This window comes from Pteropus medius, unplaced genomic scaffold, assembly GCF_902729225.1.
Source record: "Pteropus medius unplaced genomic scaffold, Ma_sr-lr_union100, whole genome shotgun sequence".
Taxonomy (NCBI): Eukaryota; Metazoa; Chordata; class Mammalia; order Chiroptera; family Pteropodidae; genus Pteropus; species Pteropus medius.
In genome coordinates this window covers 7,020,030-7,092,118 of record NW_024350926.1, presented here as the reverse complement: position 1 = coordinate 7,092,118, position 72,089 = coordinate 7,020,030, and the positions used below count along the sequence as shown (strand labels likewise).

The window sequence follows — 72,089 nt, the reverse complement described above, 5'->3', positions numbered from 1 at the left end:
CAACACGGAGAATGGAACGGTCTGCAGATGCAGTGCCAGCCGCTCTTTTGAAGAAGCACCCCCTCCCCGAGGCATACCAGAAACACCTCTCAACACCAGCGTCCGAAACTCCCAGCAGTCTGTAAACCATTTGATCTTCATGCACCCACTAAAAGAGAAACTGTTGGCAGACAATGAAGCAGATGAAGAAAATTTAAAAGAAACACATTGGCCTTATCTCCAAGGCACAAGTCACCGGTAAGATGTCGAGTGTGAAGCCCATGCCTTGCAACTGCATCCCTCCAGGGGCCACAGAACGTTCCTGAGGAACAGAATGAGCCACAGGGAGATCCTTCAAGAAGAAAAATGATATGTGCAGCTATAAAATTCAACTCAAAGCACGTGACGGGGTTTGCAGCCAGAAAACATCAATAATAATTTAAATCGTAAAGTATAATTAGAAACTGAAGACCTGAACTTACACTTGGATGTTCCATGACTTCTTATACTGTCACTTGTTGAATTGTTCACCTTATGTTCGTGGCCATTACTGTGTCAAGTGACCAATTATTCCTTCTTCCCAACCATAGTCACCTCGTATTCTGACCTGATTGCAACAGTTATTCCCAGCCAGGGCAGACTCATCTTCTGCTATGTTGTAAGGGATATTTAGATAACCTCTTCCTTAAAAAAAAAAAAAAAAAAAAAATGAGTTTTAATTTAATCATAGTTTAAATTTTAGTTCTTTTTAGTTCAAGAGACTGATTCTAGATAGATTTTGAGGAGTGGGAGCCGGCCGAAAGACGATTATTGGAAAGACTCTGAATACTTCCTGGAATCAAAAGAAGTGATCATTTAGGAAGAGACAGTTTCAAGGATTTCTGCATCCAATTTACTGTTCTTCTCCCGAGAGCTCTACCATTTATAGAACTCAGCCCCAAACACCCTCCAATCTCCTGGTCACTCTTATCCAATTCTTTATTTCCTGGGATACAGATTCTAATTGGTCCAGCTTGGGTCAGATATACTTTTAGTTCAACTGGCTGCTGGACAGAGCCATGTGTTACCGACAAGGTCCTACCCCCTGAGTAGTAATGCCGATTTCCAGAAACCAATCATGGGGGGTGGTAAGAAGGCAACCCCAAAAGCAGTCTCCTACGCGCAGTCTGTGCCATGACGTGGGTCACATGAGGAGAGCATGTCAGCCGGCTTTTCATTAACAGCTTAAAGAGTTTCACCCTGGAACCACCACAGTGGGATGCGTTTTGAAAATTTTTCCAAATATTTCTCGTATTCTCGACATCCTGGGGATGATTAGGACTCATTAATATTTATGCGCTAACGTTGAGCTACAAGTCGGAGCTTTTTCTCCCATTGGTCTCATAACACTTTTGGTCCTTTTAAGGTCCAGAGACATTTGTCGATTATTTTAAAAGATTAAAACAGACGTTTTCACATTCGAGCCTAAAAACTGAAGAAAATATACAGAGAAAACAAAGAGTCAATTTATGATATTTGGGATAACAAAGTAGATATGTTTCTAAACGCCTCTTTTGGACATGCAACATGGAAACCATAACAACCAGATTTGATGCTTACACGCCACCGAAGAGTTTTACCCTTCGTTTTGAAAGCTAATGAATTTGCTTATTTTTTAGAGACCCAGAATCCTTCTGCTTTGCTAAAATCTACTCATATGATTTAAAATTCAAATGTCTTCCAGGAATTTTTACAGCCGTGCAATTTTTACTTTTTATAATTCAAGCTTCTCATTGGAACTGGATGGAGTAAGAAGCAAAGGGAGGCTCAGACTCAGTCGAAATTTCAACTCTTTCATTCCTCTGAATATCGACTCTGAATTGCCACTGCAGATACGCTCCCGTGTTTTCTAATAGGCTGCTTCTCTCACTTTCTTTGAAGATGGCCGAGTCAGCTTTGAGTGTGAATCTACCTTTATCGGGATTCGTTTCGATAACATTTTATATCACTCCTCTTTTGCTTTAAATAATTAGCTTCATAGGCTTACAGCCCGTCTCTTCACTACTTAACATCTGTCCGTCTCGGGCTCCATCATATCATAGTGATAGCAGAAGGGAGACATTTATAAGAACTAATTTCCAGTACGTGGGCTGCCTACTTGCTTTTTGTATAGGTAATATTGACTCACATTACTTTCATGTAAGTAGAAAAGAAATCGTACCATGCCAAAAAAAAAAAAAAAAATTGACACTTAAGATGTTTTAACAACATCTGATTTTAGGAGAGGTTACTAATGGTTGAGCTAAAATATAAAAATATACGGAAAATACCTTCATTTTCTGCAAAGAACAGAACGGAAGTTTAGATGCATTATTAAAAAGCTAAGAACTTGGAATATCTATGTTTAAGCTCAAAACTGTTGAAAGATGGACACTTCACTTTTGTGTGACGTCACCTTATGGTCTCTGTTTGAAGTCACCTACACAACGTCACTTCCTAAGTCAGCTGTCACCTTGAAGAAATAGGATGAGATGACCGTAATGTCTCCTGGAACTGGGATAACAAGAGCCATCTGTGAAGTGTGGTCGTTACTGGGAAGGTCGTTACTGAGGCCTCTGGGATCACACTTCCTGTAAACACGGACATCCTTTCACTGATGGGCATGGGGTGCTCCGGTTCTCCTGGTCTTGGAATCAGTCAAGCTGCACTTCAGCTCCTTTGTATTCACCACTCTTTAGAGGAGCATCTCTTCAAAGACGGTGACGATCTTTTCATTCTTCTCCCTACATGACCGTTCTTTGGGGAGAATTGGAAGACATGCGAGCGAAGCAGTGGCAAATACTGAACAGATCCTAGGCTTGCCTCTGGGGGTTTAGGTGGCAGCTAGAATTTCAGTAACCACAAGATTTCTTAAAAACAGTCTTGCCTTTAGATATTGTCAAGGACAGGGTTTTATTTTCAGCTTTTAATGTGAATTAGTTTTTAATTACTTCGAAAAAAATTTTTTAATATAAAAGGTAATATGTTCCCATGTTCCACCCAATTTCCAACAATTTTCTTCTAAATGAGCACTAAACAGGAAATGCAAGCCGCCTAGAATAGTGGTTTAGAGCTGGTTACAGAGTTTATAATTACCATCATGAAGAGCGTAAATGCTATAGATATCGGCAGCTACTTGTCAGGAAGTGAACGTTTTCGGGTTGCTGCATGCTGAGGGCTTTCTGAGCAAATTTACTGGAACTTAGATTAAAGGACAAACCTTGGAAGTGAAATGATGGCTGAATAGATAGTGGATAAACTCAGAAAAGCGATTTGCCTCCCCAGAGGTATGTGTTCACCTTTCAGAGAGAGGCGAAACCTGGGACCGTGATAGCATTCCAGAGATCGTAACCCAGAGAGGTTTATTTTATCTCCTCCGTGGAGATGCAGATTAGTATTCCAGTAAACTCCCAGGGCCGTCACCTTCTCTTCCCATGGGGACTTTGTCTACATTAGAAAAGTTAGGTTTCTCTTCCTTTCCTAGAAAAGGAGGGGGCAGCGTGGACATATGCTCCAGACTCATAACCTGGGGCCTCCTCTCCTGTGGTGCTCTTCATCCCGGAATCAGAGCACAGGGAACCAATGGGATTATTGCCGTAAGTAATAATGGCAAGTCTGTCCTGAGGCAGAAACCTAAGGTTTGCATCTAGGATAATACAATTAAATATAGATGATCAAAACTTATCAAGTTTGTATTGGGTTTATAAAAACCAGACAGATTAGAAAAATACTATTAGATCTGAGTCACCACCGATGATAACATCATCAGTTCATTGATCAAACCTTTATTGAACATCTAACATGTGTAAAACACCATATTGGGCCCTAAGTATATATTTCTGAATAAAGGAAACCTCTTTCCTGTCTTTTGTGACTTTTAGAAGTTGAGTGAGCCCAGGAAGTGAGAAATGAGAAGGAAAAGAATGAACTGTTTTTAAAACATAGTACATAACTAAAAGAAATGGCGCCAGTTTTTTTAATGACATAAATAGAGAATAACGGAGTCAGAGCAAGAGGCTACCCAGATCTGTGGTCGGGGAGGACCCCTTTTCCTTGAAGGAGTAGTCACGCAAAGGCCAGGGAGAAGGCCCTTCAGCAGAGCGGACAGAACGTGCAATGACCTTAACACAGAAGAGATTTTGCACAGATTTGAGTGAAGAAATTCTAGTGTGTTGGTTCCAAAACAAAGAAGAAGAAAAGGCTAATTACTTCATGGTCATCGCATGCTACCATTGCATTTATGCTTAAATGTGTCCATTTGGTCTGCCTCCCTAATAGCATTCTAAGTTTTTCAACATGGCTCCTTTTTCTCTGTCAAAGCGCATATACTAAGCTGTGGGAAAATGTTGGGGTTTAACAAATAAATGTGTGATAGGGACAACACTTAACAATAGTAGTTTCAAAGCAATATAGTAATAACAAAAATGAAAAATTCCGTGGTAAATATCACATAAGTCATTTGGTATCCCATGATTAACAAAAATAATATAGCAGGGCCTGGTCTGATAAAAAGCAGAGTTTGCCCATTGCCCAGCAGCATTTCAGTTGCTATACCGCTCGCCTGTCTCACAGCCCGGCCGGCTGGCCGGGGTAGACCCATGGTCCTAGCAGAGAGCTGAGAAGACGTCATTTCCCCTCCAGGGATTCAAGTGACGTTTGTCCAGTGTGGTTACCAGCTCACCTAGTTACTCCTGAATCAGCCCTTCGGCTTTTGTTTTTTGAAACGAGGGGAAACGTGGCATTCCAGATGTGTAAGACAGCAGGGACAAGTGTTCACTTTGTCACAAACGCTTCTGTATAAATCAGAAGCTTGATCAGAGTGTATGTGTTCCCATGAGCAAAAATGATCAGAGTTGCTTCTGCCAGTAGAGGAGACATTTCAGTGCATGCTACCGAAGCCATTAAAAATATACATATAGCTCCCCTGATTATCCCAGAGATTTGACAAAAGGGAAGGCAACGAAGATGATGAGAGGGAAGAGTTTTAGGATCGTGAAGAAAAATAGGTAATCACAATCATCATTAAAAGGACCCAGGAATCAGTCTTTTACAGTATAAAGTGAACAGACCTTGGTCCCCTCTCTGCTATCTGCCATCTCCACAGCCGAGATCACATTACCCACCCTGAGATTCAGCTCCATGGGTAACATGGGGAAAAAACACCTACCTCTGAGAGCCACATGTAGGATGAAATGAGTTGTGTAGCACTTAGCACAGCACGGACACATGAACACGGGGCACTGCGGATGCTGTTGGTGATGCTATTCCTGTTGTTATGGGACACCGAGCAGTTCGAAGGCTTTATTATCTGCAACTTCCCACCAACATTTTGCTTGGCTCTATTCTCTGCTAACCTACAATCATAGTCTATCAGAGTTAAAAGGAAGCTTAGAGTTTTTCTTTGACACTTTTATAAATAGAGAACGTAAGGCCCTGAAAATCAAGCAGTTGATCCAGAAACAAGAATCTGGGTCTACGAATTACAAATGCTAAACTTTCCCTACTATGTTATGTTGCCACGGCCAGAACCTGAGCATAGAAGGCCTGGCCACTTCTATTTTGATGACATTTCCACTATATTAAAAAAAAATCAAGTCCTTATCAAAATCTCACTGGCCTTTTTTGCAGAAATGGAAGAGCCAACCCTAATATTCCTATGGAATTGCAGGAGATCCCAAACAGCCAAAGCAATCTTGAAAAAGGAAAACGAAGTTCCCAATTTCAAACCTTACTACACAATTATGGTAATCAAAAGAGTGTGGTGCTGGCGTCAGGATAAACATATAGAACAATGGAATAGAATCGAGAGTCCAGCAATAAATCCATACGTCAACGACCAACTGATTTACATCAAGGGTGTCAGAAACATTCAGTAGAGAAAAAATATTCTCTTCAGCAAATGGTGCTGGAATAATTGGGTATCCACACACAAAAGAATGAAGTTGGACTCCCTACTTTACACCATAAATAAAAATTAATTTAATGAATCGATGACCTAAATATAAGCACTAAAACCAAAACACCCTTACAAGAAAATATTGGGATAAGTTTGCATAACCTCGGATCTGGCAGTGGATTCCTAGATAAGACACCAAGAGCACCAAGCTACAAAAGAAAAAATAAACTGGAGGTCATCAAATTAAAAAACTTTCATGTATCAAAGAACATTATCAAGAAAGTAAAAAGACAACCTACAGAATGAGAGAATATTTACAAATCATATATCTTTTAAGAGTCCAGTATCCAGAATATATATGAAACTCATATAACTCAACAACAAAAAGGCAAATTCAACTTAAAATGAGCAAACCTCTCACTCCTGATCCATTTTCCACGTCTGTCATTTTGTCTTTACAAGAATGTTATACAAATGGAATGTAATCTTTCGAGACTGGCCCTTCTCCTTCTGAATGCCTTTGCGATCCATCACAGTTGTTGCATGTTTCAATTGTTCATTCCTTTTTATTGCTGAGAACTATTCCGTCATATGAATATACCATAATTAATCATTTACTTGTTGCAGGAAACTTGGGCGATTTCTTTTTGGGAGCAATAACTGAGAAAGCTGCTATGTTGTTTTTCGTGTGAACACAAGTTTTTATTTCTCTCAAGTAAATACGTAGCAGTGGGATTTTTTGAGCTGGATGGAAAGTATATGTTTAAGTTTATAAGAAACTGCTCCAGAATTCTTCAGAGTGGCTGTACCGGTTTTTCATTCCCACGGGCAAAGTCTGAGACTTCCAGTTGTTCTGAATTCTCCACACTTGGTACTGCCACATTTGGTATGTTTCATTTGAGCCATTACAATAAGTGTACGGTAACATTTCACATGGTCTTCTTTTCATTTCTCTAATGGTTAATGATGTGAAACAACTGTGACGTGGTCATTTACCAGCTGTATGTTCTCTTGGATGAAGTGTCTGTTCAAGTCTTTCCCCCCATTTTTAATTGAATGATTTGTCTTCTTACTGTTGAGCTTTGTGAGTTCTTTATATGGTCTCGATTCAAGTCCTCCATTGGATATGCGCTTGCAAATATTGTCTACCAATCTGTAGCTTGTCTTTTTCTCCTCTTAACAGTGTTACCCATGGAGTGAAAGCTTTTTACTTTCAATGAAATCCGATTTGTCTTTAAAGTCCAAGTTTTTCTTTTATGCATCATGTTTTTGGTGTTGTGTGTAAGATTTTTTTTTACCTACTCTCAGCACATAAAGTTTTTTTTCCAGTTTTTTTTCAAAAATTCTTATCATTTTTTTCATTTACATATGTAAACTATTTTGAGTTAGTTTTTCAAAGGGCATGAGATTTAGTTTGAGGTTTTATTTAATATTGGTTTCTAATTGTTCTGCACTATTTGTTGAAGACATTATCATGTCTCTACTAACTTGCCTTTGCAACTTTGTCAAAAATTAATTGGCCATATTTGGGGAGTTCTGTTTCTAGACTGTTCTGTTCTGTTGAGCCTCGTACTCATCTCTTTGCCAATGCCACTCTCTCCTGAATACTTTAGCTTTGTAGTAAATCTTAAAATTGGGTGATATGACCTCCCCAACTTTGTTCTTTTTCAAAATTGTTTTGGCTATTCTAGTTCTTTTGCTTTGCCATATAAATTTTAGAACAAGCTTATGTATATCTATGAAAACTCCTACCTGGGTTTTAATTAGAATTGCTTTAAACCTATAAATCAATTTGGGAGAATTGACATTTTTACAATGCGGAGATTTTCAACTCATGAAAACAGTTTATCTCTCATTTATTAATATCTTCTTAGAGTTCTTCATCTGCAATTCATCATTTTCAGTATACAGATCTAGTACTTGTTTTGGTACATTTATTCCTAAGTCTTTCAAGGCTATATGTATAGTGGTAGTTTCAATATTTTTGGTTTGCAGTTGTTTATTGCTAGTAGATAAAAATAGGTTTAATATTTGTGTGTATATCTTATAGTCTGTGACCTAGATAAACTCACTTGTTAGTTTTAGAAGATTTTTTTTTTTTACTCCTTTTGAGATTTTCTACATAGATAATCATGTCATCCCTGACATTGTTTTTTCCTGTCTAAACTGTATGCCATTTAGTTTTTGTTTGTTTTTTTTCCTTTCCTTTTTAAACTAGTTTGGACTCATAGTACGATGTTCAGTAGGCGTCATTGCCTTACCGCTAACCTCTGGGATCAAGCATTCAGTCCCTCACCACTGAGTGTGACGTTAGCGCTAGGTTTTTTAGGAGATGTCTTTCATAAGGTCATAGAAGTTCCCTCTAAGTGTACTGAGAGTTTTCATTAGAAACGGATGTTTAATTTTATTGAATGTTTTTCTTTTTCACTTTATCTGATTATGTGGATTTTCTTTTTAATACTGTTAGTATATTGGTTTACATTGATGAATTTTCAAATATTGACTAAGGCTTGTATTCACAAAATAAACCCCACTTCGTCAAAGTGTATGATTCTTTTGATACATTGCTAGGTTCGATCTGCTGATATTTCATTGAGGATTTTTGTATCTATATTAATGAGAGATGTTGGTCTTTGGTTTTGTTGGCGTTCTTGTTCGTTTCTACTGCCTTTATCTGGTTTTGGTATCAGGGTTATGCTGGCCTCATAAAACAAATTAGGAATTGTTCTCTGTTCTCTTGCTTTCCTGGAAGAAATTGTTTTAAAACGATGTTAAATTCTTTGCTTTCGTTGGTCAAACATAGTCTAAAGAACTCAGTAGGTGAAGAATGGTCTTACTGTATTTACTCGGATGGGTATGTTACTGCTGCCTTCCCGTCACTGCTGTCGTCTCAAGTTGCCTTCTGGAATCATTTCCCTTCCATCCGATCCACACTCTTCCAGCATTTCTTTTAGAGCTGGACTGCTGGCAAGAAATTCTCTTACCTTTCCTTCATCTAAGACTGGTATATTCTAGTCCTGAAGAATATTTTTGCCATAGAATATTGGACATAGGAGCCGAGACTATACAATAGTCTCTTCAATAAAGGATGCTGGGAACACTGGACACAAACAAAAGAATGAAACTGGACCTCTGTATTGTACCATATACAATTAGCAATGTATTGAAGGCTCGAACATAAGACCTAAAACCGTAGAAATCCTAGGAGAAAATATAGGTGGTAAGTTCATTGACATCAGTCTTGGTGATGATTTTTTGGATTTGACACCAAAAGCAAAGATAACAAAAGCAAAAAAGATAACAAAAGATAACAAGTGGGACTACCTCAAACTAAAAAGCCTCTTCATAGCAGAGGAAACCATCAGCAACAACAACAACAAGGCAATTTATGAGATAGGATAAATATTTGGAGATCAAATCAAAAAGCAAAAACAACAACAACAAAATCCAGTTCAGAAATGGGGAGAGAACCCGAATAGAGGTTATGCTGAAGAAGACATTCAAGTGGCCAATAGGTACGTGCAGAGATGCTCAGCATCACTGATCATCAGGGAAATGCAAATCAAAACCACAAGAGGAGATACCCTCTCACACTCGTTAGAAAGGCTGTTATCAAAAACAGATAACAAGTGTTGGCAAGGAGGTGGAGAAAAGGGGACCCCTGTGTGCTGTTGGTGGGAATGTCAATCTGTGCAGCCACTGTGGAAAACAGTATGGAGGGTCCTGCTATGAGATGAATGAAGTCTGAGGATCTCATGTAAAACATGGTGACTGTTGTTGATTATACTGTACTGTGTAATTGAAATTTGCTAAAAAGGTAGAAGTTAAATGTTCTCGCCACCCCCCAAAAAAGATAAATATATGTAAGTTTATCGTTGCTTTTTGTTTGTTTTGTTCTTTAGTTTTTTAGATAAAATTAGTTCTAAAATTTACATCTTGTATTACTTTGCTGTGACTTTCTAGCTTTCCATTTCTTTCAAGGATGTTTGTCCTTACTCATTTGAGCGTTTTTACAAGATCTGCTTTAACGTAACATCTTTGTCAGATCATTCCAACATGTCTGTTATCTCAACATATAAATGTCAGTTGTATTTTCTCAGATGAATTAAGATTTTCCTGGGTCTTCAACTGCCAGTTAATTTGAATTGTATCCTAGACCTTTTGAGTATTATGTTAGGAGACTCAGGGCCGTGTTTCTATCGTATGGATGACATTGATGCTTTTGTCCTGGCAGGCAGATGGCCATTTGGATCCAGTCCACCTTCTGGGGGCTGTGGCTCTAACGTCAGTCCAGCGGCCACAGCAGAGTCCCTGTGGTCTCTCCTGCGTGTGTGCTTGCCTGGGCCGGCATTTGGGTAGTGACCCGTGCGGTGGCACTGCAGTCCCTCCCAAAGCTTCGTGTTCCTCTGAAGTCACACGTGTTGGTACTGTCAGCTGATCTCTAGGGAGAATATTTTTTCTCCAATGACTGTTGAATCTGTATAGTTATCTCTCCTCCCCATCCTCCTCCTTCACCGTTTGAGGATATTCTTGGGACACTGAGGTGCAGAGTCCTTGTTGAATAGAACCAAATGGGAGTTTCCTGCGCCCACGCTGGTGACCTGGAAGTGCCCAGGAGCCCGCTGCTATGCTTTGCTAGTGTCCTCTCCATGTCTTTAAACTTGCACTTACCAAAAGTTTCTAGTTGTGGTATCTGGACATAATTAATTTTCTTCTTGGATTTACAAATACTCTTCCTTTTAAGTAAATAGACAGTTGTACGTGATTTTCAAAATTGCTAAACCAGTCTTGACAGAGGTTTAGCAGAGGTGAAGCATTTTCGTAAATCCTGACATTGAACGAGGAGTGAGGCCGAGTGAGCTTCTTGAGGGTGAAATCCATCCAAAGGAGTAGGATTTCAGTCCCTCAGCGCTGGAGGCCGGTCATGGACATGACATTGAGAACATTCAAGGGAGCCGTTGGGGAACGAAGCCTTGTGCTCTGGCAGAGAACACATGTTTGAGGAGACATTTTGAACTGTGAAATTTCTACATGGGACATTTTCCAAAGAGCCAAAAATATATTGGACTTGATAAGTGGCAATGGCCTGCACAGGCTTTTAAACGCGTTTGGTGCAGGCACTGCAAGCCCTTGGCATAAACAAAAGCTCAGAAAGGCCCACACATACCTGGATCGTCCAAGACGCTCACCTGACCTCGTCTTATTTTGAATCCTATTTTTAATCACTGCTCTGTTGGAATTCTTAGACCCCAAAAGGCAGTAAAAATGCGTGGCGTACATGTCTTCTTGGCAACATGGCGATACATTGAGAATATTTGTGGCTCAAATTCAAGTTTAGGACAGTCAGTGCCGTTTAATGAATTCTGGGTTAGCAATGATAAATAAACAGTGACTCAACAACACTGTTTATTTTCTGTGCTCAAGACTTTACTTTGGAGCGGGCCCTGTAAACACATATGTACTCCTCACAGGCCTGGCATTGACATAATACTCTGAGATACCAAGAAAATCTGGTCTGAAACATCAGCTCCGTCTTAAATGAACAGTTCCCTTCGCTTCTTATTACACAAAACCATGGAAAGTTATAGCGACAGCAGCAGCCTTGTTTAAAGAGTTTCTATGCTGAGTACACCTTCCAGGTCACATAATAAATTCTGCAGCTATTATTCTTGCTTTGAAACCAACAGACGAGAGACTGTGTTATCTGTCTCCTAATTGTTTTTCTACTTTGTGAAACTTATAAATGGTGGGAAATTTTACATAAAGATTCAACCCCACTTCGTCCTGTGCTTCTACCATGGGTTCCTGTAGTGGACGATGGCTTCTGACTGTTCATTGCTCAAATTGGTACGAGCAAGGTCCCAGAATTTCTCACCAAGAGATAATTCATGTTTTACAGCTAGAGTATGGCTTCCATAAAATACTGTGAGCAGCCACGTGCAATTACTTCCCAAGGGAAGGTTTGCTTAGAACCAAGGCTGGTAAGCTGGCCTGCCGCCTGTCCTTAGCATCATCATAGTGTAAATTTCTCTGTCGATGTTATGCTTAATTGCAGTCGACATAATTGAAAAAAAAAAATCCGTATCAGTTGCTCTTCAGTCGTGAAATGTTTAGGCTTTGCTTAATAGAAAGTACCAAAGAAAATTGTATATATCCCATTAATCAGAGTGAAATTGTGGCTCTTAGCAATATCTTTCTAGAGAAAGTACCTGGTGACAGACACCTCGACAAATGCCAGCTTTATTCCTGGGGAACACGTCTGTCCTCGTTCCGTGCTCCTGTATCCTGCTAGCGAACTGGCCAAGACACCCAGAAGAGTGCTTTATCTCTCTTCCTCCTTAAAAATCAGACCCGAATGCAAGCCTAAAATTCTCTCTTCTGCCCTGGAGTTGAGCCTTATCCCCTCCTCAACATTCCAGAATCAAATAGAATTCCCCAAACTAACATACCCAGAGACCACATTACACCCCCACGCTTGCACAGCTGCTTAAGTAGCCTCAAATTTTACAACCCTATAGACTTCTAAGCAGCCAAACTCACACTCGAGGCCCGTAACGCTTCAGAGTAAGAGAGGATGGGGGAAAGGGGAAGGAATACACCTGCTTTTTTCACTTCTTAGAATATAGACCTAAAAAATTGCTCCCGATATCTGGACAGTGCTGTTTGGCATTTTATATAAAAGGTGATTTGTAATGCACTCTCTGCCTCGACTGTTGAATTCTCTCCTCTGTTGAATTCTCTCCAGGTGTCCGCCAGCAGAGGTGGGTGGAAGGTCACTAATCCCTCCTTGATCCCCTTCCCGGGTGAATTGAGATGGATCCCTGTAGGGTTTCACAGACGGTGTTTGGTCCAGACCACCTGCATCGCAGTCATTCGGGGTGCCTGTAAATATAGTCACACACGATTTAATGACGGGGACATGTTCTGAGAAATATGCCCTTAGGCAGTTTGGTCATGATGTGAACATCACAGAGCACATGTACATAAACCTGGATTGTCTGGCCCGTGGCACGCCCAGGCCCTGCGGACAGCCCCTTGCTACTGGGCCACAAGCCCGGATGGCACGGCACTACACAAAAGCACACGAGGGTAAATCAAGCACAAAAGAAAATGATGCAGTCAGGAGATGTAGAGAACACGAGACGTGGGAGGGCGCTGTTATACAGCAAACTTCTTTCATAAGTAGGAAGAGTCCACTCATATAACGATAAAGAGTGTAGTATAGTCTAGGAAATGCATAACCAGGAACAGTCATTTATCATTGTCAAGTAGTATAGGCCACACATAATTGTATGCGCTACGGTATTATCATAGAGATTCATAACACGCTGAGTTCTTTGTACCGTATAAACTCAAAACACTCACTATCCTGTTCTTCCTTTTAAAAATGATTCCTATTTTAGAGATCGCTCAGTGTACATTTTTAATAGAGACTAAAAACAAAGCCGTCCGGATATCATAGGCCTCAGGAGAGTGTTGCATTTTTTTTAAATCTCAGCTGAATCTGAACAAAAAGGCAGCTGCCTCAGGTTTCACGTTTAAACAGCAGCAGCACCTTACAGACGATTGCGGTTCATCCTTGCTGTTCGGTCCGGTGGTCTCTGGAGTTAGTGGAGCATGCACAACAGAGACCTTGCACCTGGAGAATTCTGCTCAGATGTCTTACCCAAATGCTACTGACCGTAATCCAGATGCTTTTCCTGGAGCTTCTGGTGAAATTCAGTGGCTGTGCTTCTTCAGCAAAAGCTAAAGCATAAATATGTCAAACTTACAAATTGGCGGCCTTGTTGAGAAGGAAAATTCCACTCTCTGGGTCGATTTGCAGTCCTCACCCCGTCCCATGGAGAATGAGGAGGCTAAGGTAGTCACCCAAATAATACAGGTAAACATGCCTGTCTTTTCTCTGACCAGGTGGGGAAAAATTAAGACTCAAACTTTTAAATGTTTATAATCCCCTCTTCTTGTATTTTTTCCTTTTAAATTTTATTCAAATGAAACAGTACAATGCAGGCAATACTATAACAAAACTGGTAAAATGGAGAATCCAGTACTAATAAAATTTAAACAATTAAGCAGAAGCATCTATCTCATAAAAAAAAAAACCTGAATATAATTAAACTTAATAGATTCAAATGTTTTTAATAAAGCAAACATACCCAGTGAAGGACTCTCCCATGATTTCAAGGTATAAAAGTATCTTATATTTTATTACACTCTGGCTATTATGGTCATATATGTATTGTAATGAAAATGTTAATTACTATATTATAGAGATTTTTCTACTCCTGTAAACATCTATATATCTGTTAACTTTTTTCCTTAATTTTTAAAGAATATTATACATTGAGACCAAATTTTTTTTTTTACTTAAACCATCCACAGAAACAAAAACGAATGTGGAATATCAATAGTATATCTATTCTAGTATATTTTGATAATTTTATGGACAATTAACTTCTATTAAATTGGAAGTTTTAATGATTAGCTTCAAGAATTTTCACATACCCAAAAGGTAATTTCTTTACATTAGAGTAAAAATTATTTTTGCTTTTAGTGCAAAAACAAAGTTTTATTTTTATAAGATAATATTACATTGGAATTGTGAAAAATGATAACTGCATAGGCTTTTGTTTCTATTTTTCTGAGATTTAAAAATATCTCTTAGAAAATATGAAAAAGTAAAAGCTACATGGGAAGAGGGTCTCTAGTTCCCAGAAGATTGTCATATAAATTCCAGTGTTTATGTAGCAGAACTCCTTAAGGCAGTGGCTCTGAATCTCTTTTGATGATGACACACAGTAAAGAATATCTTTTACATTATAACCCAGTGCACACACGTGCACATATAGAAAAAAAAGTTCCAAAACCAGTATCCTTACTACATGTGAGGCGTTCTATTTACTTTTCTCTTTTACTTTATACTTCTCCTTTCTTTCCTTTTTAATGCCAGCCGGGGTCTACTGAATGGATTTCGCCATCCATTAAGTGGATTGTCACCACGACCTTGAAAATGTCGCCTTAGACCTAAACTGTGACTTTCAGTTCTTTTAACCTGTTTCTCTATCACTGTAGGATCTAAAACAATGTGATACCTATACTAGATGCTAAACAAATTGTGTGTGTGTGTGTGTGTGTGTGTGTAAACTTTCATTAAGCCTAAAATCAAATGAGTAGCTCTGCAAGCACAGGCATGGTAAAAATGTGCTTCATTTAGGTTTGACCGAAGGTGAAGTTAAACTCGCTGCCAGCGTTAGCGCTGCAGTCTCACACCCACGGGCAGCAGGGCATCCGGAAATTACCGAAGGGCAATGACTCAGTGTCATTCATTTGAAAGAAGGGTTCTGTGATCCTAAGTTTCACTTCCAGGTATTCCATCCATACCCTCAACACCGTGACCCTGGAACCGCTATGTGATAAAACCAGATACAGTACTTATAAAGCATGACTGGGTCCTTGGACTTAAAAGATTGGTAGATTTGGAGTTTATAGACATTCTAACCGAAGTATTAGTGAAACTTTGTCTGTACTCACTAACATGTTTAAAAGCTTCGATGGACCCCTAGGTTTATCATCTGTGAAATAAGGTGAATGATATCCTCTCGAATTTGTCCATCTCATTTAACACTCACTCATAGTTTGGGCACCAGAAACTGTGAATTCAGATTTATAAAATGCAGAAAAAGCCCCTGAAGTCACAGGCTCACAAAGACGACAGATATGGTCCAAGGACACCCCACCAGGGGGAAGCAAATTCAAAATGCCACCTGAAGCAACATCTGGGCCCCATACACGTGCTTTCTTTGCAGCTGATGCAACTTCAGGTGTACCCTCGACTTTAGGGTTCATGATTTCACTTCCTGGCCTGACCCTGTCACCATGGTAACTCCCTCTCGCCTTGAGCCTTCTTTAGCATCCCGTTTCCAGCTCCTCTTCCTTCGGCTCTTCACTAGCAGTGCCGCTTCTAGTCCCCAGCTCAGCTGAGCTCCACCGACCTCTGAGTCATCACCTCGTCATACTTTTGCACTCAACCCTCTGGTCAACATCCAAGGACACACGTGAGTGTATGGATGACGGAGCAATGAATCAAATGCTCTAGAAACACAGGAGGGAGTGACTAACTGCCTGGGAAAGTCAAAGAGTGCCTTTAACCTGACCGTTGAAGCTGAAAAGGGATCCTAGAAGGTTCTATTCCAAGTAGTTGGTTACCTCTCCTCACTCAAGGCGGACATGTACAGATGTCACCAACGCTGCTCTGGGACGAGCAGCGTTAGAGCAGAATGGGGGAAGAGGGAGTGTATGACGAGGAGAGGAGCAGTTTTCATAAAATGGCCAGTGTCGCTGCCACCTCGACTGCTCTGTTTTCTTCAGGTTTATCTGTCAGAAGCTGAAGAGTTATTTAGCGCTTAAAAGTAGTCACATAAACATGGGTCTCATTGAAAGACATTTGTCCTCATTTAATTGAACTCGTGTTAACTGACAGGTTTATAATAATTTTTTGACTATTAGTTATGGTAATATTTAATAATCTGCTTTCGGTTGGCAGGAGTTTTGTTTTTTAATCAAACATACAAATTTTTTTTTTGCTTCCCAGATCAACATGAGACACTTGGATAGTCGAAATCCATGGAATTTTTTTGTTTTTAAGTTTCTGCCCCACATTTTTCTTTCCTTGGTACTAATAAAAAGACATAAAACAGTCATTATCATCTTTCTAGGCTGTTCAGCACATTGTGATCCTGGATACTCTACACAGTTTATGCACATTAAACAAAAATCAGGGGCCAAGTTTTTCCAACTAAAATTCCCGGAGGCCTTTTATTCATACTTTATGCCCATCATTCCTTATCCAGTACTCACTCAGCTCACTCAGCAAAAAAGAAAAAAACACAATGTGCCAAGATTTCAAAGCCAGTGATTGAGGAAGTGGAGATAGGGGATTGAAAACTAGTTTTTCCTCATTTTTCGTCCAAGCCAGAAACTTTCAGGTTCTCTTTTGTGTTTTTGCCAATCTCTGTACTAGAAAGGAACAGTTATTTAAATCATTTAAATTATATAGCCTCAGTGAGAAAATCTAAAGATGATTTATGTGCTACGATATAATTCTCCAGGTTGTTAAGAATACTGCCACATATGATGCAACGCAAAGACGCTGTTGACTGTATTAAACTTTCTCCTTATAAATCTAAAGTTCTCTTTAATACCTCAGTATTTTTGGTCTTGCTAAAAATAACATACATAGAAGATGAGTGTAAAATACATTTTGTCTTAGTAAGAATAACGCTAGTATCTGTAACAAATAAAATCCCTGATTTCCGTATCTTAACCATATAGATTTTTCTCAATGGTAGAAATTAAATTTGGGTGTTCCTGATCAGCAGCAAATTTCCTCCAGGCTCTGTGAGAAGGTCGGGGGCGTCTGTGTGGGCCAGGTCTCCGTATGGCATAAATCACCTGGATCTGGAAATATCTAATTCCTACCTGCAGAAGAGATTAAACAGCAACAACAACAACAAACCCTAGAGTCCCTTTCACCTCTGTGATTCTAGGTCTTTTAGCAGTTACTGGATTGATATTTAATTAGTATCCATATAATTTGTTTCACAAGCTTTAACATCATTTAACTATGGTTTAAAATAGATCCACATCCCTAATAATGTTGTTCTCCAGCACACTCTTTTGTGTAATTTCAAGAGGTAAAGTCTTCAAGAGGTAAAGGAACTTCAGCTACAAATCAAATGTGCATAGCTGTACTGACTGTAAAACATAGAGTGGACTTCATTCAAGACTTAATGACAAATTAGTGCTGGTATGCAGTGATACATAAGCATGACATTTCACTGGCAACGAAGACCATCTCCAACCAGGGTTGCTTTGTGCTTTCTTTTATAAAGTTATATTGAATTTTTATATTGAAACCTGAAACCAAATGAAACTTTCTTGATGCGGGGTTTATTTCTGGAGGTTTGGGGTTTGTCTATAAACTCCAAATCCATGTGTGGTTCATAGAAAATGTTGGTGAGGCTCAATCAACTTTTAGAAAACCTGGATAGAATTTCAGGCAATTAGGAACAGGAGAATGAATGTGTTTTGTTTACTTTAGACCAAATTCTGTGGGTTTTGAATTGAGACTTGAACAATTGGGGTTTAAGTTCCATTCACGGGGAAAACATGACTTCCTAGTGGAAAAAAAAAAAGACCTGAAGAAAACAACTTTTACTTTGGAAAAATATAAAAATTGTGCATGCGTGGGCTCTGGAACAAAACGTAGTGGTTGAAACGAGGTTGCCTGAGAGGAATTTAAAGAAATTGTGTAATACAGTTTGTTACTGCTGGTTGTTATTCTCCCTATTAAAGTGAATTCCCAGAAACTGTGAGAGGTGTCGCCACACACAATCTTCTTGGGCAAGAAAATGTTGCTATAAGTCATATATTAATGGACAAAATTCAACAGATGTTCAAAATAAACAGAACGTTTTAAAAAGCCAAACAATTAGTACAGTGTTGTAATTCAGCTGATTGTATTCCAAATAAGAAGTTCCTGGGAGATAAATGAATGAAATAATTATTCTCATCATTTCAGAGGCAGGAAGTCTGCAACTTGGTGTTGCGTTAAACTCATGTGGCCGTGTGATAACGCAAGTCTTAGACCTTACTGCTTGGACACCAGCGGCAAACAAGACCTGGGCTGATTCACCAGATGAGGAGAACTCTGTTATATATTTGCGAGCTTATGCTTTTCCTTTTTGGCGTTTCATAGATTTTGATTGGAAGGCTTCATGGAAGGAGTGAATCTGCAAGAGGTACAGCTAACAGACTGATACATTGGCATACTAAGAAAAAAAAAATCTTCTTCCAATTATATGAAGAGAGGGTGAATAGGTACAGATCACAAATGTCAGAGGATATAATTAAGAGGGTGATTAGGCCCCAGACCGGGGAAGATGAAGAGAGAGTTTTGGAAATGAGAAGATTTCTGCCATGGCTTATGTAGAGTGTTGGATTCTCTTTTGCTAGAAAATCACATTTTTAAATTAAGGATGGAAATATTTGTAAAAATTCAAACAGACTATTAAATCTAAAACTTTTGAAATCAGTTCTACTCCTGAAAATACAGCCAGATTCTTCTCTCCCAGGAGAAAAACAGGAGATTTCGAGAGATGAGTTTTGGACTAACCTGGGCTGCAATTTGAGTGGGATACATTTGTTACAAGCCCAGGTCAGTTCTGGAGCCAGTGCAGTCTGCTTTTCAAATAAACCTGGACTGGGTTAAAGCTTGGGATAAAAGCCATCGGAAACCTGCAAACAGGTGAAATGTAACAAAGCAAGCTAATTTGAATTAATTTTTAAGATTTCCCCCAACCCAGCTTTGGAGGGGCCAACAAATTAATGCTGAGTGGTCATTCCAGATTTGGATTTGTTTAAATAAGTTTGTAAGCAAACACCCGGGGAAACAAAATGTCATGCTTTGTGAAACATCGCTTAAACTGAAAGCTACATCCTGAAAAGACCCAGACTTAACCCAGGTTTATAAAAAGCACTGGAAAGTTTTATGTTTTGTAAGCTGATTGACTTGTAAGCAAATCGAGGAAGAAATTTGCTTTTTGTTTGTCGATGGTTTGTTTGTTTGTTTACTTATTTATTTTTTAGTTGAATGTAATTCAGATTTCATGAATTCTAAGTTTCCAATTCAACAACTAGGGGGTGAAACCCTTAGAAATGCTAGAAAGAAGAGTATCTAAATAGAGAGTAATTGAAATAAAAGGTAGAATTGTTAATCCAAAAAGTCTTCACTTGAATAATTCAAACTCCCAAGCAAATATGTACTCGGGGCAGGAACTCTAAACAGAAAACCTTTGTTACAATTTTATCTAGAAGATACATGACAACTAAAAGTTCAGCCTACTATTCACTCCTCGTTAATTATCTTTCTAAACAGATTATTCTAAGGCCCCAATCATTTACTTAGTATAATCATCTGGCTCCAGCATTAATAAAGAGAACTCAGAAGCAGCATTCACCTATGGGGGGGAAATTTAAAAAGGATGATAAACTCAGGGAATAATTCAAAACAGGTTACTCAACATTTTTTTATTCTTAGGCAAAACCAGGAAACTCCAATTAAACTCTAAATTTACTGAAGAACATTGACAGTATATTTGCTATCCTTTTTTAAATACTCAAGGTATCTAACAATGTGTTAGCTAGAAAGTAGGTCCTTTTGCAAGTTCATGCTTTTAAAGGTGCTTTTAGAGCATACCAGGCTCTATCCACTGAAGACATCTGGAAAAAGAATTATCAACTCAATAGCAATGACCAACCCTCACATCAGTGTCCCATAAACAGGAACCGGAGCTCTTTGGGAAAATAGCTGAGTCCAAGTCTGGAGCACGAAATGTAAAATATGAACTTGAAGCACTTTCTCATCCCAGAAATCAGTGAAGCTATCGAATTATATTATGAGCCTAAGAACTCAGGAGCCAACTTGAATGGGCTTACAGTGGCCAAAGACAAGACAATGTGAGCATCAGTAAGATAATAAAGACAGTGGATTGAAACACATGAAATGTATTTAAATCCTTGAATTCATAACATTGCCCTCTCCCCACCCCAAAAAAACCAACTCTCATTGGTCATTTTCGGAGGATGCTAGGAAACCAATCAGCTATTTTGAAAACTGGAAAATGACAGAAAAGGACCAAGCGCTTAGTCATTTACGTACACCCCAACATAGTGGCCAGTAGCACAGGACGTGAAGGAGAAAGCAGGATCGAGCGCTCAGAGATGAGCAAGCTGTTGACACAGAACATGGACGATGCAGTAAAAAGTTCAGGTGCCTGCCTGTCCTTCACTGTTCTAATCGCCTCTCCAGAGTTAACCACTATTAAGAGTTTTCATGTTAATTTTTTGTGTGTGTTTACATATGTCTTTACAGAAACAAAATCACACATAAAAATATATTAATCTTCAGTCTGCTCTTAATAATCTTTCCACCTGTTCTTTTAATAGCTTCATAGTATTGTAGATGTGCCATAATTTATTTATTCTCTATTGTTAAACAAGATCGTTTCCAGTTTTTGTTACAAACTCTGTTACCTGCACACCCTTATTCTTGTGTCTCTGTCTACCTATGCAATCATATTAATAAAACAGTCTTAAAAGTCAAATAATTGGGTCAGATATATGCAATTTTAGCAGCTTTATTGAGGTAATAGAAAGTTTAGTCAAGATGAGGAGAACAGTTAGGCCATCTTGGGCACACTCTAGATTAGTTTGCATTTTCTAGGAGTGGAATCGTAAAGGAAGTAAACTTTTCATCAGGATTTTTTTGCTCAGTATAAATATTTTTATCGTTATCAATGCCGCTACATATATCAATTGCTTCTTTTTATTGCAGAGTAGTATTGTATCATATTCACACAAAATTTGTTCATCTGTTTACCTATTGATGAACACCTGGGTCCTTTCCAGTGTGCAGCTGTGAACGTTCACACGCACATCTTCACATGGAATATACTTGTCATTTATCCTGGTCACTTACCTGGGAATTGAATAGTTGGTTTATTCCTACCGTTAGTTTTCAGAAACTGCCAACCGGTTTTATTTTGCGTTCCCACCAGCAGTATATGAGATTTCCGGTTGCTCCGCATCCTCACTGCAACTTGCAAAGATCTAGGTGTCTTTCCAATTGTGGACATTCCAGTAGGTGTGTAGTAGGTAGTCCCTCTGTGGTTTGAATTTACATTTCCCTAAACACCAATGACGAGCATCTTCTCATGAGCTTGTTGGTCATCCATACATTTTCTCTGATAAAATGTCAGTTCAAATCTTTTGCCTATAGTTTTGGTGGGTTATTTGTTTTTTTTTCATTTAAAGTTTTGATGTATCTAGAATAGAAATCCTTTATCCAATACGAGAATTGCAAATATTTCCTCAATCATGGCTCCACTTTTCATTCTGATAACAATTATTTAAAAAGCAGAAGTTTCTTAATTTCAATGAGTCCAACTTAATCAATTTTTTTCTTTCATGGATTGTGCTTTTGGTATTGCTACTGAGAAGTCTTTGTCATTATAGTGTCACGAAGATTTTCTCCTATGTTTCCTTCTAGAAGTTTTCTCTAAGAAAATGAAGGCTTTATCTATAACCTTCCTTTCTTCCTGAACCTTCATCAGAAATGACCTTGATAACTTAATATTCCTAAGTGGTTTTTTAGAAGAGGCCTTAGGAGTTCTATGTAGATAATCATATCAGTCACAGATAGAGACAGGTTTTCTTTGGCCTTTTTAGTTCTCTGCTTCATTCTTTTAGTTGCTGTATTGCATCATCTGTTCATTATCTTCCAGGATAATGAACAGAAGCGATGGCGATGGCCATCTTTACCTTATTCCTGATCTAAGAGGGAAAACATCCTTTCACCATTAAATAATATTATCTCAGGATTTTTCTTGGATGCCTTTATCAGGTTAAAGAACTTGCTTTCTATTCCTACCATGCTCATATTTCTTTGTCTTGAATGTGTATGGGATTTGACCAAAAATTTTTTTCTGAAATTTTGCTGAAATGATCATATAATGTTTCATCTTTATTCAGTTAATGCGGTTAATTATATTGTATAATTTTCAAACATTAAAACAAGCTTGCATTCCTTCGAAAAACTCTACTTGGCCATAATGTAGGATGCACCCTTTTGTATATATGAATGGATTCGGTTTGTCAGTACTTTGTTGAGGATTTTTGAATCTATGTTTATGAGAGATACTGGCCTCTGTGTTAGTCACTTCAGGCTGCTGTAACAGAATATCGTAGATATAAATAGAAATTTATTTTTCACAGTTCTGGAAGATGCAAGTCCAAGGTCAAGCAAGGTACCAGGCAGTCAAGTTCTAATGAGAGCCCTCTTCCAGGAGGCAGGCTGCCAACTTCTCATTGAATCTCATGTAGCAGAGAGCAGAGATTAAGCAAACTCTAATCTCCTTCATGTGGGCACCACCCCTGTGACCTCATCTAATGCTGATCACCTCCCAAAGGCCCCACCTCCTAACGCACCTCACGTCAGGGGATAGCGTTTCAACACAGAATTTTGGAGGAACACAAGCATTTAGTCCTTAACAGTCTCTGGTCGCTTATCGACCTTTGTCAGATTTGGTCACCAGTGTTACACTGGCCACATAAAATAAATTGACAAGCATTCCCTTCTCCATTTTCTGAAAACCAGCTTATGCATGGTTGTGTATTATTTCTTGATTTGCGTATTATTTAATCTGTGTAATATGTATTATTTCTTAATTTGTGCTCAATAGAATTTACCAATGAAAACATCTGGCCTTGAGTCTCCTTTGTGGAAAGGTTTTTTTAATTATTATTATTACAGATTCACGTTCCTTAATAGTTACATGGCTATTCCAATCTTCTTGAGTCACTTTTGCAAGATGTATTTTTCAAGAAATCTGTCCATTTCATGTAGTTGTCAAATTTATTGGTACAATTTGTTTCAAATATTCTTTTCTTTTCCTATTAAAATTGGTAAGATATGGAATAGTATTCCTTCCTTTATTCGTAATATCAGTAATTTATATTTATCTCTCTATTTCTTGAGTGGTTCTGTTGGGCTTATCAATTTTATTAATCTTCCGAAGAATAAATTTTGAGCTTTGTTTTTTATTTCTAAATCATGACCTTCTGCACTGACTCTGTTTTTTCCTTCTACTTATTTTGGGTTTAATTTACTCTCTTTCTGTAGCTCTAAAAGTGAAAGCTTATATCAAAATCTTAAACCTTCTCCTCTATTGCAGGCATTAAAGCTATAAATTTCCCTCTAAGTACTGCCTTCGCTGCATGTCACAAATTTTGATATGTTGTATTTTTATTATCATTCAATTCAAAATATTGTCTTATTCGCTTATGGTTTCATCTTTAAGCCATGGGTTACTTAGGTTAGTGTTATTTAATTTCCAAATATTTAGAAAATCTCTAAATTTTTAGTTACTGGTTTCTGATTTAACTCTATGGTCATAGAATACATTCTGTAAAACACAAATCTTTGGAAATTTATCTCAATAAATTTCTTTTATGACCTAGTATATGCATATTTTGATAAACAATGTCTTATAAATGTCAATTAGCTCAAGTTGGCTTGATAGCGTGCTCAGATCTTCTATATCCAAACTAATTTTCGTGTACTTGTTCTATTACTAGATGAGTCATTATTTTTCCAACTATTTTTCCCATTTGTTCTGTCAGTTTTTGCTTCATGAATTTTGAAACTTTGCTATCAGATGTGTGTATATTTATGATTATGTCTTCCCAACGAATTGGTTCTTTTGTGGTTTATAAATGTCCCCCTTTATCTCTTATAAAATGCTTTGTCTTAAAGACTACTTTTTCTGAAATTAATATAGCCACTCTAACTTTCTTATGCCAGTTGCCTGGTTTATCATTTTCCATTCTTTTATGTCCAATTTATGCATATCTTTACATTTAAAGTGCATCTCTAATAGATGCATATACTTGTACCTTGCATTTTTATCTAATCTGACAAGCCCCGACCTTCAATTGAGTCATTTTACATTTAATGTCATTTACATTACATCTACATTTCATATAATAATTGCTATGGTGTGTTTAAGTCTGTCACCTTGTTAATTTTTTTTTTCATTCTGTTGTTTCTACCCCTCCTATTGATTTCTTAGCTCTTTTTAAAAATTAATTTTCAGTGTTCTTCCAGGGCTAACGATGCATTATTACGTTATCAGTCTATTCAGAATCAAACTGTACTACTTCACACTTTCTGCTTGTTACTTTCCGCTCATCACGTTTCTCTTCACACGTCACATTTTGCAGTCCACGAACCTCATAACCTTACAGTAGTATGTAATTCCATTTATCCATCACCCCCAACTTGTGTACTTTCTTGGTCATATATTTACTTCTACATATATAATAAAGTCCATCTCACAATGCTATTATTTTTGTTGTAAACAGTCAGTTGCCTTTTTAAGAGAATTACGAAGTGATAAAAAATAACCTCTTATACCACCCAGTTATTTGCCATTCCTGGCACCGTGGTTTTTTTTTTTTTTTCCTTTCTGTAGATTTATGATACTATCTGTTACCACGCCTACGTCAGTCTGAAGAATGCCTGTAGCATTTCTGTTTTGCAGGCCTGTGGATCCAATTCTCTCACCTTCCATTTATCTGAAAATGTTTTTATTTCACTCAATGTTTAGGGGGTATTTTCTCTGGATATAGAATTCTGAGAATTTTTTCCCCATCAGCACTGTAGAAGACACTTCTGTTGTCTTCTGACACCCACTCTACCTGATGAGAACTCAGCAAACACTCATCTTCATGTTCACTTACTTGTTGTGTGACTTTTATCCCCTCTGGCTGTTTTCAAGGTTATTTTTAGTTTTTGGCGGTCTGTGACGTGCCTCGGTGCGGCTTTCTTGGTATTTATCTGTTATTGAGTTCAATGATTTTCTTAGATTTGTAAGTTAACAATTTCCACCAGATTTAAGGAAATTTGGAATTATTTAATCATGTTCAATTTTCCTGCCCATTCTCACTCTCCTCTCTTTCCAGGGCTCCTGTCTCACATGTGTTAGAGGAGTCCATGGTACCCATCTGTGCCTGAGAGTCCGTTTCTCTCTCTCCTTTACCATCTCCCACCTGCCGTGAAGCCTCTCCGGTGAATGTTTCACTTCCATTACAGTATTTTTCTATTTTAGGCTTTCCATTTGTTTTTTAATGTTTTTTATTTCTCTGCTGAGATTCCTTATCTGTTGACTACATCAGACTACATTTTCCTAATTCTGCGAACGCATATTGTCCTTTAGTCGCTTAAAGTCTTTGCTAAATCCGACATCTGAGTCACATCACATTCTGTTTGTGTTGACTATTACTTTTTCGACTGACCGTGGATCCTATTTTCCCGTGTCTTCACACATCTGGTAACTTCTTTATTGTGCATTGAACATTGTAAGTGATACATTAGAGAGACTCTGGTTCCGTGACTTTCCCTCCGAAGGGTATTGATTCTTGTTCAACTGCTGGTTAATAGCCTTTAAATTCTGTAGGTTTGGTTTTGTGCTTTATTATGGGAATCTGTAGAAACCCAAGATGCTTCCCCAAGCACCCGTGATTGGCAGGACCCGACCTGCAAAGTCTGTCTGCCCGGCAGATCTTGTCAGGGCCTGGTTTTCGGCTTTGCTGGGGCGGCAATAGAGCAGTGGTCTTCAACTGGACGTAATTTTCTCCCCAGGTGACATCTGGCAATATCTGAAAGCAGTTTGGGTTCTCACGACAGGTTACGGAGGAGCAGTTAGTGATAGAGCACAAGGATGCTGCTAGATATCCTGCAACACACAGACCAGCTCTGCATAAGAATTATCTGGCCCAAAATATCGGTAGAGCCAAGGCTGGAAATCTCTGGCTAACTTAGGCCTCATTCTCAGTGTGGCTCTTACTTCTGCCTGGGGGTTAACAAGGTGTCAAGTCCCCCTGCCTGGACTGGAAGTCCCCTCCAGTCACCTTAGTCACCCCTGGAGTCTAACACTCTGCTGAGTTCCTCTCTGGTGAGCCTAAAGCCATCATGCTCTGGGGATGCTGTTTTTTGATGGGGGGATTTTTTTAGTTCATTTTTTAGAAATTTTCTCAACGTAAACCTTTACTTTCTTTTGAGCATTGAACTCAAATGTGGACTCTCTGCAAGTGTTATCATCATTATATTTTTATTACGATGTGTATTCGATGATGTTTATGTGTGATTTTGTCGGATAGCAGATTCTTAAATTGACAAGTTAGTTTAATCTGATGATACAGAAGTTATATATCCTGGCTCTATACCTGAAAAATTACCTGTTTGGTTAGGAATTAATTTCCCCGTGTGAATGTGGTTTTTGCTATTGGCATGGAAACCTGACCCTTTGCACTGTTTCATTAACGTCTTTATAGTTTCACGTAGACTGTCGGTTTCTCCTAATAACAGAGTTTAATGATAGCACATTGCAGTCAAGGAGCCAAAGTATAAATGAATAAAGCGAAAGGCTAAAGACGAAAAACTCCTAACCTTCCCCAAAAAGTTGATGAGAAGGTACCATGGATGAGATCCACCCCCTCCTTGAATCAAAGAGTGTATCCAGGTCGTTCAAAAGCATGTTTTGTCTCCAGCCCCATGTGGGCCCCTGTTGTCTTGGCGCTTAGTGCCGGCCAACCCCATGTCCTCTGACCCGCGCGTTAGTCCCGGGCTCAGCGCAGAGGCCGGTAACAGGGTTTTGCCTTTCTGGCCCATGGAGCTCTCTTTCTCTCCCTGCTCTTCATTTCCATAATGTCACACGCAAAACAACTGTTATCCTCACTCTAGAAATTATGCTTCCTTACATGGCTTAGAATCTACCACCTTCCCTAGCGAAACACAAGCATTCTGGGGAATCAGAAGACCAAGACATTCTGATTCAAATAAGTGGAGATAATATAAATGGGCCAAATATTCGGCATAAACAATATGAAGGTGATGTGGAAATATTAACTGATGTATTGCATTCATTTGACATCTGTGTCTTTACCATGGTGTTTTGTTGATTTTCCAAGCAGAGTACAGAGTTGAATATGTACTTGACTTTCCATGGGTGTTCAAAATTGTTGCTTTTGTTTTCTTTGCAAACTTAGGAAAAATAACGTCAATTTAATTTTCATTTGATTTGTTTTGCTCAGTATAAAACAAAAGTAGTACTCGGTTTTTATTTGATGATTAGAATAACGGCCAAGCTTACCTAGGCTAGAAATATGGGTAGTAATTTGAATGTTCATAATCCATTACTCATAAAAGAGAGAATTAGCTATATCAAAATATACATAAATATCTAAGAAGAATAATATTTGAAACCTAGTAAGCATGTAACAAAACTTTTTTTAAAAAAATACTCTCTTAGTGTTTATCATTTCCATGCTATTCCCTGTTAGGCGGCTGGCTGCAAAAGAACTTCTTTAGTGATCAGAATCAATATGTTATTCTTAAGCTGCCATTCATTTGAACCATAAAATTTGTGTATTTAAATAAATCATGAGTCAGTAATTTTTACGTTATAAGGAAAAATGGCATCCTATAGCTAAATATCTTGAACACCTAACTTCTGCTTATTTTACTAATTACCACATTATGCTTTGATTTTAAATAAAACGAATACACGTTTTCTCAAAAAGATCACAAAATTAGTACTTGCAAGGTACATGTTTATTTTCTAATAACTGTTATGGATTTTACAGGCAAAATAGTATCTTGATCTTTCTATTACATTCAGCAACACCAAAAACTCCACAACTCTGGTGTCAATATCAACAATTACTAAAAATCAAGCAAGCAATTAACAATGATCTGGAATTAAGGAAAATGGATCCAAAAGGCATATAATTACAATAACGATAAAAGAGTATTTATGCATTAAGACACAAATAGCCAACATAAATTTAATACCTCAGGCATTTTTCTAATTGTGTTATTTATACTAATTTTGGAAACTGTGGAGCACATTGGCCAAGTCACCAATAATTGCGAAAAAGAAAACACATAAAAGTGCCTATTTTGCTAACAGTACATGTTCAGCTCTTTAGCTTTAACGTTGTGTGGTACTGTGATCCCTTCCACAGCATTAGGAATCAATACTACATGTGCCTCCAGCTTTTCTACAGATGAATGATCTGAGGAAGATGCCCTCGTTTCAGAAACTGAGGTCATTACAGTTTATCCTCACTTGAAACGTTTCAGGCCTGGGGGATGTAAAGAGCGTCCAGTCGCAGACTACTGGAGGAACAGCGACATCTAGTGGTCATCATAATCCTAAATAAACATTTTAAAAGTGTGAACTCGAGGGTTTTCATAAAGTCGCCACGATGCATCACCTTTAATATTGACATAAGCAGATTTCCATTGAAACTGTGCCAGAAAATTATAAGCATTTCCTAGTAGAATTTCTCTGATTCAGTAATAATATAAATTTAAGGAAAAGCCAGCACTGGGCTTCTAATCTTTTTTCTTAATCAACAACCCTTACATAATAGGTAAATACCCTTTGTAGATTGTTATAAAAATCCAGTTATGATTTCTTCACGTCCGAGTTCCTCTAACAGGGTAACATAAAGAACACTATGAACTACTGAATAATCAGTTTTGCGGTTCTTTTATGAACACGTAGGCATATGTCAGCAACAAATTCAGACACTCCATATGACGATGCGCTGAGGGGCAAAATTAAGAAATTTTAAAAGCTGCCAGTTTGTCAATGACTCTTGGATTGAGTTTACACTGGAAATGTTATTAATTTTTTGTCAGTAGGGAACATCCAGTTCATCAAGATTTTCTAAAACTGGATCATGAAATGGAATTAGAGCATCGTTTCACCATCAAAAAAAATCATTGTTTTTTAAGTAAGACTGTTTCCTATTAATGAAAAAATCAGTACATTCTGTGACTATTTTGCAAACCCAATATGAAGCAGTCCAAGCAAGCTTATGTGGTTGGCTGGAATCTTAACTCCTCAATCTCTATACATGCCTCCTGCCAGAGACATAAAACTGCTCCCAAGGCCTTTCTGCCCAGCTCTAGAAAAACTCCATCTTCCTGTCACCATGAAAGATTTGTCTTGAGCATAAACTGTAAGGTGTGGTTCCGTGGCTGTTTATGGGATGCATGGGGATCGTCCCATCCACATGGACTGAGGTTCCCCCAAATGCCTCGGCATATAGGAATGAATATTGGGGGACCTTACTATCTGGCTATTTATTTCATCTTCCTTCTGTAACCTTCTAAAGCTTCGTTATGACCGTAACAGATGCAAGGCCTGGATGAGAGTTTTGAGGTTAACACACCAGCCTCCCCAAATGCAGAATGGGCATATGTAGTACGCACAGATCATCAAAAATCTCTACCCAGCCACTTGCCATGCTAGTGATTAGCTGAGACATTCACCTGATGCCACTTATGTGCATAAAGGGGGCCGCGGAGGCCAAGCCCCCAGTGACTGGATGTGACAGTCCATGGGAATGATATCTCACAGGCACCACTGAACCGGGGAACCATGAGAAGAAAGGAAGCATTCTGACATCACTACAGATTGTCATGTAAATACGAGGCAGCCATGGTCCAGGAGGCATCTCACACCAAGCGTAAAAGCAATTCATCTTATTAAATGAATGGGTGTGATTCACATGCCTTTAAAATTAACACTCTGGTCAAAGGAGGTACCGTGAGTGTAATTCCCGGGGTTTTCTCCAGCCCGCTCCCCCCAGTAACTTCTCAGCCGCCTTCTCCCAAGGTTCTCAACTACAGGAGGGCGTGTGGGCAGTGGGCACAAGGAGTCGCGGTGACAGGCAGCCGTGAGCGGTCGGGAGGCACCTGGACCTTGCATTCTGCTGCTCGGCACTTTACAGCACGGGCCAGGCCTCCCTGTGCTCCCTCCCTTATTTCCGCTGGAAACTAGCAGCACTCATTTGAAGCATCGCTGTGTCCTGTGGCTGTCTGAACTCCTGTGCTGTGTGACAAAGGTGACTTCTGAATTCCGAGGATAGTGCCACTCACTACTCAGCATCTCTAGATAGTCTTGGATGACGAGCTCAATTTGTATTACTATCTACTCATAATAGCATAACCACCACCCCCAAGTAATCAATCAGAACTTGAACTGGCATTTGAGTTAAAGGTCTATGTCTACTTATCAGCATTTACACATCTGGACCGCGTGCATGTTGTAAGGGTAGATTAGCTCGGGTTTGAAAATTGGCCATCTCAAAGTTGCCAGCCCACAAAACATTTTCATCTCCTCCCATAAAGCACCCACAGAGGAAAGGAAAGAAGGCCTTCCGCTGGTTACCCGGGTCATCTTCACTGGGCCTGGCAGGGTGGACAGGGTGAGCTAAGTAAGGGTGGGTGAGTTGCCAGCACTGGATGCCTGTAAGCCTAAAAATAATTCGGTCTGGGTCTGAGGGCTAATATCATGCTTCCGAGTCTCTTTCTGAAAAGCATAAAGCCGAGGTACCCGACTCCTGCGAGCAAGCCCACCGCGAGCGTGGTGCCCAGGACCTTCGGCGCCCTTTTCCTGGCCACGCGGAATGCGGTCGGCAGCACCGCGGAGATTAAAATATTGTTGACATGTCCTAGAACCTTGTTAAACGTCTTCCTCTTCAGGACACGGTCGTAATAGGTTTCCAAGTTCGGTCGCTTTCCGTTCCCCCAGTTCCTCCTCGCAAACCCCAGGAACTTCAGTCGGTGCAGGGTGACAGCGAGCGACACGTCCGCCAGGGTGAAGGACCCTCCGCAGAGCCAGGGCTGGCGGCCCTCTTCTACCGGAGAGAGGGACAGGGGCAGTTAGGGCGAGCGCCCCACACGGACCCCGCGGCTCTCTCGTCTCGGGCTTGAGGGCCGGTGCGGGCTCAGCAGGAGCGTAAGGCCGTGGCGCATTTTGAGCGTCATACTCAGTGAGAAATTTATGCTAAAGACAAAGTGCGTGCAAACGTCTCCCAAGCTCAGGGGGACGCGCTTGGCATCGGCCACCCGCCCAAGTCTCCCGATGAGACAGGAGCCGCCTGAGCTCAAAGCCTGTCTGCCATTTCGTGAGGGATGCTAGGGACTTGAAGGCCTCCAGGCCAGAGGCGTCAACGGCAACCTCTTTCTAGCTGAGGAAAATGACGGGTGAGCTTTGGGGAAAACCCATAAAGTTGGGCCCGAACGGTGAGTGCCGCTCTCGGGTACCCCTTCGAGCCTGCAGCACCCCTAGCGTGAAGCGAGCTTCAGGGAACGTGGCCTTCAGCGTTGTCGTCAGGTGGTCGGTGTCCTCGCCCTGGGCAGTGGCTCCCTCACAGGGTCAGGGCTGCGGGCAGAGGCGTGGACGCCGCCATCCAGCCCGCCCGACACGTGTGCCGGCCCCCATTTTAGACTCGACTGTGGATAAGGACGTGTCTCCAAACCTCAGGGAAAACTCGAGGCCACATTTCAGCAATTACTCTGGTGGCTCACCCAAACTGACCTCTGTAATGACAGGTTTGTGAAACAGGCCAGGTTGGAACTTCTCAGCCACGAGTTAAATCGTGTAGAAAAACTCTCGGCCAGTCACATTTCCCAGGGAATGCAGACTGAGTTCCAATCAGACACCTGGGTTTTGCTGAGTTCAAGGTTGCTGTTGCTCTCCTAACTTAAACTGCCCACGAAAACGACCACAACAGACAGGTCGCGAAATGTTTCCGATGACGTCGCGAGCTGTCCCCGCGCGCCCCCGGCCGTCCCCGCGCGCCCCCGGCTGTCCCCGCGCGCCCCCGGCCATCCCCGCGCGCCCCCGGCCGTCCCCGCGCGCCCCCGGCCGTCCCCGCGCGCCCCCGGCCATCCCCGCGCGCTCCCGGCCTCCCAGGGAAAGAGCAAAGGACACGCGTGAGAACCTACCCGGGGTTTCTTCGTTTCTTCTTTGCAACTCAGTTTCGACCTGGTCCAGGACTTTCTCCAACTCATCAAGAATTTTCTTCAAATACTTGACATTGTCGTGGTCCAGCAGCTTTGACTATTTAACGAAAATAACTCAAGGTTACTCTAGGCCCCGTAAAAACACGCGGAGTAGAGCAAAGCAGATGCGAACTCCCGCCGGGCCGGGGCCTTCCGTCCTGGGCGACCTTCTGAAAGCAAAAGCGAAGTCGGGGGGAGGCCACAACCCCTCAGGGCCAGACCCACGGCTCGCTGGCCACTCCAGAGAGGGCACAGAATATGAGGGGCACAAAGAGACCTGTCGGGTGCGGCTCTCTGTGAATGACGCGTGACCGCCTGCCGGGCCGGGGGGACAGGAAGTCGAGGCAGCGGGCTGAGGAGCGAGTGGGCAGTAAGGACAGCTGTGTGCAGGCTCCTTGGAGCAGCTGCTGAGCTGAGAGAAGACGGAAGGAGGTGGCCGCTGAGGCGGGCAGGCCGTGCTGGTGTCTGCCACGTGTGCAGCACGCGAGAAGCTGGCTCTGGTCGGGTGGCGGGTGAGGAACCGACAGACAGAGGAAAGCTGAGCCCGGCCCCAGGGGAGGCAGACGGGCCGGCCTCACGGGGCAGAGCCTGAAACGACAGGTTCCCAGGGCGTTTCATTAACTTGCTCTCACGCGTTAGAACTGGTCCTCGGCAACCGGCACGCGCAGTACCTGCTTTTTAAGCAACTGTCGTTAGGTTAGACTATCAAACCTAAGACAGAAAAATTCTTTCTAAAAGCACCACATAAGCCACGGGTGATCTGCGCACGGGTGACTCACGATATTTCACCGAAGACGTCCTAGAATCAGCGCGACCCTTTACGAAAGGCGGGGCAGTGGACAGGAGCAGCGGACGCCCGTCGAGGACAGCCTGCCTTGCTCACCTTAAGCCGCTTCTGTTTCGCGATGTACGCCTCTTGCAAATCTGGGTTTTCTTCCGCCAGTTTCTTCAGTTCAGACTCTGTGTTACCAATTTGGCCTGATAATGAAATCATTTTGGAAACAGAAAATTATTTCCTCCCTTCCGTGCAAGAAACAAGAGAAGCGGGGAAACTGGAGAGTCAGGGACAGCTCCGGGGTCGGTGCCCCGCCTCCGGCTCCGACGTGCCCGCTCCGTGCCTCAGTTTCCTCATCTTTAAATGGGACTGTCGGAGTATCCACCACACGGGGCGAGGGGAGAATGGGAAGCACTCGGGCCAAGCCCCGGTGCCCGGCAAGCGCTCCGTGCGGGCAGCGGGCCGACTTTTCAGAACCTTTCAAGGTTTCTGTAACGAACTTCTGTGTGAAGGGGAGGAAAAGGCCCTATTTAAAATAAATAAATAAATGTAACTCGGTGGCAGAATCGTATCTGTCACTCTGCTTGGCGCCAGTCCCGTGTGAGCCCTCACGACGAGGAGGGGCACGAACGAGAGGGAGGAGAGGAGGAGGAAGAGGGGAGGGGGGGAAAGTGAAGCATCAGAAAGGAAAGTAACGTAAGTCAGCGCGTGACGCCCCGGAAAGAGCGCGGTTTCTGGGTGTAGAGGATCCGGGTGTCCGGGCTTCTGGCCAGATGCCCCCAGAGTCTGACCCGCCTGTCCCCAGGCCCTGCGCCACAGCGCACGCCTCCTGCTCTGCCTCTCAGCCCTGACCCCGCTCTGCCCTCAGGAGGGAGGAGAGGGGAGCGCTGGGTACCCACTCAGCCTCGAAACCCCGGGCCGCTGCATCGGGACGTGAGGAATGGTCAGACCGCTCACAGTTCAGCTTCTTCACAGGACGAGCGAAACCCAAGAACCAGAGACATGGACCCAGCCCCCACTCAGCCCCAGCAGACCCCCGACCCCCGCTTTCCTGACACCCGGTCCATCTGTCTGTGAGACATGCGTGGCCTTTGCTTTGCCAGAGGCCATCTTTTCTAAGCATTATCCAAACTTGGCCCTTGAAACCAAGCGCTGGGAAAACCGGCCCTGTAGATAGTACACATCCGGCCAGCACCCAGATTCGTCTGACAGGTGCATGGACTAGCCCATCACACGCACCTGCATGAAGCACACTCAGCAGCTCTGTCCCCAGCCTTCCCTCGGTGACCATGAGATGTGCTAGGTCTCGAAATGAGGGAAAAGAAACCCCAGGCCTTTAAGGTTCCTACGTACTGCGAATCCGCGTCGTTGCGTAAGCAGGGATCATGGAGTCGACCGTTAGCTCGGGATGTAGGATGCAGCCGTGCGTGTAGGCGTCCATCGGCAAGGAGTCGAGCAGCTCTCGATAGTGTTGGACCCGTGGATAATACATGCTTCCCTTCTCGGGCATTAGCCTGGGTGTCTTCTCTAGCGCGCACACACAAACACACACAAACATTGAAGGAAAAGTCGCAGATGAAATCTTACCTCCAAAAGCAAAACAAAAACCCAACCACTCATCATCAACATTTCAGCATTACAGTAAGGCATTTAAAAGATCTCTCTCCAGCCCAGACACCAAAAATGAGAAATGGCCCGAGGTACCAGACCAGATCCCAAGTCATGACCCCACTGGCACTCTCTCCCCTCTCCACCTTACAAAGTGCTGCTCGACCCTCGAGGTCTAGGTACTTACGCCAGCTCCTCCCTCCCTGACTTCCGACGACTGCCAGCCCCTGCCGAGGCCAGCACGCCTTCCTCTGCACGCGCAGAACCTCGTACGTGCTCCATCAGAGTATCGTTGCGCCCCCGAACCCCTTCAGGGTAAGGAGCCTGCGACCCAGGGTCTCGGCCGGTGCCTCGTGCATGCGAGGCCCTCGCTGAAGGCTGTTTGAGTGAGTGAAAACGCATTATAGGCAGGTGATACCAAGAGTGGCCCCGGGGATGCTCCGTGAGTGCGAAATGACAGTCTTCTAATAGTTTCTCTCTGAAAAGTGGGTTCTACATAAATCCTCACTCGCTGGTTAAAGTCCGCAGAGTCCTTGAGGGCAGGGACTGTGTTCCCTGTGCATCCCCAGGACCTTTGGCTCATCGTCGGTATGCAATAAATTTTAATTAATGAATGAGTTGACAAACGTATTCCCAAATTTCTAGTCATTCTAGAATTCAGTCACCCCCCTCTATCCACACTGCCACTTTGCATGGTTTCAGTTATGCGTGTTCAACCACGGTCCAAAAACATTAAATGAGAAGTTCCAAAATAAACAACCCGTAAGTTTTAAACTGCATACCAGGCTGAGTAGTGTGATGAAGTCTCGTGTTGTCCCCGCCTGGTAGTCACTTAATAAGCAGTCTCGGTTATCAGATCGACTGTCACAGCACCACGATGCTGTGTTCAGGCCACCCTTACTCTACTTTGAAATGGCCCCAAAGCCAGTCACATTATCTTTCTATTACACTGTATTATTATAACTGTTTATTTTATTACTAGTTGCTGTTGTTAGTCTCTGACTGTGCCTACTTTATACATTAAACTTTATCATGGGCATCTGTGGGTAGGAAAAAGCACCATGTGCATAGGGTTCGGCGCTGTCAGCAGCTTCAGGCGTCCCCTGGGGGTGTCGGAATGAAGTTCCCGAGGAGACGGGGGGGATGATGGTATTTGAGCTGGAGAAGCTCTGCAGTGAGGACACTGAGTCGCTAAGCTCTCCCAAGACCCCGCGGCTGGCTGGAGGCCGAACAAGAAAGTCGTTCGGTGACCCCTAACACAGCGCTCTGTTTTATTACGCCATCGATACATCTTCGGAGGGTTTGCTTTTCAGAGAATATCCAAGAACGGTGACGGCGGATCACGTGACCCAAAGGTCAGGGCTGTGTCGCTTCAGAACCACTTCCCAGGCCCCTGAAAAATGCCAACTGGCTCATTCCAACAAGCGAAAAGAACAGCCTCGACTTTCTGGCTTTATTTCTCAGTTTGGGTTATTATTTAATTTAGAAACGTTTTGAACGTCGCACACGCATTCATAAGTGCTGACGATTCAGAGTTGGTTGCCGAGCATTTCAGGCAAGATTCCATAATGGCAGACCACGGGGGACAGGCTTCGTCAGCCAACAGGCTATTTGCTGACTCTCTAAGAAAACAGAAGATGGATTACTCCTCAAACCAGTGGGCAAACGTCTCATTCCCTGCCAAGGAGCCCTGTGAGCCCAGCCCGAAAGGCTGCACCAGAATGATGAAGAACGGGGTGTCGGCTACATGCTGCTTGTCGACGGCAGATTTACCTGACTAGGGCACACCTCCCCGCTACCGTTTTCATGGGCTCAGCCTGTCGCCAGACAATTCCAGGAGGATGACACACTGGAGGCCTTCTAAGCCCCTTGAAATTCCAAACCTGTCATGTGCCACTGACCTCTTCTCCAAATAGAATTCTTCAATGCATAAAGCACAAGCCATAGGATCACATAGGAAATTGATTATATTAAAATATAGTTATCAAAGTAATTTTAAATGATAAAATAATAATACTAATATGGGTGCCTATTTATAAAGAGATTAATATCTAGCAGCAAGTCTACCATAATTTTAAAGTAATGTGAACATAAATGATATTTTAAGATAATCTGCAATAACTCAATATACTATGAATATATCTGTGATTTCTATTGGTAGCAAAATCACAGGCACTCCTGATGTTGCTGAGGATTGTGCATACATTAGAGATGGAAGGAAATAAATTTCTGTTGGAAATGAGTGAAAACATGACATAATTTTTCCCCATCTAAGATCTCACGTCTCCTGAATTCTAGTCAGAGACCACCAAGGGCCACGTTTCTCAAAAGCGGGTCTGGAAATCCCATAGCCTTGCTCCAGGCTCTCGCAGGAGCTCCATGCCGCCCAGGCCACTTCTGCGGTCATCCTGAGCTGTCCGTCACCTCTTCACTCCTCTCTCTCAAGTGTACCGCGGACCTGTCCGGAGGCTACGTGACACGTGATAACTCCTTCACTCCGACAGTCGATGGGACGTGTGCTTGCATGTTGTTGTGTTTCACATTTTTCTCCGCTTTAATTTCTAATGTGGTCAATACTGATGGATACCAGCCTGCATAAACAAAAGCTCTCAGGTATCCTCAATAACATTGATGACAGAGGGGCCCCGAAACCAAAAGGTGTAAGTCCACTGCTTTAGGGGTCTAAGACCCTCAGGTTAATACCATAAGTGGCCCAGCTTCTTAAAATGCTTCTCACATGGTTAACTTCACGGCTGCTGGCTCTGGCTGCCTTATGGTGCCAGGCCGGAGGTTTATGTCCAGAGGAGCAAGCCGCTTCCTTCCTGGGAAAGTGCATGAGAGCAGGAGAAACGACGTCTGATTGCTTTCTGGGGACGTTCCATCTGGCCAGGCCTGAACTCTCCAAAGGAGGACAAATGTTTAAACCCGTGAAGATGACATTCTTCTCCCGAGTGCGCTTTTGCTATATCACTCTGTCCTGGAACGCTTCGTCAGAGCGGCAGACACCCACTGAGCCCCGGTTCTCTCCCGACACCGCTCTCCCTCCAAGGACGCCCCGGCCCGTGCCGCACGTGCAGCGTGCTGCCAGCCTCCTGGCACCACAGCACGAGAGTGTCCCCCCTCCTCTGGAAACCGCTTTTCGAAAGACAATCGGGACGTTTTCTTTGAACTCTCTGGGACATTTCTTCCCCTTGACTCTCATCCTGTTTTACTTTCCAGTCCTCCCATATTTGTTATAATACTGTGAAAATAAATCAACAGAAGCCTCCTTTAAATGGAGTCGGGAGGCTAGAAGAGAGATCGCTCTCAAATCACTCAGTGCGACTACTGACCTCAACAGGAAGAGACAAACTCTGCATCCCCAGCAGGAAGTGACACTACTACCTCAGCAGCAGCAGCTCAACCAATGGGAGGCTGCCTAACTCAGCCAATGAAGTCACTACGAATTGTCAGTTTCCTCCAATGGACTCTTTGTTTATAACAGGCCCCCTCCCCACCCCCAAGTTCACAAAGTGGTGTTCCTCTCCTGTGTTTCTTGGGACTCGGACATGGTTCGCTATTAGATCACATGTCCCAAATTGCAATTCTTCGTTGCTGCGGAATAAACCCATTTTGCTGGAGAAATATCTAGCTATTTGTTAAAAGTCAATAATACTTTAAAAAGAAAATATTTTCTAGGAATTGTACCTCAGTCAGGAATGGGAAAGCAACAGAAGGCTCACAGGGGCAAGACAGGGAATCAGGGCCTTTTAAGAAACAGGCAATGAGAAGAGTTCCCAGCACCGGGGAACAGGGTTACAGTAGTGGCTGCCAGTATCAGTGACTAAGCTGTAAGACAAATAAGAATAAATAAATCGGTTGGCATGAGACCTGACTTCCTAGAAGAACTGAGTAGGGGACAAGGCGGGTCTTGTATTGCACCTAAATTTAGGCAGCAAATTAGAAACAGGCAGATAGACGCGGAAGGATGTGGTGAACAACAAGGAGGGAAAACAAAAGTTGTGTTTTTTGTTGTTTTTTTTTTTTAACAAAACCAGAAGGAAACAATAAAAGCATTCTGCAGCCGTTTAATGGGGACAAACAGCTCTGAACATTCTCAAGTCCCCTTAATCCTGGTTAGAATAACAATGGCCCAGAGCCATTTTTTTTAAATTACAAGCAGTTTCCCCAAGAGCAAAGGATAAAAAGAATTTAAAAGCTTAAAGACATAAACTTCCATTATTTAACTAAATTCACTACTTTGATTTCCTACATTCCCCAGTGATAGAAGATAAAGGAGGCTTTATTATGCCTTGTTTTCAAGAAAAACTCTCCCAGGTCTATTTGAATAACTTGCAGATCTTCCTTTTAGCTCAGTGAACACAGATTAGACTTCATTTCCAATTATCTTTTTACTGATTTTTTTATTTTACTTAGATCACTTAGTCATGACATTAGTATATAAGATAATGTGTATCAAGTAATTGAACAAGACTGTACCCTTCAACTGGTCACACACCAGCCTATTTAAAAATATAATAATAATGGAAAATGATTAAGTTATGACCTGAAGCAAAAGGTATGGTTACAAACTATAATTCAAGACTGTTATAACTTTGGGACTAGAAAGATCAAATCTAAATACAGATGAGAAAAATTACTTTCTATCAAATTATACAAATTCACTATATGCACCCAGGATTTTCTGAGACAGAGCCAAATTTACAGCATTATTTTCAATAAATCGAATACCTTAAATGTTTACTTTTTATTTAATGGTATTATATTTACGACATTTAACAGAATGCAAAAACTTTATGAGACATTTGCTGCAAGTGTTGGATAAACATAATATGGAACAAGGACCTCTGCATTTTAATATCCCCAACCTGTCCGGTAAAATTGAAAAAAAAAAAATCACAGAGGTAAAAAAAAAAAAGTTTTTTAAAGCCACTTTTATTAGCACAGTCATGAGTTTGAAAGACCAGTTTTCTTCTTACTGTTCACAGTATTTTCTCCACACTGGGTTAGAATCTTGTTGCTAATCTGCAATTTCAGTAGATGTGCTAAAAGCCATACAAAGTTTTTTGACTATGTCTGAGAACCTTTTATTGATAGATACAAAATTATTCTATGAACCTTAACAATAACTAGAAATTCCTTACTTAAATAATTGTATTTTTTAATGTAGTAATGATTTCAAGATTAACGTTCTTTTTAAATTTGATACAGCTGATTTTCATCATATACTGATAAAATTGAATCTATGAAATTATATTTCCTAATCAGACTTGTATGTGATACTTTAAGATCAAACAAACCACTGCTAACAAAATTCAACCGCGTAAACTTGAAGATCTCTTTGGCTTTATTAAGCAATTCATGAATCAGCAGCATCCCCTCCAGCAACGAGAAGGGTGTTCCAGGCAGTGTGCAAAATTAAAGGTTTTTTTTAGGAGGAAGAGCGGGGCAAGGAAGCAATTAGCAAAAGCAAAAGATTCTTTTAAGCCAGCACATCTTCTTTTGGGGAGGTGAGGGGAAGGCAAGGGATTTATCATGTAGACTGCCCCTTCTTCCTTTAGGAGATGGAGAAGGTCCATGTGACAGATGATCTTACTGGTGCTTGACCAGAAAATTACAGACTGGTGGGTTAAGATTGTGTTTCTGAGACGGTCGAGACTGCTTTCGGGTCAGGCACTGAGTGTCATGAGCTTTAGCACAAGCGACACCTTTCTGGGCCTGTGATTTTTCTTTAACACCGGAATACTTTGATTATTTCCAAACCAAATCCTATTTCCTAAGAATACTTTAAATAATATACAGAGATATAAGACATGGGACATAATCTTCAGAGAACTGTAATATATTAAATTACCAAAGTTCAATATTCACCGTATTACATCCTTGATTCCAGGTTACCACTGAGCTATTTGGCAGCGATAAATAGTATACGTTCTAGTATTTTGTAGTTATTTTAGCCCACTTTTTTTTATAATCTAGTGGCCAAATAAAGTTCACTGAAAGTTCACTGAGAGAGATTATGAATGGTATAAGAAATATCTAGGTTTTAAAATCCATATTATTAGTGTATATATTCCCTCGTCACATCTACTGTTCTTGAGTTTCCCTAGTTTGCTTACAGTACGTCATCTAGTTTAATCAATTGCTTGCTTTAATATAACTACTCTTCATTACATGTCCAGATTTAAAAAAAAAAAACTGTCATGTACATAAAAAAAAACTGTCATGTACATGAAAAAAAAACTGTCATGTACATTAAAAAAAACTGTCACGTACATGAAAAAAGTCTGTAAAACTGAGTAGTAATAACAGCACGTGCATGTACTGCAGACGGGTTTGGCGTTATCGAGTTTATAAGATGAAATTATCTTTGAAGATTAGTAAGCTTTAATGATTTGGGATCTTTTAATTTGGGATCTCATGCCAATACCCAATAAATGGCTATCGAAAGAATGAAGAGATTGCACATGGTTCCTTCTTGGTTGAGCAGCCACAACTGACAACTTCTAAATTCCTCCTTTGACCAAAGTTCTGACCTCAGGAATATCACTGACACCTACACCAGTCTTCCATGTAACTGCTTCCAAAAATGAAAATCGAGCATAGCTATCACCCAACTTAGATATTCACGTTTTTTTAGGCTAAGACTTCAAAAGAATTGTCATGGCGATCATATTTCTCCCCCAGAATTACTAGTTACTTAATGGACTTATTCTGTAAGGATGTAAATACTGATTACACAGAAAAATTGGAAAGATTCGCAGATCAGGAAGCCATCATTTTTAGTACAGACTCCAGCTGATAGACTAATAAGGGTTAACAAATAGTGACAGTGAGAGATACCAGTTCGCTATGCTCTGTTTAGATGAAGGATACACGTAATTAAAGTCTCCTGTTAGGACCATGGGCAGCTACACACCTCATAAAATCTATTCACTTATTCTAATTCGTCAAGGTTCCTCAAAGTTCCATCCATAATTAGACAAAGCACTGCATGTTCTGACAAGTTTAGAACATAGCAGGCTCCAATTCACCATGCTCGGGATAGAACTGATACTTTTCAAACGATTTGAGATCCCACTAGCCTTTTGTTTTATTACAATCCTGTTCTCCCAACCTTTGCTAATGCAGCTGATTTTTAAAAACAAAATTCACATACTACAATACAGTTAGCCTTGTTAAACTTCATCTCATTTTTTCATTTTATTGTTCTATTAGAAACGTTTCATAAGCTGGTCATCGTTTTAGCAACCCCAGCCTTTCTGTCATCCACAATGTCATAGCGTTTCTGCTGTGTCTTTATTCAAGTCCTTTGTAAGATCATTAGGCTCAAGTCAGAGAATAGACGCCTATAAGAACACCAGGAGAGATCCCTGTCCAGGTCGACATCTATTTTTAGTAATTCACTCGTTTTATCATTCACGTGTATTTATTAAAGAATATTCAATTAAGGAATGTTCACCGTATGCAGGCGTTGAGAATACAGCAGCTAATTGTCTCTGACTCATCGTGCTTACACTGGTCGATAAGCAAGTGAAACAATTACAATAAAGTGTGATAAAATCATTATGGGATACGTAAAACGAGAGTCTGTCGCTAAAGGGGCAACCTGGTCTAAGACATCTAAAATGAATATTCTTCAGTATGCTGGTTTGTCCACGCAAAAACGTGCATACTTCATCGAGCCATCTTGCTCCTTCATTCCACAAGGAAGCAATCACAAGTGCTGTACTTAAACCAAGAGACGCTCTATCTAGAATCATGCCTGGCACATAATAGACTCATTTTTTATGTGTTAGTTAAAGACCTTCTCCAGGAATGCAAAACTCAAGCTGAACTGAGACACTCAAAAATTATATATTATATGTATATTTTTTTTAATTTTCGACAATCCGTTTTAGAACTGCCACACTTAGCCAGTCATTGACAGCACGGCTTAAAGCTTAAACAATTACTTAATGCACATTAATCTGTAGCGGTGCGTCTCAAACTTTAGATATGAATCACTTGGGGATTTTGTTACAATGCAGATTCAGGAGATGTTCAGTAGAGTCAAGGATTGAAGCATTTCTAACAAGATCCCGGTGGTACCAGCGCTGCTGGCCAGCGGAACACACTTTCAGTAGAGAAGATGGGTAGAATTCTCCTTCCCGGTCCTTGACAACTGGGATAACTTCTGTCTGTCTCTTGTCTGGCTCTTTCCCTAATCTCCATGAGTCCCTAATGATAAATACAGAGTATCTTAATGATAATCGTGATAACACGTGTTTGTTTTTTATTTAATACTTTGGGATACAGTTCATCTGTAGATTAGACTGGACTTCATTTACGTAACTAATTGTTCTCTTGCTGTTTTTATATCTGCCATGGTTTTAGGTCCCTTAATTATCATCTTTTTTCAGCCTTATCCAATGGAATGACTACTCTCCTAGGAAAGAGGAATGAGTGAAATAAGAACCGATTGGACTTGCTTTATCTCTGCAACTGATTTAAAAAAAAAAGAAAAGAAAAGAAAAGAAAAAACTATGTCATCTAATCCAAAAGGACAAACAGAGAAGTCAAGTCACCAAGGATACACAACAAGTTAGGGACGGCTTCAAACTAAAAGCTAGGATTCTTGATTGCTTACTTATTCTTTTGGTACAATCATAATTAAAGTGCTTAGTTTCCATATTTTCATCTTAACATTTAGCCCACGATGCCTCGGATTCAATAAATCATAAGAAGAAGAACTTAGTATTTCCTGGTTCGAGCTGGACTCAGAATGTATTTCAGTTTTGTTTAGACTTTCAAAGAAAAAAGAAGCACCTAAGGAAAATTTTAAGAAAGCCTGAGAGTCATGCACATCACTACGTTATGAAGTAAACCAACGTATTTCATATTCCTGAATATCTTAGAGGAGAAACGATGTAAGGAGAAGGAGAAGGAGGAGGAGGATAATAGTTCAGTGGATGCTAACAAAAGCTTTAAATATAGTCTTCCATTTACCGTATCTTTTTAAAGTTTTTGATTATTTAAAATAGAATTCTCACACTATTATTCACATTATTATAATCACTTCTCCCAAGAAATACAAATTATTATTTAACACTTGTCCATTTCCAAAAAGCTCAAGGTTGAGAAAAAAATGATCTTAAATCAATTAGCCACCATTTTCAGTACAGTACTCTGCATAGAGAATGGAAAGCAAGTAATGGTGACGGAGGAAGCAGTTTGTATCAAATTCTTCGGCTTAGATCAATGGCCATCTCTAAGAAAACCTCGAAGCAGAACCCTAGGGAATGAAGCACTTGGACTAAGAGCAGAAGTGGCCTACTGTCCACCTAGTTGCCTGGGGTCCCTCCCCCATTCAGGTCCCATAGCTATTTTCCTGAGAAGTAATACCTGACATGTCTGGGGCCAGTTTCCTTTCTCAGCTTCCAGCGATTTGAGGTTAGGTTCTGGTTTTAATTTGCCCAGTGAACACTGACATAAGTGGGGGCGGATGAAGAGTAGCTGGAAGTCAGAAATCACAGAAGGGTGCCCAGCCGGAAGCTGGAGCCCCGTGTTCTGCTCTCAATCTTGCCAGGGACCAGCTTGTAATCTTGGGCGAATCACTGAAGCTACAAAGGGTCGTCTTTAGGAACTAGCGAGACAGTGTGTAAGGGCCGTGACCGGGGGAGATGGTCGGTATACCATGGAGGTCTCATTTGAAAGACTTGCATTCCAGCCCTACTCTGCCATGGAATAGCTCCGTTACCTTCGACAACCTCTGGGTCTCTCTTTCCTCACGTGCAACATGGGAATAACTAGTCTACCATGACTGTCTCAGGTGGGTTCTTTGAAGACCAAATAGAACAAATTACAAAATGCCTGCTATAAAACAGGCTATCAATACATGATTATTTCTTAAACACTCTATAAATTTAAGCCCTATAATATTCCTTACAACAGATATGAAATTCAAACTATGCAAATGTAACAGAGACAAAATAAATCAAAGTTTACCACAGTCTATTCTCCCTTGCCTAAAAGTTATTCCTCTTTTTGCCCTCTTACTGTTTTTAAGGTATAACCATGGTCGAACAGATAAAGCTGATTTTCATAGTGTACATTTAGAAGCTATGTTATGAATTTGACATCGAGGCTACTAAATCACCAGCACAAAGTACACACCTGCAGGGTTTTTTGCAAGTGAATCGAAAAGGAAAGTTCCAACATTAAAATTTGTAGTTTACATGAAATTCTTTTAAACGGAGTTACACTGGCTTATACAAAATTATATGTTATTGACTTATTTTATATTTGGGTGCTTATGGAAATGGAAAAGGTTTTTACCACTAAAACACCATCATGAAACCAAAAAGAAAGAAATAGAATGGGAGGGAGGGAGGAAAGGAGGAAGAAGGAAAGAAGGGAGGAGAGCAGGAAGAATGAAGGAAGGGAGGAAAGGAGGGAGGGAGGGAGGAAGGAAGGAAGGGATGGAGTAAACAGATTTGTATTAAAAGTAAATCCAAGAAATCACAAATAGCCTTAACATTACCATCCAGGAAAGTCTGTTCAAGATAATCAATGATCTGAGTGGCCTCACAAATAATGTTTTCCCCGTGGATAAGGACAGGCACTTCTCCGGTTGAGTTCAAACGCATAAACCAAGGCTCATTGTGCTCACTCAGGGGCAGACTTACGTCATGTTCCTCGCACTTCAATGCCTTTTCAGCAATTACCAAGCGCACCTGGAAGAGTTCACACCGTTACCACAGCGCATGCAGGCTTTCAGTGAAACGACATCCCCAGATACCACCAAGCAGCTTTTCTGTGCTCCCCTGAGTTATTAATACTTTCAACATTCTTTTTGAGTACAGTCCTACACAGCATAACTACCTTCAGGTCAACGACAGATTGCATATACGACAGTAGTCCCCTAAGATGATAATGGAGCTGAAAAACCCCTACCACCTCGTGACATCGCGACACACAATGCATTTACGCCTGCGTAGTGGCGATGCTGGTGTGAACCGACCTACCGCGCTGCCAGTGGTGTGTGCATGCGATTATGTACCATACATAATACTTGATAATAATAAACAACTGTACTGCTGGTTTATGTATGTACTAGACTGTGCTTTTTATTGGTGTTTTTAGAGCGTACTCGCTTTAAAACTGTGTGCCGTGTTCCCCTAGCGGCAGCCTCACGCGTCTCGTGTGTACTGTCTCTCCCGATTGCATCGTTCTCTCTCTCGTGCTTGATTTAATCTCGTGTTCTTTTGTACGTAACATGATGCACAGGCTTGTAGCCTAGGAGCATAGGCTGTACCATTTAGCCTGGGTGTGTAGGAGGCTATTCCATCTAGGTGTGTGTAAGTGCAGTATGTGATGTCCGCAGAACGATGAAATCGCATTTCTGAGATCATATCCCTGTTTAACTCCCTGTGACTACTCCTGTTCTCAAATTAACATGTCAGAGATAGTCTAGGGTCTCGTCCTTATAAATTAGAAAAGATAATAAGTAAGGAAAATGATTCTAGCCGTATTCATTTACAGTCACCCTCTCCGTCTCCACTGCTTGCTTGGCACCCTAAACCTAATCACATGTCCCCCCACCCCCAGACAAGACCCGGAAATACAGATGCTAGGCCTTCTGGAAGAGAGTGGACGGGAACAAGAATGAGTAGAAGAGGGAACTGTAGGTTATTCCGTTGCTTGATGGCGCTTCCTTCTGCCTCACCCTGCAAGGCCCAGGGGACAAGGCCCCCACCTACAGTGATGCCTTTTTGTCGCATTTCGTGAGTGCCAGTGCCTGGGTCATAGCCTTTCCATCTCTGGCCGATTCCCTCTGCTCCCCCGAAGGCGCATCCGTATCCCCGTATCCCCGAGAGAGGGTAGCAGGGGTTAGGGCGTGGTGGGAGGCCTGTCCCTAGGTGGGCCGGCCGGGCGGGGCGCAGAGGGAGCTGTCCCGGTGCTGAAACCCGATCCGCGCCGCCCGCCCCCGCGAGGCCTTTACCTTTTGCGAGCTGAAGGAATGCGTCCAGTGGTACAGAATGAGCTTAACCTCGGCGCCCGACTGGCCTTCCGCCATCAGCGGCGCGCCGCCTCTCTGCTCGCCCTGCACCCGAGCCATTTCGGGGTGCGCGGGCGCGGGAGGCCTAGGCCGTCGGCGCGGTGCTGCTTCTCCCGCCCACGCTGCCCCGCAGAGCGGCCGGGGTTCCTGCGGGCGCCTCCTGCAGCTGGGAAGGGCGAGTTCGGGGAACGAACAGGCCCCTGGGAAGTGTAGTTTCTCCCGTGACAAAGCTGCGGAGGCGCGGGGCGTGTGCGCCCCAGCACGCCTCTGGAGTGCGGCAGTCACCTGCGAGGCGCAACCGCACGCTTTTCGGGAGAAACTGTGTTAGATGAGCCCCTGATTATTACAGTGAATAATGAATAATTCTGATCGCAAGCGACTCACTGGTTTGGGAGGTAGAGTAGAGGATGCTCAGGTATAAAAGCAGCGATTTTCCAAGATACTTGGGGTTCCTCTCACTGAGTCTGTGCCTTTGAGGGGAGAGGGTGTTACAGTTAATAGACAAAGCAGCAGGATAAGGATCTAAGGTGTCATTAGAAGACACTACGCTGGAGTCATGCAAAATAATAATAATATCTAATGAACAACTAATACACAATGGTGAAGTAAAAATAGCCTGGTTGTTAAAGAAACTTTAGAATGTATCTACATAGATTCGTGTCCTGGTTTTTCAGTTTTCCCCATTTTTGTAGTGGAGATAATTTATTTTCCTAATTAGGTTTCTGTGAGAATTAAGGAACTAAATACAATGTTAAATACTTAAAACAGCCTGGCATGTTGTAGGCACTCAGTATTATTCACAGATTCAGTTGCCTTATAAACATTCTCTTTATCGCCACGGTCAGAATAATATTTTATACTAGTCTAGTTATTATTGTACACCTCTTAAAATTTGGCTTCATAGTAAATTAATAAAATTCCCTTTCAGTAAATATGTATTAATGTGACCATAAAACAAATGCTCATATAATGCATTCAGCAAATATTTATTGAGCACCTACTATGTGCCAAGCATTATGCTGGGCCCTTAGAATACAAAGACCTGATACCCGGTACCCAAGATATAAGTCTGGTGGCAGAGACAACAACATAAATAGACAACTACAGTAGAGATAAGATCTGTCTGTCTTGGAGTGAACACAAGGTGTTATGAAGGCAGGTATCCCACTCAAGCCCAAAGGCCCCCTGGTGTAGACAAAATCTCTAGGGTCCTTCATCTCCCTAACAACATTTCATTTGTTGTTCTCTATAATTCTTTTATAAGTTTTAAAGATTCAATAATGTCTTTTTATAGCCTTAAGTTAGTTCAAATGCTACAGCAAAACAGATCCTAACCAAATTTGTTTTCTTATCAGTTCACACTTCAAAATAGAGGGACAGAAAGCAGAACCTTGAAATCAGACAGAATGAGCTTTAAATTCTAGCTCCACCCCTAACGACCTCTCTTGAGCCTTCACTTCATCATGTGTAAAATATGGATATATAAAAATATATGACTGCCATGGGAATTCAGTGAGAGACTATACATAAAGCACTTAGGACATTGCCTGCAAGAGTGGTCCCCAGCCCCACGGCTGCGGACCGGTACCAGTCCATAGCCTGTTAGGAACCGGGCTGCTCAGCAGTAGGTGAACAGTGGATGAAGGAGCGAGCAAAGCTTCATTTGCATGTGCAGCCGCTCCCCAGCGCCAGCATCACTGCCGCAGCTCCCCCTCAGATCATCAGGCGTTAGATTATCATAGGAGCCACAGTCCCTGGTGCCACAAAGGTAGGGCCTGCAATATAGCGTATGATAATAGCATATGTGGAAAAGCCATTGCATGACATTAAGAGGACATCATATCACATGTGCTCTTCTCTCGTTAGGCCTCAAAATTTTTACTTCCTACATGATCCTGCTCTCCATTCCTCTTCAGAAGAACAATTTTAATTCTCCAGCTTCAGGTTCCAACATACACTACACAGTTCCTTTTCCTTAATTTACTCAACATCTGAATAAACTCAACACTCTTGGTAGGCCATCTGTCACTTGCAGCTGAAGGAGTCCTGACAGCAGAGTCCAGATCTGTCAGACAGTGGGCACGTGATCACATCTTCCCAGCAGCAGAGCCAGATAGTGAACATTGAGCGAGTCGATTGATTCTTGTCTTGAATATTAGTATTCATATATGTCCTTGGGAGTGTAAATGTGTTCAGAGCTTCTGAAGGGAAACTTATCAGTATGCATCAAAAACCTTGAAAATGGGCATAATTCCTAACCTATCAATTCTTCTGTTTGCAGTGTAACTTAGAAATAACTGCAGCAAATTCTGTCAGTTGGCCCTAAAAATCCATTTTCCCCTGCTTCAATGGTAATAGAAATTTTAACTAAGCACAAGGCTGCTGAGAATGACCGCATTTCCCGGGCTCCATTGCAGCTAAAGGTGGCCATGTGGCTAGTTTCTAACAAGTAAGATGTTATGTTAAGTGCCGCAGGGCAAGTCTGAGAAGGGTTTCGTAAAGAGACAGCTGTCCCTGTGCCTCTTCTTCATCCCGTCCTCCATCCTGCTTCCAAGAGGGTAGATGCTGACTTGGACCATGAGGAATAAGGCTACACCCTAGGGATGGGCAGGCCCTGAACCGAAAGGAAATTGAGCCCCTGGGGACAGGACACTATGGACCTCAGTCATTCTTAAGAGTCACCGGGAGTCAGAGCCTACTCAGTGGCATGCAGCACACACAAAGACATTGGGCAGCAAAACCACCACACCAACCTGAGTCCGCATACCTCCAAACTTTTCCTTAAAGAAGAAATAAAGCACTTGGTTTAAGCCACTGTTACTTTTTCAAGTGCTATTATCTTAACCTATCTTCATTAATACATCAACCTTGTAAACATAGGTGGCTTTAGTTCTTTATGCTTTTATATATTGTACTTTCTTCTACAGTGACTATTTGCTGCTTTTACTAAAGACTTGAACATCAAAAGAATATCAGTAAACAGATGAGGTACAGAAACTTGGTGATGTCTTGGTTTTAAATCACAACAGAGGTAGGAAAAGAACCGCAGCATCTATTTTCATTGATCCATAATCCCTATGATTTTCCACCCCCACTCAAAGCCACTTGTAGATAATTAAAAAAAAAAAAAAACTTTATTATCCATTCACATGTTTATTCAGAGCTTCGACTCAAGCGTGTGTGTCTTCTGCTGCTCTGCATCTCCGTACATCATCACGTTACGTTGCGGGATCCTGGACAACAGACCCAGGTCCGTTCGATTTCTCCAGTGTGCATTTGTCGAGCTTCACCTGTGCCAGGAACAGGGCTAGATACAGAAGACAGGGCAGAAAATGTCACAGACACCAGCCTCAGGGGACACGGGTGTGGAGGGAGCGAGATGAGATCACAATCCAGTGTCATAACTGCTTTGGTATCTAGGAGCTTAGGACGGGAAGGGGGAGAAAGGCTCCTAACCACAGTTTCTTCCCAGAAGAGCGGGTGGCCTTTCCCAGAACTGGCGCCAGACTGGCTGTGCTACCGCCGGCTCATGAGAGCTGATTGTTAAACTTCCAGGAATTTTGCAAGCTGGATGTTCAAAACTGCCAATATTAGCAATTAAATAAAATTGAATTGCATTTTAAATAATTTTAAAAGTACAGCTAGCAAATGCTTAAAACTCATCACTTCCTAATCATTTTGCTATGTCTATTATTATCTGTATTCTCGAGATCACTTGTGTCTATTGTATTCACTTAGTGGCGGTCATGTGTGAAGTACGCTCCTGTGCATCTCTTCCCCACTCCCTGTTCCGCGACATCATAGCAGCAGCTTGGGGTTGCCCATGGCTGGAGTATTTACAGAAATTGGCCAGTGCCGTCTATCATGTGTATGCTTGTTTTTTCCAGAGAGTCGGTTGTTAAGCATTTAAGCAGCACACCATTCGATGTATGAATTTTATTTAGTGTTTGGTAAATTATTTTAATGATGATGACCAGGAGAACCCTGAGTAGACTTGTGAATGAGTGAATTTGTATATTAATCTGCTTTTGGTGCCTTTTCCTGTCCCAGGCAGCTTTAGTTCTGTTTTCTCCTCCATTACTCAGACACCCGCTACCCTGATTACATTTTCATTCTCTTCACTGTAATTAGGAAGAAAGTAGATATAACATACATCTAAATGCCCATTAGCACATCGTCCCAGAAACAAAACCATATACCTGTAAACACTGAATTAATTGATTACTGCATTTGTATTCAACATTAATAATACCCTATAAACAGAAGTATAACATAGAACTTCTGCATCTAAAGATGACAGACCACTTTTTTACAATGTCATTTGATCCTCGTGATAGCCTCTGAGGTAGCTACCATCCCTAATTTATAGTTGAGGACAATAAGGTTTAGTGACTGAGAGACTGGTCCAAAATCCTAGAGCTAAGAAGTATTATTTTCTACTACTCAATGCCAGCTTTAAACCAAAGAGGGAAATCTGTGGACTTTCAAGCTTTACACAGCCCAGGGGGAGACTCTGGGGAAAATATAACCATCTTCTTGAAAACTAGTCCTCACAGGTATAAATACTTCTATGAGAGCACAAACTATACTGTCAAACTACTGATTAGATAGTCTAATACTGATCGTGTGTTAGACTTAGAGCTTCTTAAGGTCAAGGCCCAATATTACTCGTTTTAGGAACCCCAGGAATCCCAAACAGTGCTCGTTACATAAAAGATGCTCCAAAACGGCTTATTAATTAACGGAGAAAAAGAGTGAGACAGTACCGCTGTCGCCACCAGCAGCAGCGGCAGCAAACTGCGAACGGCTCGTGCCAGCAGTAGATGACAGCCCGTGCGGCCTCCTGCTCGAGAAATTCCGCGTGTGAAGGTCATTTCCTTTGACAAAATTCGATATTTACAAACCCGGCCGAGGATCATGGCTCTGCGAATAGTCTTTTATAGTAATATTTATTGAAATACTTTGTTCATTTAAATATCTCTGAGGAAATGAAGTTAAAATAGATTCGGTCGATTTTATTAAATAACAGATCACATAACCTCTCTGAGCCTGTGTCACTTGACCTATAAAATTATGATAAAAATCTACCAAACATGCTGATATATATCCAGTTTGGGAAAATTCCTTGAACCAAGACATTATAATTTGTGCACTTTTCTATATGTCTTATGCTTCAATCAAATTTTAATTTATCCTATAGAACTGTTATGGCTGAATGATGTAAGCCCGATTACTGATCTTATTTAATTGTTAGCTATTAGGAAATATATCTATCCGTATCTAAATCTATAAAATAGATTTGATTAATGGTATGAAATAACAGATTACATAACCTCTATTAGATGTATAACCTCTAAATAAATACGTTTTATAGATAGATATTTTTTAATGTATGTTAACTAAGCCAGAGATCTTGAAAACTTTTGACAAATCAGAATACTCTAGGTTTCTATTTTTTAAAGTACTTTTATGAATGACCACAAGAGGTCTCTATTTTTTTAAGAATAGTCCATCCCCTGCTGTTTTTCTCTTGACAAATTAGAAAACAGAAATAGTGATATTCTCTAGAGAATATATTTAACTAATTAAGCTATCTGGTTCAAAACCAAATTTTCCAAAATTGGGAAAAAAATTTTATGTTGGTAAAGAATATATAATGTCCACTTCCTCCTAGTAAGATCGACATTAATACTAAGTACCCAGAGCTTCTTTGCCTGCTCTGCCCTGACCCTTGCCAGTTATCTGACCCACATGAATTGCATAGAATTTGTAATTGATATAAGCACGCACGAGGGAAAAAGGAGAAGATATTTAGAAATTATTTTTTTGAATTTTTATCTTAAACGTGGTCAATTCCTGCTGTCTGATATTCTCAAGCACCTACAAAACTCTAAATATTATCTAATTGAATGACATAAAACATGGCTCATCTGAGTACATTGATTCGATGAAAGAATTACGATGGTTCTAATCAACTCGACCTCTATATTTGATAAATCACAGCGGTTTTCAAAGTGTGGTTGGCTCATGACAAACAGACCAGGGTCAGCTGGGAACTTGTCAGAAATGCCTGTTTTACTGAATCGGAAGCCCTGGAGGTGGAGCTGAGCAACGGGTGTTTTAAAAAGCCCTCCCGCTTTTTAAACTGTTGGGAAAATGCCCATCAGTTTTCCTGATGCATATATTGAGAATTACCCACTTAGTGTATAATGGATGAACCATCCCAATTCTCAGTCCCTAGTTGGCCCCACCAGTCAAGTTGTAGAGCAGAATAGTGTATGAAATCGAAAAGCAGGCTTATGGAATCTGGAAGAAAAGGTTAAATAATTTGGAACTACTTCCATAAAACAGCCTGGTAAAACTCCAAAGGACCAAGCTACCAGTTTGAGTTTACAGGTTCAAGATGCCAGGACTCATCCACTTTTCCCTCAAAAAATGGAGATTACCCCCTGTGGGCTTCTAAGCAAAAGCCTCGCTGACTTTAGAATCGCCCAGGCTTGCTTCTGATACTCGAAAATATTTCCTCTGGTCTTTCTTGCATCCCAGAGCAGATAATCATATTTAATACCAAGTGCAGCTTATTAATTCCGGAGGCTTTAGCTGTGAGGTTACTGCAGACTTATAATAATTTAATTAATTTTCCGGTTTTTTGAATAATGACTGCTATGTTAATGATGCACTAAATTATTTTTCGTGGAGAATTCACATGGAGCTGTATTTCTGGAGGACAGGACCTGCAGTGTATTCCACCCTCTCTCCTCCCCTCTACTGGGAGGAATGGTGTACGTTTCAGAGTAAATACACAAATATGGACCAACCAATAAAGAATTCCAAAGAGGCGCACTTGCACTACATGGTTGCTAAAAGGTTTCGAAGTGTCGAGCGCCCGAAAATACTTTGAGGATTTTACACATATATTGTATTTAACACCCGCAAATCCTTTAAGGCAGGGAGAAATGGCATTCCGTTTCATAGGTGAGGATTTGGAGGCACGGACAGGTCGGGAAGTTTCCCAAACTCACACCCTCAGGGTCAGAACTGGGACTTAACCCCAGAAGACTGGTTGGGAGATCATATCGCCACCACCGCAAGGTCCGGCCGGAGGGCACGAGGGGCAGCCACAGAGCCGTCCGCTGCGACCCCACGATCTTGTTCGCGAATGTTACCTGTTCCTAGATTCACTGACGGTTTTACTTGAGGAAATTTTGCTCGAAGTTGTTCAGAGTTCATAGAAAAGCCTGGGAGGAACAGCGTGGAGAAAACATCCAGCAAAGCTAAACCTACATTGACTACAGATACACGCCCACGTTCCCCTAACAGTATCTGATTTCCTACGACAAGTTTGCAAAGCGCCTTAGAGACAGTTCTCCCGTGATTTTCCCCACAACCCCCTTTTAGAGATAAGGAGTCAGCACTGACATATGACGTTAACCACCCTACTAATAACGGGTAGAGAGGGAACCAACACACCAGGCTTCTAGCTCCGAATCTGGGCACATTCTACGGCATCCCACAGCTTCTGCGTGGCCCGCCACGCACCTCGGACTAGACCCAGGCCAACTGTACGGCCTTCTGTCACTTACGTACTCCACGGTGACCCAGCACAGTGAGACCCTCTCATCGTATGAGTCCGACGCCCGGGTCACACTGCACTGTGCAGTTTCTCACCTCATCTAGCGTTGCCCTCCGCCCCAGAAAGTGGAGTAGCAGAGAGCTCAGACCCTAGAGTTAGAACTGCGTTCACAGTCCTAAGTGAAAGAAGCCAGTCTGAAGAGGCGCTACGTACTGTGCGATTCCAACTATATGACGCCCTAGAAAAGGCAAGGCCGTGGAGACAAGGGGTTGTGGGGAGGCATGGATGAACAGTCGGGGCGCAGAGGCTCGTTAGGGGAGTGAATCCACTCCGGGCAATACTATAATAGTGGTGTGGATGATGGTAGCAGAGGAGGCTGTGCGTGTGGGGAGAGGGCTGGGGGAAATCTCCGTACCTCCCCCGCGGTTTCACTGTGGACCTAAAACGGCTCTTAAAAACATCTATTACATATTCAAAGGAAAAAAAAGAACTGCTTTCAAATCCTGGCTCCAGTGGCGACCAGCTATGTTATGGGCACAACTTCCTCATCGGTAAAACCAGGTAAAATAATCAGACCACCTTCACTGGCATATACAGTTACCCCTTGAACAACTTGGGGGTTAAGGGCGCTGACCCTGGTGCAGTCAAAACTCTGCTTTCATGGTAACTGCAGAATACCGTCCGTCCCCTCTCTGGAAGGTGGCTTTTTCTTCCTATTTCCCAGGAAATGATTCAGGTCGCCTTCCCAGGCGCCTTACTTCATCATTCTCTTTTTATATTTCAAGGAGTCTTTCCGTGGATTTCAGATCATTTGGTGCTCATCTTCGTAATTCAAATCAGAATATTTAACTCTACATTCGAATGTATTTTTCCAGTGTCCTCGCGTTTGCTGTGTTCCTTCAGTCACCAGACAACAGCTGCATTTCTCCAGCCATGTGAGAAAAATGGCATAAAAACTCAGAGACGTAAGCTGTACCGAGAGAAAATGCTACTATTGCAAGAATTGCCCTAAGTGAGATTTCGCTTTGTGGATGTATAAATAGGACAAGATAAGGTTCTGGGCAGCGGCAAGTCCTGGGCACCAGACAGTCATCCGTGTCCCTGGCATCGACTTCAACATTCTGGCATGATTTTTTTCTTAACCACCCAACGTCACCACGGACACTGAACAAACATGAGAGCTAGTGCTATAAACCTACGTCCTTTATCTCGTTGGTCTTAATAAGATCCTAAAACAGTTAAGATTAATAGCAACAGTAGAATACAGTGCTGAATTTTACATCAACATTCCAAAGCCTAAAGCAACCTTTGCCTTAATTTTTTCCATATTCCATTTGTCAAATAAAAGCAACAGTGTGGTTCATAGAAAAAGATTCATTTCAATCCTAAGCGTGTCACGGAGGCAGATGAGAGCGTGGAATTGAATCTGTGCCTGCTGAAGCTACATGAGAGAGACAGGTGACATGTGGCCACCATGAACCTATTTCCGGCGACTTCCTGTGTGACACTGGGGACTGGTTGGAGAGACCAGTGATCCACAGGGATCGTAGAGAGAAGGAGCTTGGCTTGATAAGAAACTCTATTCTTTTAGAGTAGGGACATTTAACCGAAAAAAGGAAAACTGGCCAAAATCTAGGTGATGCTTTGGTTTCCAAAACACAGGGGGAAAAAAATCAGGGACATATATTAGCTTAAAACCTTTTCAGTCTGAAAGAATACTGCCGTACGCAACTTAGACAAATGTAAAAGCCCAGATCTGCTCATTACAAGTGGCAAAAGAATGTGAAGATGGTAACACCACAACCATCCCAGAGACATGGCCATATATCAGATGAAATTGAAATATATAGGAAAAGGGGCAGACGAAGATGGAGCACCAGGAATCCCAGAAATGGCTAGAGTCTAATGGCTTGGTCTGCAAAGGAGACTTGAGGAGTTTTGATGGGAGGGCGGTACCCCTGCCTCCGGGAACTCCCGGAACAAAGGTGCTGATTCTGTCCCGAGACGTCGCCACAACCCATGGGCCCTCCCTAAAGAACCGATGACCCCACGAAGAGCTCTCCTTTTCACCTTCCTCGCTACGCATGTGCCTTGATGGCTGTGGCAGCTGCGGCTAACAGCGAGTCCTCAGGCAGACGGGCAGGGACGTTCTCAGCTCAGCCTTCAGGAGCCCTGGGCCAGCTGTCCTGAAAGCTGACTTAGGACGGGCTCCCTGGTGGCCAGAAGGCTCCAGAGCTTCCTAGCCCTCGGTGGGTCTGGGCCCCCTCTCCTTGCGTGCTGAGTCACAGCTCCGAAATCAAGCATGTCCTCTCCGTCAGCATCAACTTTTGTACGTGTTTCCTTCAAACCCCCGAGCCAGCCACCGTGGCCAGGGAGCCTGTCGGGTGCCACAAATGTGATCCTGTCTGTCGCTCCGGCCTCAGCAGAAGCGCTACATGACCATATTTATTGCTGTTGCTATTCTGAGGGCGGGATGACGTTTTTCTCCCCTTGTGGCTGAACGCTGCCCGTTCATCTTTCACCACGCCCTCCAAGTCTGCAGGGCTAAAACCAGGGATACAAATAGAGTCTATCGGGAGGAAAGTTAAAATGAGACGTTCTTAAGTCTTCCCAAATGTGCTTGCTGGGGGGCGTTAAAAGCTTTGCGCTCGGTCGCCCTGCATGTTAAATGTATGCGGGTAGCGCCCCGCTATGATCACGCACTGCTCCCGGCGGTGACTCTGCTAGGGAAAGGAATCGCGGATACAAGGGGAAAAAAAAAACAACCCGACTGATAAACACAGCTTGGAAATTTGGCAAATGTTGAGTTTTCCAACTGCGGAGAGTCGGGAGCGGCCACGTGTCTCCAGGGACAGCTTCTCACTCGCCTCAGCCCCTTCACTCACTAAGACACTCCTCTTCTGTGACGTGAGAGGGACTCAGCGACAAGCCACAGAAAGCCCTATGAAGGGTACAATCAATGACACAGGGCACAGGGGACGGCTCCTGGAAAGTAACTGTGTACAGATTTCCTAAATGAAGACCCTAGACACGTAAATAACCAATCACCCGTGCGTCGCACGGTACATCGAACGAGCGATTCCGACTTGACCGCTGACCCCCGTTCATCACCAGCCTCCACCGCGGCTCCCGATCCCTCCTGCTCGCCTGCACCTGGCGGATCATCTGCACTTGGCGAGCCTTACAGCTCTAACTTGGCTGAAATGACTCTTCAGATTTCATGTGCCCGGAAACCAATCCAGTCTGCGACCTACACGGAAGCAGGCGGGGGTGCAGGCCGGGGGCAGCGTGCATCGCCCTGGAGCCAGCTGCTTCGAATCCCTGCTCGGCCCTGGCCAGCCTGGGACCTCTTTAAGCCTCCATTTCCTCTCTCAAATTAGGGTGATGATCGTGCCCCCCTCACAGAGTTGTCGTGAGCATTAAATGAGAAAACCGCACGTAAACACAGAAAGGCTAAAAGACCGGGAACGAACGGGAACGGGGCACGGAACCGGACCTCGCTCCAGCAAGTCTCCTGTGGGTCAGTTGGGGCTCATCCTCAGCCCACCTGTCCACTCCTCCCTCGGGCAGCACGGCGCAGGGGCCGTGCTCCAGATTCGGGTGTTTCTGGGCGCCTGCTGGGGAAATGCCTTTTCGGGGACCAGGGTAATGTTGAAAGTGCACTGTCAGCTGGCAGCTTGGCCAATTTTCACCTGTCAAGTCCATGAGCTACAAACCTACTCAAATAAGAGCACTTCGAACAAGGCCTGGTCCTTTGTGTTAAGAGAGTGGTGGCACATAAATGGCTTTTTTTTGCCCGAACTGATTAGTGCTCGTGTCCTTCCTCCCTCTTTTCAGTTGCATATTTCCCCACCTGTTCCCACTGGTGGTGGGGAAACTCTTCGTTTTGTCCCTTTCGTGGTAACTCAGCCACCTCCGATATTATACGAGTTCTTTGGGGCAAATATTTGGTGGCCCTTCTCCCTGCCTCTGGGGGTATGAGGAAGGGCGGAGAATGACCTGGGTTTTAGTGGGCTTGCTAGTCATCTGCCCTCAGAAGAGGGACATCGGGATCGCCAAGCAGCCTCTGGTCCTCACCGGCCGCCCCGAGGTGCCTCGTCCAGCTGGATCTTTGGGACCGGACCTTCTGGCCTTTCTGCAGATGCCGAAGACTTCATATTGGAGGTCACCTGTGGCCAGTCTTCCAGCATGGTCAGGCAAGGTCAGCATGTGGCCACCTGCCCCTCCCCCAGCAGTGCTGACTCAATCTTGGCTCTACCCGACCCGCTGCAATTCACCCTCGCCTTCGTGACATCCACCCAAGCCTTCCCGCTCGCCACGCCCCGGCGCACGGCCGCCCCCGCCCGCTCGCTCGCGGTTCCCGTCCAGACCGGGTGGCGTCGCTCTCAGGTTCGTCCACTTTAACCCCGCCCCACAGCCAGGGAGATCTAGGAAGCCTGTCTTAGCTCGCATTCCCCAGGGGACGGACTTTGAGATTCGCCCACGACCAATTTATCGGCCAATGTTCTCCAGAATGACACAGCTGGGCCGAGCGGAGGGAGGAGTTAGAAGCGCCACGTGGTTGTGAAGAAGCCGAGGGCACCGCTCGCTCCGGGGCCGGAAGGCGGCTTAGAGTGGTCCAGCTGAGGCACGGAGGCTGGACCTCTGTGTCCCCACAATGCACCAGTCCCTGGGCCTGGGACGGCGTCAGTGCCCGCTGCGCAGCCACCTCGGGCTCTGCCTGTCCACATGCCCACACGGCTCCCTCCGTCCTCACACGCCGTCCCGAGTTCGTTCTGACTGTCCGACGAGGCTGCCGCCGCCCCTCACCCTGTATGTCCGGGAGGGAAGTGTGATGTGTGATGCTTCTGCCCTCAGATTCCCAGTCTGTCTGGGAATTTGCGCCCCGCCTCAGCCTCTCCCAGCGGCTCCGATGGCGTACCCTACGTCCTCTCTAATCTGGCTCACAGCAAAAATCCTATGTTCGCTTCTGCAACCGATGGCTTTTGAGACCCCACAAGTCATTTTTCCCCTCAGCCAAGCCCAAATCTTCTTAGCCTTGATCATTTCTTCTAAAGTTAAAATTTGCTGTCAAGTTGGAAGTTTCAAGGTTACTTCTTTGTACCTTGCCTGCTCCTCGCCTCGAAGTAATTAATGGGCCTCACTGATGGATGGGAAGACTCGTGACACTTTGGAACAGTAAACGTTAACTGCAGTTGACATTTTATAGAAATCGCAAGTTCACAATTGCAGCCTACATCATTTTCTGCCTTGTAAGGAAACGCACCTTTAACTGGCTGCTCTGCGCCTTTGTAAATTCCGCAAACTGACCCCCGGTTTCACAGAGCCCCTCACACTTCCTTGGGAGCTGTTCTGTATGGGCTGGGGGCACGGGTCAGCTTATCAGGCCCCGAATATTTTCTTCCCACATTCCAGTGGATCGGTCTGTGAACCTGGCTCGGGAGGCTAATGGTGCCGTATGCCTTTTTCAGCCACGTGGCCAGGGAGGCAGAGACCTCATCTTGTCTGTCCTGAGTCCCATCAGCTGGAACCACGGGCACTTGTGACCATGCCCAAGTTGGCCTCTCCTTACACCCGAGATATACCTAATTTTATAGTTTACATATTTAACTGCACATATACAATGATTGGATATTCAAAATTATTTAAACCGCCATGGGAGAGAGGTCTGGATAAGTTTTTGTTTTTCTTCAAAAGCCGCGGGTACGTTTCTCAAGTTAGACACTGTTCTGTGGCGGAAGGGAGGTCGCGCCTTGCTGCGGGGCACCTAGGGCAATCGGCAGGGAGAGCCTGGCGTTTGGTGCCCTTCTCAGACTTCCTTTGCAAAACCGCCCCTCTGTGGGGGAAGCGACTAAACAGTCCAGTCGTCATTTCTTACCGAGCTCTTGGGTTGGATCGCAGGCAGGCCCTGCGCCCCCCTCACCCCCGCCACCATCTCTCACCAAGATCCTCAGCCCTGCTAGCGAGCCTGAGCACACTGGCCCGTTGGCATCTCTTCTACCTCAGAGCTGCTGCTGCTTCTCCAGCTGATCTCCTGCTTACTTCCCAGGCGATCTCCTACTCATCCTTCAGAGACTAGCTTGAATGTCACTTTGTTAGAGAAGCATCTGATGGAATGATGGAATGATGGAATGATGGATGGATGGATGGATGGATGGATGGACGGACGGACGGACGGACGGATGGACAGGCCTTTCCTGACCCTGCGATCTACATGAAATGTCCCTTGATATTACTTTTTCTTCTATAGCAGAGCAATTTTCAATGACATATTGATTTCGTACCTATCCCCCAACCCAGTGGGCTGCACGTTCCATGAGGCCAGGTCGTTAAGGACTTCATGCCCATCAGAGGGTGTCCACTTAGAAGGCATCCACTACATCCACACAGCGAATGAAAACAGGGAACCTTGAAGATTCCATTTACATAACTAAAGTAGCTGTAAGGCGGGGAAAAGACTTTTTCTAACCTTTCAGTCTTTTAATTACTGGATGACATTAACACGGAACGATCCGAAAGAATGATAAATTTTGAGGGGAAGTAACATGGGGCCTTTGAGATGAAAGAGAATCATAAACTGAAACGGTCCTTGTTTTCAGCCCCCAGACACTAATCAAAGACAGAATACACACTATAATCAGTACAAAGGTGCCTGTACAGGCTACAGATTTTTTAGCAAAATTCAGTTACTAATGGACAGAATAGCTCTTAAGATATACATGATCCAGCAGGCAATAAACCATTTGCTCAAAATAATAGAAAGGAAATATTTATTTTTTCCATCTGATAGACATTAATATTTTTCAATATGGAGGAGGTAGCCCCAGGATCATTTGGACACATTCCCTTCCTGTTCAAGCCCAAGCCCCTCCTAATTAGCACCGCTCTCATTCCAAAGGAGTGACAGACAGAAAACAGCTGATCCAGGCGCCCGCAGCCGGGGGCAGGGGCCAGGCCAGTGTGCCCAGCTGCTGCAGTGCCCAGCCCGTCCACTGTCACATGAAACTTGCCAGCGGGATCAAAACTACAACTCTAAACTAGCGGGAAACCTCGGGAGCCGGGGCTGGGGCACTTTGCCCTGTGGTGGCCCTCAGCTCCTCCCGGCTGAGCCCAGGCCCTGAGCCCTGCTGCTTCTCTAAGATGGGCGAAGGAGACAGGCCTTTCAAGGCCAGTGATCCCGAAAAGCAGCACCCTGCCCGAGTCCATAGTCCAGATGTCAGGCAGGGGACGGAGACCTCACACGTCCACCCACTTGCCTAGAGTTATCAGATCTTTGTTAAGGTCTAGATCGCAAGGCCGCCCCATTAATGGTTTGCTTTATTTTGTAAGTACTCGCTGTCTACTGCACATGCATCTTGAGGAGGCATGCTCTTCCAGAGCAGTTTTGAATTTTGCTTTTAAAATGATGAGAAGGAGATTATTTATAATTTTCAAAGCTCCTTAAGAGAAGATCCAGGCAACGAAAATGAACTAGTATTAGGATCACGCCTATCAGGCAACTTTGAATTTATTTGATCAGTTTATGGACTCTCAGGATTACCTTCAATAATATGTCCCTGAAGAACACTCAGAGTAGTTATTAAAAAAGAAGGTTCCTGAACCCCAACTCAAACCAAGTGAATCGGAATCCACCAGGGAGTGACCTGGACATGTGTAGAGTTAACAAGTGCCCGGTGACTGTCATTAGGGGAGTTTTGGAAATTGCCCTGGAGAAATGAGTCTCTGTCAGAGAAAAATCTCAGGATCACTGGGGACAGGCTCAGCACACGCGTGCTGGGGCTTCTCTCGGACGTGTTGCTAGGAGAGTGTGGGTGGAGCCCGGACGAGCATCTTTTGAAAACATGAAGGGATTCTCACCTGCACTTTGATGAAGCGTCAGTCCTAAAGGAATATTCCGCGTGGATCTGAGGCGTGGAAACGAGGCATACCGGAGCCTATGCTGGAATGATGAAGAAGGAAATGATGGCGCCCACTTCCTTCCAGAAGCTGCAGAACTTTTCAGACCAGCACACACGGCAGGACCGACACACCAGTCCATAGCGGGAGGGCTCTAAATGTCCAGTCTGTCACAGTCGGGCCAACAGTCGATGAATGCTAGTCGACTGAATAACTCACCAGCTGATTGGTTGGTGAGTCAGAAATCACTCACACCATCTGGATTACCTCGACAATCCTTTCCCACTTGGGACACAAATTTTTTGAGGGTCCTAAAACTCTTCAGGTCCCCTCGCTGCTGTACCCATGTTACTGAATCATATGCCAATAGGCCGTTCTATTCAATCACATATAAAGTATCGATATTCAAAATAATAACATGCTAAGACGCTGAAGATTGACATTTCGATTTAATGAACAGGTATTACAATGTCAGGGTTTAAATAAAAACAAAATGCTCTTCCGTGAGCATTGCCATCCCACCCCTTCAACTTTCCTTGTGTCCTCACAGGTTTTTACACACGTACAAAAACAGCACGTTGCGTACACTATTCTGCACCTCGCTTTTTTCCAGCTATTAGGTCTTGAGGGTTTTTTCACATCAGGACATAGAGAGCTTTCTCATTCTTTACTAAGAACAATGAAATCTGAATTCCCATTCGAACTGACTAAGATCTGGATCAGACTTTTATCTCCCTTGGACCAAGTCCCACCTGTAAATGTAAGCGTGTGTGTGCGTGTGTGTGTGAGAGAGAGAATGTATGTGTGTGTGTGTGTGTGTGTGTATTCATTTTTTAGAAATCACTGGCTGTGTCAGTTCAGGGCCTCCAAGCAGCAGAGGCCAGGCCGGGGCTGGACATAGAGGAGAGTCACGGGGGCGTGTATGCGAAGGGTAGAGCCCAGAGGAAGGAGGAGCTGGGGCGGGCGTCAGGTCATGGCACAGGTGTGACACCTGGGAAAGGCAGCAGGAAGGAGGACGACTGGATGCGGGAACCTCAGACTGCAGTGTGCAGCCCCGAGAAGGTTTTAGCCAAATCAGTAGGGAGCACAGAACAGACCAGCCGGTCACTGGGTCGGAGGCGGCCTGTGTTGAGAAGGAACGGCCAGCTCTCGCATCCCCGTGTGCTCAGCTATCCGCTGGAGACAGTCTAGGCGGGGTGTGGCCTCGGCACAAACCCTGCCAGGACCCAAAAGTGCAGTCGCTGGAGCTTGTTCGCCTGCCCCCTCCTCGCGGCAAGTTCTCTTGGTGGAAACCCTGAGCCCTGCACAGACATAGCCAACACCATCCCCCCTTAGATGCCAAAGGTCATCTTCTCCACCCATATCTGGGGAGCAGCTCCCACAGGCCTCTCTTCTTACGGAAAATCTTAGAAAAGGAAATGGGACAAATAGGAGCCCCGTCTCTGCAGCTGGTCTTGGGGGTTCAAATGGTTGTCTCCCCCCTCTCCCTCTATCCATTCTAAATTCCGCCACCTTAAGCTTTCCCAGCTGCAGGTTCTGGTGGTTTACCTGGTGGTGTGACCCAAACCTTCAATCCTGGAGAGTCCGAGTCCTTGGGACTCTTGCCCTTCCCGGCGCAGGGTCGCTGCCTCGTGCCTTCACCGCTACCAGGGGGTCAGCGGAGCACCAGGAAGCAGCCGGTGGATCGCCTGGGTTCTGCACATCTTCGTTTCTGCCCCTTTGCATAAGAGCCTCCTCCTGCCCATCAGGGTCAACTCTGTCTGCCAGTGCGGTGCGTCCTCTTTCCATCGGCAACCCCTGGCCACACGGAGTCAACAGGATGGCCAGGCAGCAGCCAGAACTGGCATTCGACAGGACTCTCACTTTGTCCCCTTGCAAGAGTGCTGCCTACTGGGGACCCTGCGGAGCCCGGAATCGCAGGGACAGGAAAGACAAAGCCCCTGAGTAGGTCACTGGAGTGATAAGCGGGGTCTTCGAGCTGCTACCGATTAGCTTCCAGGCCTACATGTTCTTCCCGCTGGAACATAGTGCCACACAGAAGTCTGACTTAGTGAATATACTGCATCCCGAAGGGTGCCTCTCCATCCTCGCAGATGATGACCAGCCAGCTACGCTCTCAGGGGACCATGCAGGCCATCATTCTTTGACGCAGGCCTCTCACGGATAACGGAGGGACGGATGTGATGCAGTATGCAGGAAGGCCAGCAGAGCCCATGCCAGGGCTTGTTTTGGCACCTCCTTCACTGTGAAATGGGTCCCCTGGTGGGACGTTCTGTCATGTGAAATTCTGTCCCTTTGAATCTGTCACTCCGTAAGCTCCTGGACAGTGTTGATACAGGCTGAGGGTCTGTGGGTAGAAAAGGCAAACCCCACACCCAGAAAGGACACTGGCTACTCAAAGCTAGAGGGAGCCTAACACATAGCTCACCACCAAGTGGGTGATTGGTGCTCTTGAAGGATGGTCTGTTGCTGGCAGGCTGGAGAGAGGCAGCAGCAGCCAGATGGGCCCATGCAAAACTTTTGTCCCTCGTACCGCGGCCGCTAGGCTCGTGTGCCCTTGTTCCGGGTCTGGGGTGGCCGATGGGGAAGGGTGGCCGGCACCAGCTGGCTGAGGCCGGCTGTCTGCCTGGTCTTCAGTGCCTCATGCACAGAGGCCACAGCATGCAGCACGGAACCCTTCGCGTGTGGCTCCCATTCCTGTGTGCGCCTTGACGGGCCTGCACCCTGGACCTCCCCATCTCTGGTCTTCCAGTCCTTTCCCTCCAGGCCTCTGACCGGAAGGCCAGGGTGCTGGACATTGCCTAGAGATCCACATATGTTCCCACCACCAGCCGCCATTCCGTTCATACCAAGTGAAGGACCAGGCTCGCCACTCACAGCTCTGTCCCATGGAAAGACTGCCCCATCTGAGACTCCCCGCCACTCCTGCCCGCGGCTGCGACGCAGCCTCCAGTCATGTTCAGCTTGGTCCGCGTGCTGACCCTGCCCACCTGCAAACCTAGGGCAGGCTTCTCTTCCGCCTCCCGCCGGTTGAATGGAACCCCCGTCTTCCCACCGGTGAGAGCTGGGGAAAGGGCGTTAGTGCAGCTCCGGGGGGCAGAGGGGGCTGGGCGGGCTGCTCTCGTGCCCTCTGGTCCTGGACTGACTGTGCTCGCCTCACAATCGACTGCTTCTGGCTACGACTGTCTTAGCAGGTTCAGAGAGACCCAGCTCGTGATGGGAAATTCTAGATGGACGGTCACTTGGTGTCCTATGGCCAAGCATTCCTTTCCTATCAAGGTCAATTAATTTACCAGGAACTGCTTCTCAAAAGCTATAGAATTCTCTTTTGCAGATGATAATGGCCTTGCCTCAGATCCCCATGGGCCTGCATTGTGATTCTTCCACTGGGGCTCGCCAAAATTTTCATATTGTATCTTTTCTCACCACTGACATCACACACCAACACCAAAGGATCGGCCTGATCACATGGCCCAAGAGGCAGGGCTGCTGGCAACAGCACCTGGGCCTCCGGCAGAACTCTCTCCTGCTCCGAACCCCCACAAAGCTGCACCTTCCTCCCAGGTCACTCCGCAGATAGGCCGGAGCGGCTTCCAAGTGTGGTGTGTGTCGCTTCCACAATCCGAGAGGCCTACCAGGTGCTCCAGTCCCCTGCTGTGTTGGAGGCCGTTTGCCTCTGACTTTGGAGGACAGACTCTGGGTGAGTGTGGCCTCGATGTGGACACCGCAGCTGAGCCAGAAGTACAGCAGCTGGAGGCCACGGGCCAAGTGCGCGCCCCCCTGCACCTGAGCAGGTCCCCCACCCCCACGCCAGCGGGTGTCCCTGCTTCTCAGCAGGCTGTAAAAAGTGTCAGCCACGCGAAACTAATACGTGCAACTCAAGGGACCACAAAGAGGCGAGAGCATGCGCAGGACAGCAAGAGGAATTTACGGCTTACTTGGAATGAAATCGGGGTCCACAGACCCCAGCGAGGGCTCTGGGCTGTGCGTGTCGAGGTGATACCTGTGCTCCCACCGCAGAGCTCAGCCGGCGTGAAACGTCCCCCACGTCGTTCAGCTAGACGCCTGTGGCTGTCGTTCCAAACCCGGTTCCAGAGGCCTGGGGCTGTTCCTCCCCCAGCTACGTTTCTCTGGCCGCCTACTAATTGATTTCATCTCTCTCCCCTTCAGCCCTCGCCATTCCGCCGCTGTTTACCCCGCGTGGTGCGCGCGCTCCCTGCTTTCCTCAGAAAAAGATGATCTCATCAACTGCCACAACTTTTAATGTCTTAATACCAACGCTCTCAGATGTGCTGCTATATTCCTTTGCCAGCCCCCACTTTGTGCTCTCTCCAATACTGAGTTGCTCGGTATTTTCATATCTTTGGAAGAAGGTGTTCCGATTTTCAATGTCGCATGAGAGAGGTGAGCTCATCATCTTATCCCCCCAGATTCCAGGGACCCCTTTTCCAGGAGGTCTGTCTCCTCTGTCTCAGACATGGAACCCCTCACTCCTTCCCTCTGTAGGTGTCTCTTAACTAGAAAAGATCATCCCTTTAGAGACGTCTGGAAGGAGGCCCCTTCCACTTTATCCACACAGCTCAACAATATGCCGCGATCCCCCAAAACAGCCTCAACTGTAGCTGCCCACAAAAATCACTCTGTCCCCTCCACTCTTAGGACCCTTGGCACTCACTTGCTCCTGCGTCCTTTCATTATTTTGTCTTTTTTTTTTTTTTAATCTCCTGCCTCTTTAGAGATGTTTTATACCCTAAGAGCATGGTCAGAGCCTTACTTCCGTCTCCAAACCTAACGCAGTAATCGTGTACGTGTGCACATACGTGCGCATGGACTCGCACGCACGTATACGTTACGGTTTGCTAGATCTTCAGCACAGACCTGCAACCCCCTCTGTGTCTTTAGGCATACTACCTCTTTTAAGTCTCCTTTTAAGTTGCTTTTTCATGGTTAGAACTTTCCAGAAACCCTCTGTGAGCTTTCTCACTGGGCACATATGCTAAGTTTAGGTGGAACTCTGCCCATTAAGGAGAGCAGGCAGAGAGCCACGAGGGCCCAGGCGTGGGAAGAAAGCAAGGCATTGCCCTTGAGACTCAAATAAGGCCCCGCTGGTGTTTTTATAGTGGAATTGCACCTTCTAAATTAGACTGTCAGCCCCTAGCACAGGATCACCTCATCGTGGAAGACAAACCAACAGGTATCCAGCAGTTACACGAGATTCTGGGACCATGAAGCTAATGTCTAGAACACAAAAGGTAGCCTAAAATGATAAGGAGACTAGAAAAGGCTGGGAAGAAACAGACACAGGGACTGAGCCAGCAGTGTCAGGTGTGAAGAGAGAGGGGTGAGGCTGGATGCACAGGTCCTACAGAAGCCACGGGAGGTAAGTGCTCATGAGCATCAAATTCACAGCCGCCACTAGCCGGACAAGAGCAGAAGAGATGCCATTCTATCTGTCAACTAGGAGGTCCCCAGTGGCTAGACATCTTCCACTAGACTGGTGAGGACAGACCCCAAATCAAGTGGCACAAGACTGGCAGGAAGTACAGACTCGCATGTGGCATACTCTTTGAGGGAGGCGTGCAGTTTAACAGATACAGCGGACTTCTCGAGGTGAAAGCGGCACCAGGAATTAAGGCTGTTCTTACCTGGAGGACGTGTGAGCACATTCGATGGATGGAGGGAAAGAAATCACAGCATATTCAAAAGAGAAAGGAATTGGCCCAGAATCTGGAGACCTTTTCCTCCAGGTCGAGCGGGGTGAGGTGAAGAAGGGGAATGAGAACAGGTATGAGCTCTGAAGAGAGGAAAGAGAGGCAGGTGCTGCCATGCGTTAGCTCTGTGCGGAAGAAGACAAGGCCTCTGCTCGGCGGGGAAGAGCTGGGGCTGTCAGGAGCTTGGGGACAGTCACAGGCGCCTGGCATTACCTGCGGAGGGATCTGTGGACGGATGAGCCCGAGGTTCGCCAGCACGGTTTGCAGCGGCAACTGGTAACTGAAGCCGTTTTCTCCAGAAGGGGCTTCGTAGAAGTGGGGGATGAGTGACGGTGGCTTGGGATTGGGGACTGGATGGGCAAGTGCATGAGGAGGCCGCCAGGGCAAGGACGGTGTGGGAGAAGGGACGCACAGCAGAGGGAGGGGCCGGGGAGGCAGGGAGGGCATCGGAGGAGCAGGGACCTCGACGCGAGTCGAGGGTTTGTCCAGCAAGTGGGAAAGATGAGAGAGAGGTGTCAAAGAGTGGGGACCATGAAGGTCCAGTTTTCAGAGATGGTTTACTTTAGGGTCAAAGGAAGGTCCAGGCTGTGTCTGAGAAAGGCTGTGGGGCCCAGACGAAGCTGCCTGGGGCAATGGCAGGTGACAGCATGTGCAGGAAGAGTAGATAAACCTTTCGTCCTGGATGAATACAGGAGAATGACCCAGAGAAGCAGTGACAAGATTGGCCCCTATGGCCTGAGTGGATGGCGCAAGCCTCAAAGGGAGGTGCTCACGGAGGATGATTCAGATGTGCCCCGCTTTATCGCACTTCGCAGATGGTGGGTATTTTACAAATTCAAGGTGTTGAAGGCAGGACCCTCTGCCAACAAAAAGATTACATGTCACTTTCCTGTGACATTCATTTGCTCGCAGGGGTCTGGAACCAAACCCACAGTTGTGCTGGGGTACGCCTGTACTCATCGACTGATTTTTCGTTCTTGACCTAAATGCCCAGCAAACATCTCCTCTGGGATGTGTTTCTGGACAATCTTCTCCCACATGAACTTCACTTCCCAACCTCTGTAATTTACACTTTGTCCTCCATTTCTTTAATTCTAGACAGTAGCATTACCATTCATCCGGGCAGCCATTCTGTAAAATAAGAAAGAAAAGTCATCTCCGCCCCCCACCTGCTTGCTTTCCCCAGCCTGCGTGCCTCCCCATTGGAAAGCTCTCGTTCTGGCCCCCATTCAGAGTAGTAACAAACAGAAGGGCCTCGAGCCAGGCAGACCCGGGTTTGAATCCTTGCTCAACCATTTCCGCCTGGAATGACCTTGGGCACGTAAATGTCCTACGCCTTATCTTTCTTCTCTTGTGAAATGGTTATAACACTAGTATTAAGCCCACGGGGGTATGAGATTTCGATGAATCCATGCATGGAAAGAACCAGGTATAGAGTTTGGCACACAGGGATTGCCTTCAGAGTTTTCAAAGTCATTCATTTTGGAATTCTCTTCCGATTGCATGTTGTCCGCAAAGCTTATGGCCACGTTTCTTAATCTGTGTATGTATTGTAGACGAATTTCTTGAATTTTTTTGAACGCTTTATCACAAAGGTGCTGGTAATACTCATTTTGACATAAGTCAAGGAATTTTAATTTTATGTGCTTTTTTTTTTTTTACACATTTGGATCACATCCTTTAGACAATAAACACTTGCAGATTAACTTTTTGTCACTTGTAGATTTTTTAGTAAAAATCCTCAGTAATTCTAATATGTAAATAAAATGAAGTCATTAATAAAATTTTAAACACACCTTCATTTAAAAAAAAAAGATGAAATGCTAAGGAAAACATCATTACCCACATGTTGTTACTAGACACTCGCACTCGAAATGGCTTACCTTTAGTTACAAAGTTTTCTAGAATGGCAACCTCTAATAGCTGGGTTTGAGCGGAGGAAAGCAAGCTGCTGGAGTGGCACTTGGCCCCTGGCCTTTCGTGGCCTCCCCCACCCCACCTGCCAAACCAACATTCACATTCTCTTCTTACTAATCCCTTCTTAAAGCTAAATTCAACTCCCCCTTATCCAGGGCAAAGGTTCAGAGCGAGAGGGAAAATAAGGACATTACTAACCCTGCCTGGTAGACACAACGTTATTCCACTGCGTTCTCTCTGCCATGCCTTCTTTCTGGGCACCTCTTCCTCTTCCTGGTTCTCTTTCCCAGTCAATGAATGCATCATTGCAACTGGGGACAGTCGCAGGCAACTGGAAGTTACCTGGGGAGCAGGTAAATAGGAGCATGGCTTGAATTGTTACTTAGCCAAAAAACTGTTACGTACCAGATATTCAGTACTAATTTTCCCCCAGGCAGAGAGTCAATGGCAGAGAGTTGGGTTTCGATGAAGAGTACTTAAACTTTAATAGCAGATAGCTGGTGATGGATGTGCACTTTTAATGAAGGTTCCTTCAGAGGAAGACATTAAGAGATAAACGGCCATATCTTTTATCCTCCCTAAATCTTCATGTTTAACCCGGATGTGTGTGTACCACGATCCCGTGTCCACCCACCACGGATGGACCAGACGTCTTTTACAGAAGCCAGAAACGTGTTCCGTGCTGTCTATTCCAGAAAATCCATCATTTGCACAAGTGCAAATTAAGAAAAGTAAAAATCATTAAATGTTCCCACCACGCTTACAAACAGAAACTTAGTCCTTAAATGTTCCCACGTGGATCAACGCATATGGATAGGTCCAAAAAAAAAAAAAAATGGTTTAAAGGTAAAGGGACAAAAGATATTCTGTGAAGAAAGCGGGTTTTAAGAGAGAAAAAAATAATAAAACAACATTGGCTTGAGTGACTACGCAGTTTCTCCTCTGAAAGAGAACTCCCAAATCGATGGGACTGTGCCTGTCTGCGCTAGCTGCTCAGGATCCTGGTGTAACCCCTACCTCAGAAATGCAGTTATGGTTCAGCTGCGAAGTCCTGGGCCCTCGTTTTCCCAGTGGCCTGAATCAATCCCCAGTCCAGGACGAGATGCTGAGCAAGATGCCTAATTATTTCAGGCCACCAGGGTAGGCACTGTTCCTGGCAGCTCCGCAGGCAGCGCCATGGATGAGGGTTTCTAATTCTCCTCGGTGATTTGGTTCGGTGTGAACTGAGATCTTTCTTTCAGCATTTCAGCCAGATAAGCAGGAAAGGCCAGCTCTGGTCGTGAGACGGAGGCGCTCAAGGTCAATTCCAGTTCCTCTTTTGTGCAGTTTAGTCTACTTTTGCCTGCTGCCTTCCCTGACACCTGTCCTTATATTTTTATCTGATTATCAAATGAGGGAAACTTTGGCAGCCTCTGGTGCTGGCTCGGTTATCCGAAAGCCTCTTAGCCTAAGGGGTACCACGCAGCCTCTGCGAAGCGTGTCCTCGAGCGGCCCCCCAAGACCCTGGGGCTGGGAACCACAGAGAAGTGTCTCCTGTGGGCATTTTGAGGGCGAGGTCGAGACCAAAGCCTGCTTTCAGCAGAGACGACACTGAGTCAGCTCGCCTGTTACCAAACCTCTAAATCCTGGCTTCGCTCTGCACTCACAACTCACTCAGTTCTTATCACACAGAAAGAAAATGGCAACTCTTGTCACTCTCGTGTGCAACGTGGTGAAACCAAGGTTTAAAAGGCTAAGAGTGTTGTCTAAAGTGAATTCAGCAAAGCAGGGCTGTAGCGGGAAAGGCGATCAGCTGACAGCTGCCCCCGGTTCTGTAGGTCACGGACTCTTTGTAAGTTTCGAGCAGTGTTTTACTTAGCATATTCCTCCTTGAAAGCTTCTGTTGACTTTCTTAAACTGTGGATACCAGTGAAGTACCAGGTGTGCATTCCAGACACTTACACAATATACGCAGATCGAGCCGTCTGCCTGCTGGGTACGCAGCTCCGGGCGCAGAAATTTCTAAGGACAAATGGGGCATGACGTGAGTGGGTGTGATGTACCAGGAAACGGCCTAAACCCCTACGAAGGCAGATTAAGAACGTTCTTTTCATCATTATAAATAAAAAACTAGCCAGTTGAGGCGGTGCTTTTGCAAACTGCCTCGCTCTCCCTCTCCCCCTGTATCTTCGCTAAATAAATGCAAACACGTGTG

At 43.8% G+C, this 72,089-nt stretch overlaps 1 protein-coding gene across 1 annotated transcript; it reads right to left on the bottom strand.

The window, feature by feature from the left end:
* Nucleotides 1-30,788: 30,788 nt before the first annotated feature.
* Nucleotides 30,789-46,927, bottom strand: GDAP1 (ganglioside induced differentiation associated protein 1). Its single transcript, XM_039841900.1, has 6 exons — nucleotides 46,742-46,927; nucleotides 45,281-45,473; nucleotides 34,504-34,677; nucleotides 33,259-33,353; nucleotides 32,319-32,433; nucleotides 30,789-31,225 (listed from the first exon to the last, which is right to left on the bottom strand). The coding sequence occupies exons 1-6, from the start codon at nucleotides 46,856-46,858 to the stop codon at nucleotides 30,843-30,845; spliced, it is 1,077 nt and encodes a 358-aa protein (XP_039697834.1). The 5' UTR covers nucleotides 46,859-46,927; the 3' UTR covers nucleotides 30,789-30,842.
* Nucleotides 46,928-72,089: the final 25,162 nt, after the last annotated feature.

What these genes read in the sequence shown, in the direction of transcription:
- GDAP1 (XM_039841900.1), bottom strand. Translation starts at nt 46,858, where the DNA reads ATGGCTCGGGTGCAGGGCGAGCAGAGAGGCGGCGCGCCGCTGATGGCG. An exon ending in ATTCCTTCAGCTCGCAAAAG is followed by an intron (nt 45,474 to 46,741) that starts GTAAAGGCCTCG and finishes GAACTCTTCCAG; the next exon opens with GTGCGCTTGGTAATTGCTGA. An exon ending in AAGAAACGAAGAAACCCCGG is followed by an intron (nt 31,226 to 32,318) that starts GTAGGTTCTCAC and finishes TCTCTCCGGTAG; the next exon opens with AAGAGGGCCGCCAGCCCTGG.